This window comes from Muntiacus reevesi, chromosome 10 (assembly GCF_963930625.1).
Source record: "Muntiacus reevesi chromosome 10, mMunRee1.1, whole genome shotgun sequence".
Taxonomy (NCBI): domain Eukaryota; kingdom Metazoa; phylum Chordata; class Mammalia; order Artiodactyla; family Cervidae; genus Muntiacus; species Muntiacus reevesi.
The window spans coordinates 4,044,377-4,116,465 of NC_089258.1; the positions used below are offsets into that span (position 1 = coordinate 4,044,377).

A 72,089-nucleotide genomic window follows, 5' to 3' on the forward strand; every position below is an offset into this window, starting at 1 on the left:
CTATTTCAGATAAGGTTCGTGTTTGGTTGTTTTGGGCTGATGTTCTTTTCCCGGATGGGGACAATCCTTTCTTCCTAGTAGATGTGTCCTGGTTTCACCTAAAACTAGTCCCAGCTTGCACTCTCCTTTTGGATGGAAATGTCCAGCATGCCATGTGGTTTTAACAAGAGCTGTATTAAAAAAAAAAAGATTATAATTTTATTTCTAGGCCATGAAAAAAAAAGAACGGACATGTAATTTTACAATAATAGTTAAATTCATGGTCATTCTATATACGACCTTTTTTTCTTTTTGGTATTTGATTATTACTTTCATCCTTTCAGAGTGAAGAATAAGACATAATGTATCAGTTTAGGTTCTTTCAGAGAAGTAGAACATTGAGTGATAATGTGGGTAAGAGATTTATTTCAAGGTTTAGACTTTATTCAATTGTGGGAGCTGGTAGAGGTGTCTGTGCAATGCTGGTGTCTCTAAGCCTGGGCTGATGTTGAAACCATTATGAGTTGACCAGACTGAGAGATAGGAAGAAGAGCTGGGAATGAACAGAAGCAAGGAGAACCGGAACCAGAAAGAATGAATCCATAAGAACAAGCTGAAACTTATGTCTGTCTCTCATCATGGGAGCTGTTCCCATGGATGACCTGGTAAAGAACCTGAAATCTACTGCCGTGGGCTGTGCAGAGACATTACTTTACCTACAAAGGACTGTCTAGTCAAAGCTATGGTTTTTCCAGTCCTCATGTATAGATGTGAGAGTTGGACTGTAAAGAAAGCTGAGCACCTAAGAATTGATGCTTTTGAACTATGGTGTTGGAGAAGACTCTTGAGAGTCCCTTGGACTGCAAGGAGATCAAACCAGTCCATCCTAAAGGAAACCAATCCTGAGTACTCATTGGAAGGTCTGATGCTGAAGCCAAAACTCCAATACTTTGGCCACCTGATGCAAAGAACTGACTCATTCGAAAAGACCCCGATGCTGAGAAGGACTGAAGGCTGGAGGAGAAGGGGATGACAGAGGATGAGATGGTTGGATGGCATCACCAATGCGATGGACATCAGTTTGAGTAGGCTTGGGGAGTTGGTGATGGACAGGGAAGCATGGTGTGCTGCAGTCCATGGTGTCGCAAAGTCAGACACCACTGAGCGACTGAACTGGGCATGTCCTTGATGCAGTATTTGGAGCAACAGAAGGAGAAGATCTGGCAGAATCAAGAGTTACTGTAGATTCAGGTACTGTTCCTTACCAAAAAGATGATTAGTGAAAATGTGTATCACTGACAATGTGTATGAGCTGCACTTGACCTCTCTCCAATCTTCAGAGAGTAACAAAAAATGACTGTGACTCCACTCTTACTTTCCAAATCTTGTGCAAATATTGACCAGTCATTGCTCAAGGCCGTATAAGGAGGTAATTCTGGGAAATGTAGTTTTATTTTAGCTAAACTGATACAGTTCAAAGCCACCACAGTTTACCACTTGGTACCCAGGCACACTTATTTTAACCATATCTAACTTTGAAATAAAGACAATAGTAAAATTACACTTTAATTTAACATGATGCAACTATCTCATGTACATCTAAAAGCACAGTAACTCTGCCCTCACAAGAGGATACAAAATTCTTTTATCCATCTTTTATATTCATTCCTTTTATAGCCTAATTCTTCTCCCCTCTTTTATTTTTTTTAGCCATGCCCCAAGGGATGTGGGATCTTAGTTCCCTGACCAGGGATGGAACTTGTGCTCTTTGCATTGGAAGGGTGGAATCTTAACTACTGAACCACCAGAGAAGCCCCCCTCCACTTGGATATCCTGGAGTTTTCATCCTTGTATCGTCTCACGTTAGATGGGAGGGAAATGGGGAAGAATAAGGAAACAAGAATTGGTTAATATATACAAAATTAGTGAAGTCACTCAGTCGTGTCCGACTCTTTGCGACCCCATGAACTATAGTCCACCATGCTCCTCCTTCCATGGGATTTTCTAGGCAAGAGTACTGGAGGGGGTTGCCATTTCCTCCTCCAGGGGATCTTCCCGAAGCAGGGATCGAACCCTGGTCTCCCGCATTGTAGGCAGATGCTTTACCCTCTGAGCCACCAGGGAAGTCCCATATACAAAATTATATCACATCAAAATAAGAAATATCATAATCATTGCAGTCCTTATTTCTGTAATAGATCATGCAGTTACAGCTGGTATTGATAGGTTTCTTTCCCGCTAGATATTTTCCCTCAACAATAAACTCAGTTATAGTTCCTTACTGATATGGTGACACTAGTCTTTATTGTTGAAATATCTGGACCAACAGTCTTGTCTCTCTTAGATTGCTGTAGTTTCTATTGATTTTATTCCTAGCATATGGGAATAGGGAACCTATTAGGTCCCCTATTAGGTCCCAGGGGACCTCCTACTTTACAGACATACTCCCCAATATTCCTCTTTTGTTATAGTAACTCAATTTCCCCTTGGGTTATAAACAATAACCCCCACCATTATAGTAACCTTCTTTGCCTGTTTAATTTTTGGAATGAAGAGCCCAAAGTGGCCAGGTGGTGGTTTCATCTTTGTGTTTAATAGAACAAATCTGTGTCTCCTGGTGGAAACTTTCCTTCTTTGGTGAAGAAGCCTTCTAGTCCAGCAAAACTCAAAGTCATAAGGATGGGAAGCAAATATCTTGTTCAAGGATAGACCTTTAGTGGTAAGTGTTTGTGAAACCATGCTCATGTTCATCTCTAGATTCCCAGACCCATGAATCTTGGTGATAGGAGAAGTGACATCATGTATTGACCGCTGACTTAAAGCATAGATCACATTGTAGTGACATTATCCTAGCCCTGCAAGGGATTGTCACCCATGACTGAGTAAAAAGGCCATTTTATTGTTCTATCACATTTCAAAGTGATAGAAACATTGTAAGTCCACTGAAATCCATGTGAATGGGCCATTGTCACATTTCACTTGCAATAAAATGATTTCTTTGATCATAAGCTATGCCATCTAGGCTATCATAACTGTGAATAAGTTGAGTTCATGGGTGGTAGTGTTTTTTAAGTTCATTGGCAAAGTGAGGTAGGCAGAAAAGCAAATCCATATCCAGAAAAAGTGTCTACTTTCTAGTGAGAGCTAAATACTGATCTTCTATGATGGATGTTGTCCAATATAATCAGCATGGTAGCTGGCTACCAGGTAGCTGGCTAATCCTTTCTGGGAATGCAATACTGTAGGGTATTACTGGTCTATGGTGTCGGCCAGTTGGGCTCTGCTACCAGATCAACCTTGGTGAATGTATTAGTCAGAATTCTCCTGAGAAACAAAACCAATAAGATATCTATTTGGGAAGACATTTATTATTAATATAAGGAAATGGTCATGCAATTGTGGAGACAGAGAAATTCCACTATCTGCCATCTGCAGGCTGGAGATTCAGGAAGGCTGGTGGTATAATTCATTCTGAGTCTGAAGATCCAAGAGCTGGGAGCAAAGAGGATAGGAGAAGATGGACATCTCAGCTCCTATATTCAGGCAGGAGGGTCAAAGATTTCCTTCCTCCATCTTTTTGTTCTATTCATGCCCTCAACGAACTGAATGATGCCCATCCACACTGGGGATGGTCATCTGCTTTACTCACCAGGTCACCTGCTTTACTCAGACAATTTCATCTAGAAACACCCACACGGACACACCAAGAAATATTTGGGCAAATATCAGGGCACTGCATAATCCAATCAACACATAACATAACTATTACAGTGAGTGGAAGTCTGCATTGTTAAGCACATGCATGATGTATTGATACATGATGCTGCCATAGCCACTCTATCAGTCCACTGGGCAAGGAAAGTGATAGTTGGGAAAAGAGGTTGTTTGATGTTCATAAAAATAGAAAATTTCATCCACCTGATTATCAAGGTCCTCCTCTGTTGAGGGCACCCATTGGTGAGCATTCATAAGGGAGACAAATATTTCTACACTGGGCCCATTTGGAGTGTTTTCTGCACATACTTCTTTTCCGGGTTTCTTTATGGCCAGGTCTCCAATCTTGTTCCTGCAAAGCCCCTGATGGTCCAACTAAACCGTTAATCACTGTCCATAAACCAGCCATAACTGGCAACCTTTTCTGGGCCTTCAGGATCTGCTTAAATTTCTTCTTTTATATTACATTTATTTGATTATGGAATGCTACTACACAGATTTCTGGCTTTGTAGGTCAGTGCTCAGTCTCTTATTTGTATCCAATTCTGTGACCCCATGGACTGTAGCCCACCAGACTTCTCTGTCCATGGGATTTCCCAGGCAAGAATACTGGAGTGGGTTGTCACTGCGTCCTCCAGGGATCTTCCTGCCCCACGGATCAAACCTGTGTCTCCTGCATTGGCAGGTGGATTTTTTATCACTGAGCCACCTGGGAAGCCCTTTGTAGGTCAGACAGCCCCAATGAATGATGAACAGCTCAAGTCACATGATAACTTAGTGGCCCTTGATTAGGCATTCAGTTTATACCAGTGTCCAGCAGTGAGCCAGAAGCTGTTCCTCAAAATAGAGGTTATCGATAGAAGATGGCAAAACTTTGCTTCATCATCCCCAAAATTTGCACTGTAATTCACCTAGAGATCTTGCCCAAGACTCTTTGCAGCATGCCTGTCTGCTTCATACATTTCAAGCACTCTTATATCTGCTGGATCATATTGCCAAACCGAGAGCAGTTTGCTTGTGAGCCTGGACCGGTTGCACATCCTTTTCTTATTCTCTGCCCAACTCAGAGTGCTAATAGAAAGTCTTCTAAGTTTAGACTGAAGGACTAAACTGGATTTAAAGTATTCAACAGGTTATGGATACCTATGAAGCTTGGGAAAAATAGCTGGTCAGCTTTTTATTTATCAATGACACATTCACATTGCTTTTTCTGATCACTCTTTGAAAGTTGTTCTTTTATTAGTTTTTTATTTTTTTTTGAGTTTTTTTATCAACTAAAAGCCTCAAGAGTGTTTTTAAAGTTGAAGATGAATAAAAAAGAGAACAATTGAGTCTATATGGATCCCCCTAAACCCTGAGCATGTGGTCAGCTGATAAACTGGTTGAATTCATTCCTGAACAAAGAATGAATCAATAAATATAAATGGGACAAATGCTCATTTGTATGAATAGGTAGAAGATATAGATTAAATATACATGACAGTTTGTATAAACACTGACACCCTTAGGTATCCAGATAAATTATTGTTTTTCTTTAAACAGTAATTTCTCTAAATTTTTATCTATTATATGGAATGGATGTGATCAAATAAACCTTATTTTTTAATACAGTTTTAGATTTACAGAAAAGATGTGAATGTATAGAGTCTAGAGAGTTCCCATATACCTTTCATACAGTTTCTTTTATAATTAATGTCTTCCATTAATATGGTGCACTTGTCATAATTAGTGAACCACTGCTGATACATTATTATTAGCTAATGTCCATATTTTTAAAATTTCTTTAGTTTTTAACCCAGGGTCACCTTAGTTTTTAACCCAGTGTCATTTTTCTTTTCTAGAATCCCATATAGGATCCAAGCTTACATTTAGTTGTTATGTCTCCTTAGTCTCCTCCTGGCTGTAACAAATTCTTAGTCTGTTTCTGATGACCTTGAACATTTTGAGGCATATTCCTCATGTATTTGGTAGAATGTCCTTCAACTGTAGTTTGATATTTTTCTCATAGGTAGATTGGGATTATATGTTCTTGGTAAGAAGACTATAGAGGTAGAATGTCATTCTCATCATATCTTCTCAAGAAGATACACAAACATCAACATGACATCACTGTCAGCATTAACTTTGATCTTCTGACTGAAGGAATGTCTGTAACAGGTTTCCCCTCTGTAAAGTTAATCCTTTACTGCCTTTCTTTTCTGTGCTCTTGGGAGGGAAGTCGCCATGCAGAGCCCACATTTAAGATGTAGAGAGTTATGCTAACTGTGGGTGGAGTCTTTAGATAGACTATTTGGAATTCTTCTTCATAGAAATATATCTCTTTTCCCTCATTTATTTATTATTGAACTAAGTATGGGGTCATGAGTATTTACTCTGTACTTTGGGTTATAATCCAAAACTGTTAATAGATTTTGTTGTTCAAATTGTTTCCTGTTTGGCCTTTAGGAGTTCTTTGAGTTGATCTGTTTCTTTGACATAGCACAGTCATGGTGGATTTTTTGAATACTTCCTCACTTTCCATCACTACAAGAGGCTCCAGGCTCATCTTATATTCACTAAATCCCCTGCATATGAATGAGTTTCATCCCAGAGCATGTTCATAAGTCCAATTTGTTCATAAGTCCAACAGAGTTAGCCTAGGTACCCCACTAACACAATCAGCTATATAGTACTGTACTGCAATAGGTTTATAATTCTTTCCACACAAACAAGGAATAAAAACCAAACATAAATAATAAAACATTTTTAATCTTACAGTACAGCACCTTGAAAAGTACAATAGTATAATACAACAGGTGGCATACAGGGGCTGGCATCAAGTGAACAGACAAGAAGAGTTATTGACTGGAGGAGGAGAAGGAGGTGGGAGATGGTAGAGATGAAGGATCCTCAGCAATAGGAGATGGAGTGCAGGCTGTAATTTCACTCACACCTGACATTGGTGGCACAGGTTCTGGCTCCTTGCTGGAACCCAATGCATGTTTGAATCTTTGAAAATTTGCACCCTGAAGGTTCCTGTGTAAGGAACTTAACTTTGTTTCCCACCCCAGTCTGAGAATCAGATGTTTCCCCGAGGCCATGGTTTCTTTTATTAGAGAATGGTGTTAGAAACCAAGATGTGGGTACTAGATGTACTCAATCAATGCTTCTATAATGTCATTGTTTCTAGGCCCTCTTAAATGACAGAACAAGAAAGTATATGTGTGTGTCCTCAATTGTATATATACGTAACATTATATGTGTAATGTGTATGTGTTCAGTTGTGGCTAACATTTTGTGACCCCATGGACTGTAGCCCATCAGGGTCATCTCTCCAAGAAATTCTCCAGACAAGAATACTGGAGTGGGTTACCTTTTCCTCCTCCAGCGGATCTTCCCGACCCCGGGACTGAACCCATATCTCCTGTGTCTCCTGTATTGCAGTCTGATTCTTTACCATTTGAGCCATTGGCACATATTCACAAATATAAATATATGTAACCATTTGTTTCTATATTAAGCTACGGATGAGTTCATATTAATGAATTATCATCTATTATCACACGGATCATTTTAGTCTTCTTCCCTTGCTATTTTGTAAACTCCCATTCCAAATATGAGAAATCTTACTTCCATCATTTTTGGTACACTTACCTAATTATTCTATCCCAGCATAGAAGTGTATGAACTGAAAGTTTTTGCCCCCTTCACCATAAAGAAAAAAAAATCATACATGGAAACTCTAATCCCGTGTGTGACTGTATTTGGACACAGAGCCTCTAAGGTGATAATCAAGGTTAAATGAAGTCATAAAGATGGAGTGGCTCAAATGGTAAAGACTCTATCTGCAATGCAGGAGACCCAGGTTCAGTTCCTGGGTTTCGAAGATCCCCTGGAGAAGGGAATGGCTGGCTACCTAGTACTCCAGTATTCTTGCCTGGAGAGTTCTATGGACAGAGGAGCCGAGGCAGGCTATAGTCCATGGGGTCGCAAAGAATTGGATACAACTGAGCAACTAACACTTTCACTAATCTAAAACAATTGATGTCCTAATAAGAAGAGGAAGAGATGCCAGAGATTTCTGCCCATCCCCATCCCCAGACCCCACGCAGATACACAGAGAAGAAATCATGTGAATATACAATGAGCTGGTGGTGGCCAGAGAGGTGGCAACGAAGCCAACACCGATGGCTCTATCTTGGACTTCTAGGTTCTAGAACGAATCAGTTAATAATAATCATAAGCCAATTATATGTAAATAAATAGTAAATTAATATTATTCTAGAAAAAATAACCTTCTATTGTTTAAGGCACTCAGATATTTTGTTATAAAAACCTGAGGAGATTAAAACATATAGTGATTTCAGAATTGCTAACCCATATTTCCAGGGGACACAAATTTATTAGCTAAAGTGAAGTTCTTATGTACATTTTTTTTGCTTTAGTTTTATAATTACTTAGATCAATACTCCCCCCCTCAACTCCTTTCAATAAAGGAAGGAATTATTTCATACATTTGTAATACAATGAGATCCTTTTGTCACAGTTTGCATAAAATTCCCCAACATTCTAAATGATTTTTAAATGATTACACAAGATTTATTCTTTGTGTTATAAAATTCAATGGATTTTGATAAATTCATAGCATTGTGTATCTGCAATTACGGTATCAGACTGGATAGTTTCACTGCCAGGACAAAAATCCCCTGTGCCTCACCTATTCACAAATTTCTGGCTGGTGCCTATTGATTTGTTAACTGTCTCTATAGTTTGCCTTTTTCAAAATGTCATATAAATTGTATTGTACAGCTTTTTCAGACTGATTTCTTTCACTTAGTAACATGCCTTTGAGTCATTCATGATTTTGCAGGACTTTATAATGTGAAGGACAGGGAAACCTGGGTTGCTGTAGTTCATGGGCTCACAGAGTTGGACACGACTTTGTATTGACCAGTGTATTGACCAGGTTTCCTTCTTTAAAAAAAAAATTATTGCAGTGTAGTTGTTTTACAATGTTGTATTAGTTTCTACTGTATAGCAAAGTTAATCAGCTATATACACACATATACCACCACCACCCCTTTTTTTGGCTTTCTTTCCCATTTAGGTCACCAAGGAGAATTGAGTTGAGTTCCCTGTTTTCATTAGTTATGTGTTTTGCATATAGAAGTGTTTATTTGTCAATTCCAATCTCCCAATTCATTCCCCTCACCCATTGTCACCCTGCTTATTTAAGTTATATGCAGAGTACATCATGAGAAACTCTAGGCTGGATGAAGCACAAGCTGAAATCAAGATTGCCAGGAGAAATATCAATAACCTCAGATATGCAGATGACACCACCCTTATGGCAGAAAGTGAAGAAGAACTAAAGAGCCTCATGATGAAAGTGAAATAGGAGAGGAAAGTGAAGAGGAGAGCTTAAAGCTCAACATTCAGAAAACTAAGATCATGGCATCCGGTCCCATCACTTCATGGCAAATAGATGGGGAAAGAGTGGAAACAGTGGCTGACTTTATTTTGGGGGGCTCCTAAATCACTGCAGATGGTGACTGCAGCCATGAAATAAAAAGATGCTTACTCCTTGGAAGGAAAGTTATGACCAACCTAGACAGCATATTAAAAAGCAGAGACATTACTTGGCCAACAAAAGTCCGTCTAGTCAAGGCTATGGTTTTTCCAGTAGTCATGTATGAATGTGAGAGTTGGACCATAATGAAAGCTGAGCACAGAAGAATTGATGCTTTTGAACTGTGGTGTTGGAGAAGACTCTTGAGAGTCCCTTGGACTGCAAGGAGATTCAACCAGTCCTTCCTAAAGGAAATCAGTCCTGAATGTTTATTGGAAGGACTGTTGAAGCTGAAACTTCAATACTTTGGCCACCTGATGGGAAGAGCTGACTCACTGATGCTGGGAAAGATTGAAGGTGGGAGAAGGGGACAACAGAAGATGCGATGGTTGGATGGCATCACCAACTCAATGGACATGAGTTTGTGTAAACTCCGGGAGTTGGTGATGGACAGGGAGTCCTGGCGTGCTGCGGTCCATGGAGTCACAAAGAGTCGGACACGACTGGGCAATTGAACAACAACAAGAGAGAGAAAACACATCACCTTTGAAAATACATTTCATATACAGACTAACCAATCCAAAGCCCACACCTCCAACTGCCTCTGTTGGGCTTTCACATTTTTGGCTATTGTCTCCTTGCCCTAATGACACAGGGCCAGGTACCAGACAACTAGGGACTGTCTTCCATGCCAGTCTACTGAAATTATTCAAACTAGCTAATCCTAAACCTGCTTAGCCTGCTTACCTTACCTTACTGATTCCTTCTTGTAAAAATCAGAGTAAAACCTCTTGCCCACATTTGCTTCTTGCTCCTTCTGCCTCCCTGACTCCTAACTGGCGATTCTGCCCCCCATCCCCCAACATAATGTGCCATGATCCTTCCTCCTGAGATCTGTATACCAGGTTGTCTTTTTTGTTTGTTTTGACATTGACCTTCGATCGTGCATGCCTGCTCAGTCATATCTAAGTCTTTGCAACCCTGTGGGCTATTCCCACCAGGCTTCTCTGTTCATGGAATTTTCCAGGAAAGAATACTGGAGTCGGTTGCCATTTCTTACTCCAAAGGATCGACCCAGGGATTGAACATGTGTCTCCTCATCTACTGCATTGGCAGGTGGATTCTTTACCTTTGCGTCACCTGGGAGTTTCCTGTTTGTTTGTTTTATTGGAGTATGATTGCTTTACAATGCTGTGTTAGCTTCTGTTGTAAAGCAAAGCAAATCAGCTATGAAAGTGAAAGTGAAAGTCTTTCAGTCATGTCTGACTCTTTGCGACTTCATGAATTATAGCCCACCAGGCTCCTCAGTATGGACTATAAATCACAGCAAGACCTTCTATGATCCAGCTCCCAGAGTAATGTAAATAAAAACAAAAATAAACAAATGGGACCTAATTAAACTTGAAGGCTTTTTCACAATGAAAGAAATAATAAACAAGGTGAAAAGGCAACCTTCAGTATGGGAGAAAATAGCAAATGAAACAACTGACAAAGATATAATCTCCGAAATATGTAAGCAGCTCATGCAGCTCAATACCAGAAAAATAAACTACCCAATCAAAAAGCAGTCCAGAGAACTAAACAGACATTTCTCCAATGAAGACATGCAGATGGCTAAATTAAAACACTTGAAAAGATGCTCAACATCACTCATTATTAGAGAAATGCAAATCAAAACCACAATGAGGTATCATCTCATGCTGGTCAGAATGGCCACCATCAAAAAGTCTACAAACATTAAGTGCTGAAGAGGATGTGGGGAAAAGGGAACCCTCTTACATTGTTGGTGGGAATGCAAACTGGTACAGCCACTATGGAGAACACTGTGGAAATTCCTTAAAAAAGAAATAGAACTGCCATATGATCCAGCAATCTCACTGCTGGGCATCCACACTGAGAAAACCAGAATTGAAAGAGACACATGTACCCCAGTGTTCATCACAGCACTGTCTACAATAGCCAGGACATGGAAGTAACCTAGATGTCCATTGGCAGACCAATGGATAAGGAAGTTGTGGTACATATACACAATGGAACATTACTCAGCTATAAAAAGGAATGCATATGGATCAGTTCTAATGAGGTGGATGAAACTGGAGCCTTTTATACAGAGTGAAGTAAGTCAGAAAGAGAAACATCCATCCTGTATAGTAACGCATATATATGGAGTTTAGAAAGATAGTGACGACGATCCTACATGCAGGGCAGCAGAAGAGACACAGGTGTAAAGAGCAGACTTTTGGACTCTGAGAAAAGGCAGCATGGGGTGATTTTAGAGAATAGCTTTGAAACATGTATATTACCACATGTAAAATAGATGACCAGTGCAAGTTTGATACCTGAAGCAGGGCATTCAAAGCTGGTGCTCTGGGACAACCCAGAGGGATGGGGTGGGAAGGGAGGTGGGAGGGGGGATTCAGGGTGGGGGGCACATGTGCACCCATGGCTGATTCATGTCAGTGTATGGCAAAAACGATCACAAGAGTGTAAAGTAGTTATCCTTGAATTAAAATAAATTAATTAGTTTTTTAAGAAAAATTTTACTTTAAAAATAAAAAAATAGAATACTGAAGTGGGTTGCCATTCCCTTCTCCAGGGGATCTTCCAGACCCAGGGATTGAACCCAGGTCTCCTGCATTGTGGGCAGTTTTTTACCATCGGAGCCTCCAGAGAAGCCCACATATACATATATTCCCTCCCTCTTAGACCTCCCTCCCACCCCTCTAGGTCATCACAGAGCACTGAGCTGAGCTCTCTGTGTTATATGGCAGCTTCCCACTAGCTATCTATTTTGCATGTGGTACTGTGTATGTGTCAATTCTAATCTCCCTATTTGTCCCACCATCCTTCCACCTTGTGTCTGCATGTTTACATCTGAGTCTCTATTCTTGCCCTGGAAACAGGTTCATCTATACCATTTTTCTAGATTCCACATATATGTGTTAGTATAGGATATTTGTTTTTCTCTGACTTCACTCTCTATGACAGACTCTAGGTTCATCCATGTCTCTACACAGGCTATGTTTTAAACGGCAATCATCACCAACTCTGTTGGCTTTGCCATATGTGAATAATAATAAAACCTATATTTTAAAACACTTAGATCATTCCTTTTTTTACCAAATATAATTCCACTGAAGAGATTCACTACAGTTTGTTTATTCATCCATCCACTGAAGAACATATTTGTTGCTTCTAGTTTGGGGCAATTCAAGTAAAACTGCTCTAAACATTCATGTGGAGGTTTTTGCCTGGGCATGGGTTTTAAGATCAGTTGGATAAATAAATACAATTGATTTCAAGTGCTGGATTATGTGTAAGACTATGTTTTGCTTTATAGGAAATTACCAGGATGTCTTTAGTGGTCTGGTGGCTAAGAATCTGCACACCCAATGCAGGGGCCAGGTTCGATCCCTGGTCAGGGAACTAGATCCCACATGCCCCCACTAAGGCCTAGTGCAGCCAAATAAAGAAATATTTTAAAAAAGAAAGAAACTACCTATCTGAATCCCAAATTAGCTGTATCACTTTGTATTCCTGAGTCTTTATTGTTCCACATTTTTGTTGAAAGCTAGAAATTTGTCTAGTAATAGAAACTGAGGTAGACAGGCCTCTAGTGTGATCCTGTATGTTAATAGAGGTAGGCACTGGATTGTGTTTCATATTTTCTCTGTTGGTGCCAGAAGCTTTAAAGTCCTTGTTAGTGTCTCCTTTGTTTTCTCTGGGTTTTCTTAAGTACTCTATCTTAGACAAAGTCTAGACCTTAGTGCTCTTTGAGCTGTATTATACTACTATGTCATTGTCATTATACTAGAGACTTGTTGGTATCATGTAAGATATGGGGGAAGGAAAGCATTCTATAGTCTTACAAATAAATCTCAACCTTTTCTTTTTCTGTGATATCTTTGTCTGGTTTTGTTATCAGAGTGATCCTGGGCATATACCCAGAGAAAACCATAATTCAAAAAGACACATGCACCCCAATGTTAACTGCAGTGCTATTGACATGGAAGCAACCTACATGTCCATCAACAAAGGAATGGATAAAGAAGATGTGGTACATATATACAAAGGAATGTTACTCAGCCATAAGAATGAACAAAATTTGGTCATTTGTAGAGACATGGTTAGATGTGGATGGACCTTACAGAGTGAAGTAAGTCAGAAAGAGAAAAATAAATACTGTATATTAGTAGCATATATGTGGAATCTATAAAAATGGTATAGATAATCTTATTTGCAAAACAGAAGTAGAGACACAGATCTAGAGAACAAATGAATGGACACTAAGGGGAGAAGGGGGCTGGTGGGTTGAATTGGTAGATTGGGATTGACATATATTCACTATTGAGACTATGCATAAAATAGATAACTAATAAGAACCTAGTGTAGCACAGAGAACTCCACTCAGTGCTCTGTGGTTACCTAAATGGGAAAGAAATCAAAAAAAGGGGGCATATATATGTACGGATGTAGCTGGTCCACTGCTGTACAGGTGAAACTGACACAATATTGCAAAGTAACTATATTCCAATTAAAAAAAAATCTGTCTTTTCATGGGCCAGTCTCCCAGGGCTGTGAGCTTCACAAGTGTTTCTTAGCTTCTGTCTCTTTTAGACAGTAGGTCTAAAGGAGGTTTGAGTCAGAGAAATGACCTTATTCCAAAGGGAATAAGGCTGTGGTAAAGTTTTCCCTTCTGGAGAATAGACCTTGTTATGGAGAAGGCCTGGATGTATTTCACAATGTTTATTCTTTCTTGGCCTCTGATATAGCCATCCTTCTTGGATTTTCACATTGAGAACCTATGTGTGTCCTGAAAATAAAGCCAAGGAAGTGTGGCATCCTTTTCAGACTGGCTTGCAGGAGTTTCTCTCTCAAACCCAGGTCTCCCGCATTGCAGGAGTATTCTTTACCAACTGAGCTATTAGGGAAGCCTGGTCTACACTTAGCTTTCAGTAATCCATCAAAGGACTTTTCAAGTGGCACTAGTGGTAAGGAACCCTCCTGCCAATGCAGGAGACGTAAGAGACCCAGGTTCGATCCTTAGGTTGGGAAGATCCCCTGGAGGAGGGCATGGCAATCCACTCTAGTATTCTTGTCTGGAAAGTCTCACAGACAGAGGAGCCTGGTGGGCTACAGTCCATAGTTCACAGAGTCAGATATGATTTAGCGACTCAGCAGGCATGCATGCTCTTATATCCAAGATGTTTTTCAGGTTATTAAAAATCTTTATCCCTCAATTGATACCATTCTCTGGGTTGGATTATAACTCTGTGAAGTGGTTACAAATGTGGGTAACTAAGTAAAGTGGCTTTTCCATGAAGTTTACTTTTTTTTATTCCTTTAAAAGTTTACTTTGTTGTAGGAATAAAGGAAAAAATAGGCCAGAGGAATTAAAATCTAAAAATTGATCAATGTTATAATGAGAACACTTGAAATTTTTTTTCTATGTGGCAAAGCATGCATCTGTATCTTTATTAAACGGAGTGACTGCCCAGCAGATCATAAAATTACATGATATAATTTCCCTAAACCACAGTACTTCCTATGACTCACAGATATGAACTACCTTGTGTTTGACTAGTATTTTTTTTTTCTAATACAAACCAGGAGCCAAACTAGTTATTAAGCTTTCATGAAAGTGGACAAGATTGTCTTCACTCTTATGCTCTCTCATTAAAATTACAAATTTACTTGATGCTCTGTCATTTTTTTCTTTTCAAATAAGAATTCCTTGCCAATTTTGATAAAAATCTAAAGCAATTGGCAGGCAATGGTATTTCCTTCCTCCTCTGCATGTCTTATGAAAATGACCCTCCAATATGGCTTTGTGCAATTTACTTCCCCATTTCTGAAAACATCATTATTAATATTAGCACTCTTTTGTGAAATAGGAGTTTCATGTGTTTATCAGCTAGCTTAACAACAGTCTATCTGAACATATCCAGTACTCTTTCTGGTTATAAGAATTTTACTTCTAATAATGCTTGAAAAGTGAAAGAAAAGGGTTAGTCACTCATTTGTGTCCAACTCTTTGTGACCCTATGAACTGTAGCCCACCAGGTTCTTCTGTCCATGGAATTCTCCAGGCAAGAATACTGGAGTGGGTTGCCATTCCCTTCTCCAGGAAATCTTCCTGACCCAGGGATGGAATCCCAGTCTCCTCCATTGCAGGTGGATTCTTTACCATCTTAGCCACAAGGGAAACACTTAATATATGCTTGCTTATAGAATGCATGATGGTACTAGTTTATTGGACAGCTCTACTCATCTAAAAATTTTAGTATATAATTCTTTCATTTAATTATCACTGTAATTTTTCTTAAGTTAGAAGATTAATAGGACTGAAGTTCAGCAGGCCTACCCTAGTATGGCTACATGGATTGTTTTGAGTATTACTATCCCATTTTTAAAATGAGAAAACTGTCTTGAGATTAATATCCTTCCTTACTTATCTTCTGTGCAGCAGAGCTAACGTCTGAACCAACTTGTCATGCCATGCCAAGTTATTTCAATATGCAGGAAAGATAAAGAAAGACACCACTAAATCATGTCTGGCTCTTGTGATCCCATGAACTGTAGCCTGCCAGGCACCTCTGTCCATGGGGTTCTCCAGGCAAGAATACTGGAGTGGGTTGACATTTTCTTCTCCAAGGGAACTTTCTGACCCAGGAGTTGAACCAGCTCTCTCCTGCATTGCAGGCAGACACTTTACTGACTGAGCTACATGGGACCTCTTCACTCTGCAAGAGAACATGGTTTTCTGTGGGAAGTGAGTATTTCAACTGAAATGGCAAACATAAGTACAATTTTTTGATACAAAGACTGGAAAAGAGCTGTAAATATATAGATACATATGTATATATGTCTCTCTTTTGTCATAACATCTTACAGAAAAACCCAAAGTTGTGTGTGTGTGTGTGTGTGTGTGTGTGTGTGTGTGTATACATATGCTGAAGAATAGATGCTTTTGAACTGTGGTGTTGGAGAAGACTCTTGAGAGTCCCTTGGACTGCAAGGAGATTCAACCAATCAATCCTAAAGGAAATCAGTCTTTAATATTCATTGGAAGGACTGATGCTGAGGCTAAAACTCCAATACTTTGGCCGCCTGATGAGAACTGACTCATTTGAAAAGACCCTGATGCTGGGAAACATTAAAGGCAGGAGGAGGAGGGGACAATAGAGGATGAGATGGTTGGATGTCATCACAGGGTCAATGGACATGAGTATAAGCAGACTCCGGGAGTTGGTGATGGACAGGGAAGCCTGGCGTGCTGCAGTCCATGGAGTCGCAAAGTGTCGGACATGACTGAGCAACTGAACTGAACTGATATATATATTATAATATATTGTACATACATACACACATCTTTCTCCTTCTTCTTCTTTTTATCTACTTTTACTTAAAAAATAGAAGGAGGGATTGCATTTGGCTAAGTGAGCTGACCTTTAATGTGATGAATTTTGAGTTCCAGAGCATGGGTCACCATATTATGGTCCCTGGGCTGAATCCTGCTTGCCACCTGTTTTTATATGACCACATGAGCTAAGAAGGATTTTTACATTTTATAATGGTTAAACAAGAAGAAGAATCTTTTGTGACACACAAGTATGATACGAAATTTAAATTCAGTGTCCATAAATAAAGTTTATTGGAACACAGCTATGCTCACTCATTTACACATTGTCTCTGGCTTCTGTCCCATTTCAATGCAGAGCAGAATATTGCAATAGAGACCACATGGCCCATAAGACCTAAATTTTTACTATCTGGCTTTTTATAGAAACGTGTGCTGATCTCTTTTTAGAGGACTAAGCTTCATCCTCACAATCGTCACCAATGCTTGAAATTCAGTCTTTCAGCTTCCCTATTTTGAGTGGAGAAATTGCTATTTATTAAAATGAAGATTTTTCTGCAAGGTGAATACACTTGACTCTTGAATAATGCGATGGTTAGGGTGCTGACTCTCTGTGTTGTAGTGTAAAATCTACCTATAATTTATTTATAGTTGTCTGTCCATATATATGTGATTCTTTGGTGTCTATGGTTCGCACCTGCTAGTTCAACCAACTGCAGATAACCTAGTATTGTAGTACTTAATACGGAACAAGCTCTGCATATACATGGACCTGTGCAGTTCAAACCCACATTGTTCAAGGGTCAGCTGCATTCATATGATTTCATTTAGAATTAGAAAGGCTAAAGACTATTAGGAATATAGTCCTAAAATATATCTAAGGACTAGTTAGGACTAATAGTTGAAAGATTGGGAAGAGCATGCACTTTTCTCTAAATCACTCTAAAAAGATGGGGTTAATAGACTCTGAATGAGGTGCTGAGCTTACACTGAAAAATACGAAGCATAGACATTTATGGCAGACTTAGGACCTAGGGTTCAACCAAGGTCTATCAACTCCCAGATAGCCCTAATCACAGTTTTCTTTTCCTGTTACACAATTTTGCTTAGGATTGGCTCCAATTATATTATTGTAATATTAGCCTAATTCTTATATTATCATGTTGCTGCTTGTAATAATGAACTTGCTATCAGTTAGTTGAATTTCTTTTTTTTTTTCAGGAGATGGTGGGCTTTTGACCCAGACCCAGACAGTTTTGATGTACCTTATGGTTCTCCTATGGAGAAGGAAATGGCAACTCACTCCAGTATTCTTGCCTAGAGAATTCTGTGTACAAAAGAGCCTGGTGGGCTGCTGTCCATGGGGTCACACAGAGATGGACACAACTGAAGCAACTTAGCATGCATGCATGCATTGGAGAAGGAAATGGCAGTCCACTCCAGTGTTCTTGCCTGGAGAATCCCAGGGATGGAGGAGCCTGGTGGGCTGCTGTCTACGGGGTCACACAGAGTCAGACACGACTGAAGTGACTTAGCAGCAGCAGCAACATGGTTCCCCTGGGGGTGGCCATAGGAGGGAATGACCCCTACCCAAATCACACCATGTTTCACCTTTTATCTCCTCCATTCTGGTTTACTAGGTTGAATCTTGTGTGTGCGTGTGTGTGCTCAGTCACTCAATCGTGTCTGACTCTTTGCGACCTCATGGACTATAGCCCACCAGGCTACTCTATCTACGGGATTTCCCAGGCAAGAATATTCGAGTGGGTTGCCATTTCCCACTCCAGGGCATTTTCCAGACTCAGGGATCAAACTGCATCTCTTGCATCTCCTACATTGGCAGGGGGGTTCTTTACCACTGCCCCACCTGGGAAACCCGAACCTTATGGAACTGTCATTCAAAAAAAAAAAAAAAATGCAGTTCAAAAACAGTTCCATGAGATGCAACCTAATGTGTTCATTCTGAGAAGCTCTTGTATGGGAAAGGGCTATATAATTCTCTCTCAGCATGGTGTTAGAGGAGTGGGTTGCAAATTAGACACTTTTCTTTCTTAGTGCCAGTAGGAGAAAACACATTTTTTACTACTCTCTATTTCTCTCTTAAGCCACAGGTCCCTGCAATATCTACATGTACACACCTATTCTCCAAAAACTCAGTGAACCAGAATAAATGTTTTTATTAATTTAGGTATGATCTTATATTATGATGGAAGTCATATGATCAAATGTGTGTGTGGGGGTGTCCATATCTTTAATTATTTCCTGTGTTAAGAAGGAAAGGCATCCAGATTCATTGGACTTAATTCCCACACAAATTTCAGACCAAAATGCCATGAGTTTCATATTGACTTCTTATCTAAAATTAGAGGCAATTGAAATGAATTATAAGGTGTTTCATAAGCTTCTTTTAAAAATAGTTCTTACCTATGTTTGTAATTCTTCATAATATCCTTTCCCCTTCACCTCCTCTCTGTGTGGGGCTATTTGTCCCTGCAGATTTTCTCATATCCTATTTTTTTTTCTCCTTTAGCTTTCATTAATTCTGGGCTGTTGATACTGGTTTAAATTGTGGTTTTACTTTTTCCTGGTTGAAAAAATAAAACAACATGTAAGGAAAATTATCCATACAAATGACTCAGTGTTTATAGATCTTTTGGTGGAGAAAGAAAATACCTGGCCTGTTGGCACAAAGAAGAGTTAGGGTTCGTGTGGACTTTGAGAGAGAAAAAGAGAATTTCTAAATATTGCATGCACTGGGTTCAGTACCTGAGTTGTGACGATCCCCTGGAGAAGGGAATGGCTACCCATTCTAGTATTCTTACCTGGAGAATTCCATGGTGGGCTACCATCCACGGGGTCACAAAGAGTCAAACATGACTGAATGACTAATACATTTACTTTATTTCATGAGCTTCCAGGGAGAATCACTATGGTGAAATTTACATAAAACCTGTCTGAACCTTAGCTGCTCACAACACAGATGAAAGGCTTATGAGAACCAGATCTCTCTTAAGTTAGAGAAACAAGCAAGGCTGATTTTACAGGTGATTTTAGCTTTCCCTCTTAAACTCAAGTGACAGTTAATTACCTTTCCTATGTTCATGGTTAGATAACAACCACAACTATTTATGTTATGATTAAAATTCACAGACTAGATCATTGAACATTTTGCCTAAAATGCACTATATAACTGAAAACCAAATTTACTGACCTTGTCATTCTTTGTTTTTGTAACACTATTGTTTAAAACTAGTAGGCACAAAACTATGCTCTGGGATGACATAGATGAGTGGGATGGAGGTGGTTGGGTGGGAGGAAGGTTCAGGTTGGAGGGGACGTATGTATACACATAACTGATTCACACCTCATTGTACAGCAGAGACTAACACAATATTATAGAGCAATTATGCTCCAATAAAAAATAAAATTAAGTTTAAAAATACCCCCAAACAAAAAAGACACTTAATAGGCTTTTGGGATATGCATTTTACCACTGTGGGCTTCCCAGGTGGCGCTAGTGGTAAAGAACCAGGCTGCCAATGCAGGTTAGAAGGAAGAGATGTGGCTTTGACCCCAGGGTTGGGAAGATCCCCTGGAGGAGGGCATGGCAATCCACTCCAGTATTCTTGTCTGGAGAATCCCATGAACAGAGGAGCCTGGTGGGGACAGTCCGTGGGGTCACAAGGAATCAGACATGACTGAAGCAACTCAGCATACATATACATTAACTAAACTACAGATTCTATTTGGATTTCACCAGTTGATCAACTGATGTTCTTATTCTATTCCAGGATCTAAGCCAGGATACCACATTGCGTATAGTGTATTACTTTGCTAAAAAGATAAAGCCTCCAAACCTCACTGAAAAGTAAAAGCAATATAAAACCTCCTAATTAAGGAAAACATCAATGTTTGAGCATAAATGGACTGTTTTCTAGGTTCAACTGCTCAAGAAAAAGGGGGTAAGGTGATAAGAAATATAACAATTCATTGTCTGGTACAGTTTCCTGTACATTTTTTATGGCAATGAGGAAACGGGGGAGATTTCCACACATTTTCAAGGAATTTGATTGAAAAAATGTATATTTCTCTGCATGACAACTATCCAAAACAACAGAAGGTTAGTCTGGTTAAAACTATATTGACCAAGTATACTTCTTTAATCCTGCTTAGAAACTCTCACTAGCTGTACCTTATTTATAAGATACTGGAAGGTGGTTTTTTAAATGCAGTTTTGTACATTTTTGTGTTCTGTGTTGGGGGTGGGAAACAAGAAAGCGATATTTTATGTTTAGGAATGTCTATGGCTTAAAGAGGGATTTATTGCAAACTCTACTGAAAAGAAATCAAATTGTGCTGTTTTATTCCATGTATCTTGTTTGGCCCCCCCTTCTAGACAAGAGGTATTTCTTTGCAAGGTTGCACATGCAAAGCTCTGAGACAGAGTAAAGATATAAGGGTCGTTCAGGTTTTGTGCATCTGAGAACTATCTTATTGATGCATGTGACACCCAAGGAACTCACTTATTTCTTGTCCAGAAACCTGAATTTACTCAATGAAAGAATAAGTATTAATTGACCTCTTTTTTTTTTTTTTTTTTCCCTAACTGCAGCGCTCCCTTTCCTAAGATAGGACTGTATCTGAGGATTTGTCTGGCCTTATGAAACAGAGAGGATTCTATTGGGAAAATCCAGAGACCCAATCTCATTGATTTAGAAAGCCTTCTTTTTACCAGGGTTTTTTCATTTAGTGGGAAGATAAGGATTTGCTGTTGTGGGAAGAAGCTAAATAGCTGGATTTCAGATAGCTTTATTGGGCTCTTTGATGCCTAAAACGGATGATTGGCTGATATCTTGTACAAATTCGCTATGTTGATTTCCCTTGTACCGTATCCTTTGCAGTGGTATCTAAGCTAGGTGGTCTAATTCTGGATAGAGCATAGGGAGGGAACAGTAGACTCCCAAACTTATGTAAGAATAAGGATCGCTGAGGCAAAGACATACTTGTAAAGCCAATCTTACTTAGGAAGTCTTGCTGTGTAATGGACCCACACAGACTTTGGAGTAAGGTAGAGCTGGTGCTTCCCTGGTAGCTCAGCTGGTAAAGAATTTGCCTGCAATGCAGGAGACCCCAGTTTGATTCCTGAGTCAGGAAGTTCGCCTGGAGAAGGGATAGTATTCTTGGGTTTCCTTGGTGGCTCAGATGGTAAAGAATCCGCCTGCAATGCCGGAGACCTGGGTTCGATTCCTGGGTTGGGAAGATCCCCTGGAGGAGTGCATGGCAACCCACTCCAGTATTCTTGCCTGGAGAATCCCCATGGACAGAGGAGCTGGCAGGCTGCAGTCCAGTGGGGTCGCAAAGAGTCGGACATGACTGAAGTGCCTTAGCACACATGCGGAGCTGGGTGCAATTCTGGCTCCATCACCTACATGCTGTGGGATTTGTTCCTTAGCCCCACTGATCTTTCACTTCCTTATTAACTGGGGATCCTATTTCTTCACTGCAGAATTATGAGGATTAACTGAAACAATGTCTATAAGATATTTGATACATAATAGTCATTCAATTATTTGATTATTTATTCTCTCTTTGGTTCTGCTTCTTCCTTGAAAATCATGCCATCTTGATCCCAAAGACATAATTCTAGTGTAATCATATTTTTAAAATGTGTGATGTTCTGGTTTATTTACTATTTTTTAAAAAATTTTTTTATTGTGGTAAAATTCACATAACATAAAACACTATTTAAACCATATTTAACTGTACATTTAGTGGCATTAAGTGCATTCACCTTGTTGTGCAACTCTCACCATCATCCATCTCCCGAGTTTTTTACCTTCCTAAACTGAAACTTTGTCTCCATTAAAGTCTACCTCCCCATTCCCCCTTACCACTTCCCCACACCCTGGCACCTGACATCTACCAGTGTGCTTTCTGACTCCATGAATTTGACCATTCTAGATACCTTGTGTAAGTGGATTGTTCTGAAGCAAGGAACGAGTGAAATGAAAACAAGAACACCTCAGTATTTCCCAATAAAGTTCTGTCCATGCTTGTGCTCAATCGTGTCTGACTCTGCAACCCCATGGACTGTAGCCCACCAGGCTCCACTATCCATGGGATTTTTCAGGCAAGAATGCTGGAGTGGATTGCCATTTCCTTCTCTAGGAGATCTTCTTGACTCAGAGATCAAACCCTAATCTCCTCTGTCTCCTGCTCTGCAAGTGGATTCTTTACCCACTGAGCCATCAGAGAAGTACCAATAAAGTTAAGTTAACTTGAGAATTTGGGATGTGTGTGTAAAGACATACCCTTTTCAATCATGGGATCTCAGAAAGGGAGAGGGAAATTATACTGTGACTTAAAGCTCCCATCAATCAAATTTCCAGAACTAGTTACTCTGGATGCCATGTGCTAATCACTCAGTTTCTAGATTTATTTGATCTGTTCCCTCACTAAGTCAGAAATATATGAATCCCAAATGATTTCCAGCTATTCCAGCACAAGTATCATTTTCTTTAAAGTCAGTCATTACACCTCTTCTCCTGATGTGTATGTATCTAACTTTTTTCCTGCCAAGCAATTTCTGAAATAAAGACTACAAAAAATGAAAAAAAAAAGTTTATTTTCAAAATATTTCTAGCTACTTTAATTGAAAGAAGATGAAATATAAAACCATCTGATCTAACACTCATATGATATATTTATGAAGATCTAAAAAAATTGTGAGAATGAAATAAAGTGAATTTAATTGTATTTTATTAGGGAACAATTTTGTGCTGTAAATGTGCTTTTAAAAATGATTACACCATTTCTTAACACTTTGTGCATCTAAAAATTAGATCATTGTTGTTCAGTTGCTCAGTCATGTCTGACTCTTTGTGACCCCATGGCGTGCAGCACGCCAGGCTTCCCTGTCCTTAACCATCTCCTGGAGCTTACTCAAACTCATGTCCATTGAGTCGGTGATGCCATCCAACCATCTTGTCCTCTGTCATCCCCTTCTCCTTCTGCCTTCAGTCTTTTCCAGCATCAGAGTCTTTTCTAATGATCAGGCTGTTCGCATCAGGTGGCCAAATTATTAGAGCTTCAGTTTCAGCATCAGTCCTTCCAGTGAATATTCAGGATTGATTTCCTTTAGGATTGATTGGTTTGATCTCCTTGCAGTCAAGGAGATTCTCAAGAGTCTCCTCCAACACCACAATTGAAAAGCATCAATCCTTTGGTGTTCAGCCTTCTTTATGGTCCAACTCTCACATCCATATATAACTACTGGAAAACCATAGCTTTGACTATACGGGCCTTTGTTGGCAAAGTAATGTCTCTGCTTCTTAATATGCTGTCTAGGTTGGACATAGCTTTTCTTCCAAAAACTTAGATTGTTTAATTTAAAATGTGAATTCTTAGGTTTCACTAACAAAAATGCTGAATCAGTGGGATGTGGTGTTACCCCTGTAATATTATTTTTTAAAGGTTTTTTTGTTTAATGGGGATCACTTAAAAAGACTTTTTTGAATTTGTTACAATATTTATTCCATTTTATGTATTGGTTTTTTTTTGGCCTCAAAGCTTGTTGGATCTTAGCTCCCTTCCTGTAAATTGAACCCACAGCCTCTGTACTTAGAGATGAAGTCTTAAACACTGGACTACTAGAGAAGTCTCTGTAATATTTCTTTTAAAAAATCATAAGGTGAATATCTGGTAGATTTTCTTTATTCTGTATTTTGTGAAACAATTGGAGAATAGAATTTTTTGGTGTGCAGGTCTTTGAGAAATTCAGTTCTATTTGTTTTTCACAGAATCATTCAATTGGCCTATAATTCTGAATTGTTTTGATCATTGTTAGTTCAACCTTTCACACTTCCAATATCCCAAGGAGTTCAAGATGCTCTGAACTTAAGAATGAAGCCAAGGTAATTTAAAAATTGTAGATATAGCAAACATCCTTATTTAATGGGTATAGAAATGTTTCAGTTATTCAAAGAAAACTGTGGGGAATGCTCAAAGCTAGCACAATGAGTTAATGAAAGACACACTTGGCTAAAGTTACCTAGAATTGGAACTGATGTTAGAGAATTGCATCTTGCATACTGAACCTAGCAGTAAATTTACTTAAAATTTTAACCTAGAGACTGCTGGTACAGACCAGAGCTTTTCAGTCTGTCTTGTGGACTGATGTCCATTCTTGAACTGTTTGTTACCAGTTGGTGACAGAATAAGCACAGAAATTAAAATTTATTTTTCAGAGACTGGAATAGCCTTTTGAAAGAGTAATTTTATGACTGTTGTATCTAATCAGTAAGAGAAATTAGTCCTACATTTCATGTCTTTCTTACAATTTCACTTTTCTAGTAATTTATTTTGATTGAATTTATAAAGTTATTGAACCTTGATGGATTGGAGATTTTGAATAAAATTGTTATCTCACCACTGATAGTTTGAGAAGCACTCGTTCTAGATCACCTTATTTGCAGTTTCTTTGAGATGCTTATTTAAGATTACTCAGAAATTGACCATTTCTTCTACTTCTGACTCACACCATGGTTGTTGCCAACCTGGTTTATAGCTAGATAGTGAAGTTAAAGGGAACTATCTATTATATTTATTACAGTATATCCACTTTGTTTCAGAAAGGACTTAAGGAGCCTGGCTCAGGGGCTAAGATTGCAGAGATAGAGTAAGGCTCTCTAAATTTGGAAGACATTTTCTGTTTTCAAAGTTAAATTTTAATGGCCTTTAGATGAGGGACCTCCGTCTTTTTCTCCTACCCTCTGACAGATAATTAGTGAATGGGAGCTGGTCTTGTCTGCCTCATATTTGGGTTTATGTGGGTGTCAACTCTGGGTCATGTTTTGACTACGTGTAAGACCACTTATCAAGTGGAACACAGAGAAAGCTTCTCGGAAAATTAAGTATGAATCTTATTCAATATTATTTACTGGTCTCCCTGGCCTATGTGCAACTTATAACTCCCAGAAATTAAATTTTTGGAGATGAGAAGTTTTACCTATTAATACTGATGACAAAATTGTTGTTTAGTTGCTAAGTCATTTCTGACTCTTTGGATATTCAGATCCAACAGATTGTAGCCCACCAGACTCCTCTGTCCATGGGATTTTCCAGGCAAGAATATTGGAGTGGGCTGCCATTTCTTTCTCAAGATGAAAAAGTACATATTTATTATTGACTTGGCCAAAAACTTCATTCGAGTTTTTCCATAATGTCTTAACCGAAATGAACTTTTTGGCCAACCCAATGTATTTTTGAGTTTCATTTCTCACCAGTTAACTGTCCCATGTATTGAAATAGATGATGATAGGGAGTCTCCAAGTCTAAGGACAGAATTGTCAGAGTCCATTAGATTCTACCTATTAACCTATAATCACTAGCAGATCTAACTCTTATTTCTGCAATAGATGCTTCCACATAATACTGCAAATACCATACTTTTCTATGTCTCTGTGTTAGTTTCTGGTTTCCATTGACGCAATTAGCACACATTTACTGGCTTAAAAGAGATGTATTTATTCTCATATTTTTGGAACAGTCACCTCCGTTGTGTCTGACTCTTTTTGGACCCTATGGACTGTAGCCTGCCAGGTTCCCTTGTCCATGGAATTCTCCAGGCATGAATACTAGAGTGGGTTGCCATCCCCTTCTCCAGGGGATCTTCCCGACCCAGGGATTGAATCTGGATCTCCTATGTCTCTTGCATTGCAGGCAGAGAAGCCCATATTCACTTACAGTCTTGCTAAAGATATATTATAATAGCTATTTTTTCCATGCAGCATTGGTAAACCTATATACTGTCAATTTTTTTGTTACCTTGATACAGTCTAAAAAAAATAGTAAAAATCTCTTAGTCTCTTTTTCTTCTTACAGCACATTTTTAAAATGTCAAAGCAGAAACTACAGAAAGGTGGTTAAGACTACAGACTCTGTAGGCTAAAATTTATGTAGGTTAAAATTAGACAATTGTGTTCAAATACTAACTCTGCCACTTACAATCTATTTAACATTGAAATAAACCTATATGTGCCTTATTTACTTCATTTGTAAAATGGATAATAGTATGTACTTCTCAAGCTTATGATGAGAATGAAAGAAGTTGCAAATAACTTGGAATCATAGCTAAAAATATAGTCGGTGCTCAATAAATGTGCTGTGTGCTATGCTTAGTCACTCAGTTGTGTCTGACTCTTTGCGACCCCATGGACTGTAGCCCCCCGGGCTCCTCTGTCCATGGGCATTCTCCAGGCAAGAATACTGGAGTGGGTTGCTATGTCCTCCTCCAGGCAATAAATGTTAGCTATATCTATTATTACTAAGAAAACATAGATTGGCTCACCCTGGACCAGACACTATGTGAGATCTTTGGGATTTTTTTTCATATGTATTATACCATTTCATAGTCTTAATAAAAATTACCGTGAATGTCGAGTGCTGGCTTGCTCAGCTTTTATTCCATCTACTTCTAACATGTTTGTCTTGCATCAGTTCCACAGGAAATAGATTCTAAGGTGAATATTCATATTCAGAAAGTTGGTATTAAAGTAACCATGAGATCAATAGCTGTGGACAGTAAAGCACAGAGAATTGGACAGAGAAAGGAATTAAACCGTGAGGACATCACCATGAAGGATTCAGCTGATAATTACATGAGGACTTCTGGAGCTGGGATGACCTGTAGAGATATACTGCCTTGAGGCAAAGAATCTGGTTCTTTATACCCTCATATGTTTATGTGTGTGTGTGTGCACGCTCAGTGGCTCAACCATGTCTGACTCTTTGTGACCCCATACCCTCATTTTGTTGTTGTTTAGTGGCTAAGTCATGTCCAACTCCTTTGAGACCCCATGGACAATAGCCTGCCAGGCTCCTCTGTCTATGGGATTTTCCAGGCAAGAATACTGGACTTGGGTGGCCACTTCCTTCTCCAGGGGATCGTCCCTGCCCAGGGACTGAACCTGTGTCTCCTGCTTGGCTGGCAGGTTCTTTATAACTGAGCCGCCTGGGAAAGCCCCATTCCCTCATGGGGATCAGTAACTAGAAGTAGTGTGCCCCTGGGAGTGGGCCTGCTCTTGAGTGAGGTGGCTCTTTACCATTGATGGTAATTCCCAGAGGAAGACTTAGCTGGAAAATGTCAGCTACAAATGATCTTGGCAGCTGGAGTAATATGATCCTATTCCTGAAGGGGCATCTGCTCAGTGCCCCAAATTACCTTACCAATAGCGCTCTCCTGAACTAGATGTGCTGTAAGCCAACATCTCAGGGTCTCCCACTCCCTTGAAGTTAGAGGTCTGATTATGATTCAGATTCTAGTGATGAGAGGAACTCCTGGGAGATTTTGGTTCAGAAACAAATTAAGGAGGGAAAAGAGCAGACGGTAGACATTCATCTTGCTGAGTAGGGCTGTGGTTCAGGCATGATGGTTTTGGTCGGTGGTTTCTTTGTAGCGCACCTTCTTTAGCTGCTCCTGACAGCTCTCTTGCCTTCATGGCACAAGCAGTGTGATGCTGGGGATTAGGAAGTGTTTCAAGAAGTCAGCCTAGAGTTGACTTTTCCAGCTTTCTTATGATTTTGGAAGCCACTTAAGTGCTCAGTCACTTCAGTCATGTCTGACTCTTTGTGATTCCATGAACTGTAGCCCATTAGGTTACTCTTTCCATGGGATTCTCTAGGCAAGAATACTGGAGTGGGTTGCCATGCCCTCCTCCAGGGGACCATCCCGTCCCAGGGACCAAATCCGAGTCTCTTATGTCTCCTGCATTCACAGGTGGGTACTTTACCACTACACCACCTGGGATGCCCAAGCCACATAATATCTGATAATGAATTTACTTCGTCAGAGGCTAAATATTTTGCAACTGTACCCTAACCAATTATAATAATATTCCTGTATTTTGTTTCATGGATAAAAAGATCAAAATCAGAGAGATATAGTGATGTGCACAGAATTAAAACTTGTAAGTGGTAGAAAAGTGTGTTAGTCGTTCGGTCGTGTCTAACTCTTTGCGACTCCATGGACTGTAGCCTGCCAGGTTCCTCTGTCCTTGGAATTTTCCAGGCAAGAATACTGGAGTGGGTTGCCATTTCCTTCTCCAAGGGGATCTTTCCAACCCAGGGATAGAACGTAGGTCTCGTGCATTTCAGGCAGATTTTTTACCGTCTGAGCCACCAGGGAAGTGGTCGCGAAAGTGGCAGAGCCCAAATTCAAACCTAGACTCTCTGGCTCCTAACACTGGGGATACACATTGTAGGTGCCACTATCTAACTCTCTTCTCTTATCCAGAAATGGTCTCACAATTCTTAGCACAGAGCTGTCTGCATTAGTTGAAGTTAGTATACAGATAAAATTTATCTTTAATTTGGCTCAATATCACACAATATATAACTTCACTAAAGTAGGATGTATTGTTTCTAGGTTCTCTGTCTTTCTTTTCTCTTCTCTTTTAATATGTTTTATGACTTCTTTCAGTCTATACACTTGAATATCAGCAATTCTCTTCTGGAAAGACGGTGTCAATTGAATTGTCTTATTCTTACACCAGTAATTTGACACCTAAAGGGGGATCTTTAAAAGAAAGAAAGGCAATGCTTAACCCTAAAGGAGAGACTAATAATAGAGGGAGTTTAGAACAGTTTAAGAGAGATGCATCAATAATTTCTTGGGACCGGCACTTCCTCTAGTATAGCACTTTGTATAATTTTGCTCAATAAATATTTTTTGATTGAATGCTTTTCTAATTTGTCTGCTAATGGCTGTGTGGGCAGAGGCAGAAGATTTGGATTCAAAACAAAGAGCAGTATGAGGGTTTAAATGGTTTCTTCCAGGGACAGCTCCGAGGGTAATATTCTACAGCATAAATTTAGCTTGGCTGGTCTTTTGTGAAGGATGTAGAGGAGCCTTTATTTATTTTGAAATGCAATAGCCAAAGATTCAGCCTTTGATTTCTCTCCAGATATGGCTGGAAGTCCTGAATAGGTCTTCTCGGTGCTTGATCTTGCTTGTCCCAATGTGAATCTTCTTGGTGTGTCTCCTGGATAGCTATGCTCTGCCTTTGATCTCTCTATTTCTGGGTGTGTGTGTGTGTGTGGATATTTATCGTTGTGCATTTGTTTGGTTCTTTCTATTTGCCCAGTTGATCCATTTTTCAGCTGGGGGTCAATAACCAAAAGCTATGACATTTGGTGTCACTGTCACCCACCCAATTCTTAAAGTGAACACGTGTGTATTACATAAACAAGATGGCATTACTTTCACTGGGGAATTTATACCAAAGCTCTGTGTTTTCTCAGATGTATTAAATTAAATAAACTTTCTTTAATTGCATTGGTGGCTTAACAATGGATTTAACCTAAAAGCGACCATATTTTGATGTCACTCAGTAGGATACAGATAAAGGAGCTAACCCTTGAAACTTAATTATGTTAGTCACTTTGATAGGCATTCAAAACACACAAAATACAGAAGTTTTATTTAATCCTAACAAGCTTTGGTGAGGCAAGCATTATTATTCTGAGACTTAAAGTAACCAAAAGATTTGAATCTACTTGTAATTGACATCACAGAACATTATTTTGCCTGCTGGTGGTCTGTGTAGGATCTCATGAATTCAATCAGTCAATAATACAGACTTTCAAAAACCTTTATCTTTTAGTCTGAAGTAGAACATTATTTTTTTATCACTCTTGGACTCAGGCACATTCTGAAAAAATATTTATTTATTTATAAAAATAAAATGGCAAACCTAATCCTACCAATTATTTGGTAGTCTTAACATTCTATACTTATTTGAACAATTTCTGCATAATATGAATAGTTGATTGATTTTTCCATCTCCAACCTGCGTATCGTATTTCCATGTCCTACCTCCATATCCCATGAAGCAATGCTAAAAATATTTAAATTACTTTTTGCAAAATCAAACCCAAAAATGCCTGCTGGAGGTTAACTCTGGAGATTTGCTGACCAGGTGTGGTCTTAGGTTTTACCTTCACTCTATTTTTTCATTTATGTCCAGGTAAGATAGAGTATTAAAAAGCAGAGATATCACTTTGCCAACAAAGGTCTATATAGTCAGAGCTTTGGTTTTTCATGTAGTCATGTATGGATGTGAGAATTGAACCATTAAAGAAGGCTGAGTGCTAAGATTAATGCTTTTGAACTGTGGTGCTGGAGAAGACTCTTGGGATTCCCTTGGACTGCAAGAAGATCAAACCAGTCAACCCTAAAGAAAATCAACCCTGAATATACATTGGAAGGACTGATGCTAAAGCTGAAGCTCCAGTACTTTGGCCACCTGATTCAAAGAGCCAGCTCATTGGAAAAGACTCTGATGCTGTTAAGAACTAGAACAAATAATTTCACAATTTGTATGGAAATACAAAAAACCTCGAATAGCCAAAGTAATCTTGAGAAAGAAGAATGGAACTGGAGGAATCAACCTGCCTGACTTCAGACTCTACTACAAAGCCACAGTCATCAAGACAGTATGGTACTGGCACAAAGACAGAAATATAGATCAATGGAATAGAATAGAAAGCCCAGAGATAAATCCACGAACCTATGGACACCTCATCTTTGACAAAGGAGGCAAGGATATACAATGGAAAAAAGACAATCTCTTTAACAAGTGGTGCTGGGAAAACTGGTCAACCACTTGTAAAAGAATGAAACTAGAACACTTTCTAACACCATACACAAAAATAAACTCAAAATGGATTAAAGATCTAAATGTAAGACCAGAAACTATAAAACTCCTAGAGGAGAACATAGGCAAAACACTCTCCGACATAAATCACAGCAAGATCTTCTATGACCCACCTCCCAGAATATTGGAAATAAAAGCAAAAATAAACAAATGGGACCTAATGAAAATTAAAAGCTTTTGCACAACAAAGGAAACTATAAGTAAGGTGAAAAGACAGCCCTCAGATTGGGAGAAAATAATAACAAATGAGGAAACAGACAAAGGATTAATCTCAAAAATATACAAGCAACTCCTGAAGCTCAATTCCAGAAAAATAAACGACCCAATCAAAAAATGGGCCAAAGAACTAAACAGACATTTCTCCAAAGAAGACATACAGATGGCTAACAAACACATGAAAAGATGCTCAACATCACTCATCATCAGAGAAATGCAAATCAAAACCACAATGAGGTACCATTACACGCCAGTCAGGATGGCTGCTATCCAAAAGTCTACAAGCAATAAATGCTGGAGAGGGTGTGGAGAAAAGGGAACCCTCTTACACTGTTGGTGGGAATGCAAACTAGTACAGCCACTATGGAAAACATTGTGGAGATTTCTTAAAAAACTGGAAATAGAACTGCCATATGACCCAGCAATACCACTTCTAGGCATACACACTGAGGAATCCAGATCTGAAAGAGACACGTGCACCCCAATGTTCATCGCAGCACTGTTTATAATAGCCAGGACATGGAAGCAACCCAGATGCCCATCAGCAGATGAATGGATAAGGAAGCTGTGGTACATATACACCATGGAATATTACTCAGCTGTTAAAAAGAATTCAGTTGAATCAGTTCTAATGAGATGGATGAAACTGGAGCCCATTATACAGAGTGAAGTAAGCCAGAAAGATAAAGAACATTACAGTATACTAACACATATATACGGAATTTAGATAGATGGTGGCGATGGCCCTATATGCAAAACAGAAAAAGAGACACAGAAGTACAGAACAGACTTTTGAACTCTGGGGGAGAACGTGAGGGTGGGATGTTTTGAAAGAACAGCATGTATATTATCTATGGTGAAACGGACCACCAGCCCAGGTGGGATACATGAGTCAGGTGCTCGGGCCTGGTGCACTGGGAGGACCCTGAGGAGTCGGGTGGGGAGGGAGGTGGGAGGGGGGATCGGGATGGGGAATACGTGTAACTATATGGCTGATTCATGTCAATGTATGACAAAACCCACTGAAATGTTGTGAAGTGATTGGCCTCCAACTAATAAAATAATATTTAAAAAAAAAAAAAAAAAAGACTCTGATGCTGTTAAAAACTGAGGACAGGAGGAGAAGGGGACAGCAGAGGATGAGATGTTTGAATGACATCATTGACTCAATGGAGATGAGTTTGAGCAAACTCCAGGACATAGTGGAGGACAGGGAGGCCTGGCATTCTGCAGTCCATGGGGTCCCAAAGACTGAGTGACTGAACCACAACAAAAGGTAGGAAATCAGCGAGAAATTTTAGTCTGTGCAAGATATTTTCAGAGCTATGTTTTAGGAAGATTAGTCTGACAACAATACTGAGAATGAATTGAAGCGAGGAGAACTGAGATGAAAAAATGCTAAGTTTGACATATTAATTGTCCGGGGGAAAAAAGATGAATGCTTAAATTAAGATTTTAGCAAAAGGAACATAAAACAGATACAAATTTCTAAAGATAACTGAGGTATAAAAATGTTCCCATCATATCAATTTAAATTTCTTATATATTTCATAGATTCTAAATGCAGAGTTTTAAAAAACATTTTTGAAACTGGGATTCATCTTATCATTGGTTTACCCTGAGTTAATTGAAACAGCATTCTTTTTCTTTCTAAATGCAGAAAAATAATGGTATGTGAAACAATCTATGGTGTCTTGCATGCTTGCGAAGTCTCTTCTGTTGTGTCCGACTTTTCAACTCTATGGACTGGAACCTGCAAGATTCCTTTGTCCATGGGATTCTCTAGGCAAGAATACTGGAGTGAATTGCCATCCTTCTTCAGGGGGTCTTCCAGACCCAGATATCGAACCTGCATCTCTTATGTCTTCTGCATTGGCAGGCGGATTCTTTACTTGTGTTGTTTGTTTAACATACACATCCATTCTTTATTGAAACTCTTTGTGTCTAGATGAAGTCAATTCTCTTCTCTAAATGAAGCAGCCAAATAATGATTCCTGCTGAAGAAAAGCACCAAAGGATGATTAAAAAAAATTGTCAGATGCTCTAATTTTGAAGTCTATGTTTGGGGCACTAGTTTTGGGATTGTACACAAGTTTTTAAAGCCTCTCCAAGCTGTTTAATCTCATTAGTAAAATAGTTATAAGATCAGTCTCATAAAATCATTAAGAGGCTCAAATCAGATAACATATTCACACAGATGATACAAGAGAAATTTCTCTTATTAATCCATTATCTTATGTGAATACTTTGTAAACTTGAAATTATAATGCAAAACCTAGGCATTAATTGCTGGCCATATCTGAATGCCCTCATGGTATGTTCATAGCCTATCTAACGACCCAGTATCTTAGACCTCCACAGAGTCATCCTGTCTAACCTGTTTTGTGATTTGGCTCAGAAAGCACATTTTGGTGGCGGATGTGGTATAACGAATGTTCTAGAGGGGAGAGTGGTGTGCCAGAAAGCTTTGCCAATTGAAAGCAAAGGGAAAATTCAGAATTACGGAGGTTTAATTTCCTGCTGAATAATTCTCCACAAGCTGTGTAAACTTCACTGAACAAATACTCCTAATAAAATACCTTAGATGCTCTTTTCCTTTTTAATAAGAAATGTTCATATTACTTGAGAATGAAGCCAAAGGGAAGAAGAAGGTCTGGCACTCCTGAGGTGAGTTTGTATAAGTCATCAAGAATCCTGCTGTGCCTTCGACCTGTGGAGTTTGGAAGACTGGGTGAGAAAAGCTGTTTTCCAAGGGCTTTATTCCAGCAAGAACCCCATAGACTGTCCATGGGCAAGTTCTCTGCAGTCTGTTTAACGTTATGGTTCTTTGATGAATTAACCTTTTATAGAAGATGCTTTAAAATAGTGCTTGAGCATCTACAAGGTGATAGCCTTGAATATCAAAATAAGAGTGGTCCTTGACTTCCTAGGACACAATTTAGGAGTGAGTATATATGAAAGTGAATACTGTGATAGATGTTAGCTTTTATTGGTACATCAGAGAAAGACACTTTCAAGGAAGGATATTTGCAATGGAACCTGAAGAGTAAATGGAAGTTGGCTAGTTGTCAGACACTTAGTGGCTATGAACTTGAGCATACTCCAGGAGATAGTGGAGGGCAGGGAAGCCTGACTTGCTGCAGTCCATGGGGTTGCAAAGAGTCAGACATGACTGAATGACTGAACTGCAACAATAAACACTTGGAAGAATGTTTTAGTCAATGGTGTTCTTGTGTGAAAGGTCTCTGAAGTGGGACAAAGTTTAGTGCCTTTGAGAAGCTAAAGTGAGGTTGGTATGGTAGGACTTAGTGAACATGAGGGAGAACAGTACAAGATGAAGAGAAGGCATCAGTTCCCAGAAACCCTGAAGGACCAATAAGGACAATGGGAACCCATTGATGGGTTTCATCAAGGGAGTAACTTGATCAGATCATGTTTATGAAACTATTTTGCCTGCCGTGGAAGTCCTGTGACGAGCAAACCGCACAAGCGAGGGGCTAGTTAGAAAGCTCTTGTAATCGAGATGATGTCTCAGATGGTAGAGAATCTACCTGCAGTGCAGAAGACTCGTGTTCAATACCTGGATCAGGAAGGTCCCATGGAGGAGGGCGTGGCAACTCACTCCAGTATTCTTACCTCGAGAATTCCATGGACAGAGGAGCCTGGCAGGCTGCAGTCCATGGGGTCACAAAGAGCTGGACACGACTGAGCGACTACACACACACAGCTTGGTGACAGAGATGATGAAGAGCAATGCACCACTCTCTGGTGTGTTTGAATCAGGATCCACATGACTTGGTTCTGAACTGGACATGAAGAGGGACTGCTCAGAGTGGATTCTCTAATTTCCAGCTTGAGCACTGTCTGGATTTATGGTGACACCTTTTACTGACTCAGTTGCACTGAAGGATGCAGGGAAGAGCTACAGTTCAGCTTCAGTCATACTGAGTCTGAGCTGCTGAGACTCCCAGGTGAAGCCATCGGGTGCATACTACCTGCACCTGGAGTTTTCAGTGGAGTTCAAGGTTACAGTTATAAATTAGGCAACTCATCAGCATGTGAACAGTCTTGAAAGACATGGTATGACGGAATTCTAGAGCATCGTCACTAAAAGAGGTTGGTATCTTCCTTCTGAGCAAATGTGTTAGGATTAGTTGATGAAGTCCGGTTATTGGAACACAGGCCATGATTGAGAAAGTCAAACTGATCATCATGCAATGAGAACACTTAGGAATCAGACTTCTGTTTTGTTTCATTTTATTTTTTAAGCAGCAGTAACTGTCATTTGAAACAGATGATACATTTTTGATTAAACATAAGCCAGGTAACTGTGCAAGACATTTTATAAACATTTTTTCTGATTTAAAAGTTTTTAAAAGTTTGTATTTTTATAAAATTTGGAGAACAAATATACGGATACCAAGGTGGAAAGGGGGAGTGGGAGGAATTGGGAGATTGGGATCAATATGTACACACTTTTGATGCTATGTATAAAATAAGAAACTAATGAGAACATAGTGCATAGGACAGGGAACTCTACTTAATGCTCTGTGGTGACCTGAATAGTAAGGAAGTCCAAAAGAGAGGGAATATATATATATATATATATATATATATATATATATATATATATGGCCAATTCACTTTGCTGTACAGTGGAAGCTCACATTGTAAAGCAACCATACCCTGATAAAATTAAATTTAAAAAAATTAATAAATCTTATATATGCATATATGTTAAGGAGTCAAATCATTCTAAAAAATTAATGTAAGGAAAGTTTCTCTAACTTACTTTGTCTCATTGCCCACCATTCATAGGCAACAGCTTTTAATTCTTTTAGCTTTTACACTTGGTATTAGCATGTCTTGAATAATATGTTAATAAAGTTAATTCTTGATTTTTATTGTTGTTTTGTAGTTTTAGACATTGTACTGAATATTTTGGCTTTTCACTATCGAAGATGAGAATTTAACCCTTTTTCATCAAGTTTCTTCCTCAGCAACAAAGGCACTGAGAATGTATCTTTTGAAGTTACAGAGCGTGGAGTGGAATTCATTTTAAAAGCATGTCTGGTAAAGTTTGAATTGTCAGCTGGGTGTTGAGGTAAGAGATATGTCTTTTTAAAATTATTTGATAGGAGGATAGTTGCTTTACGATGTTGTATTATTTCTGCTGCTGCTACTGCTGCTAAGTCGCTTCAGTCGTGTCCGACTCTGTGCGACCCCATAGATGGAAACCCATCAAGTTCCCCTGCCCCTGGGGTCTCCAGGAAAGAACACTGGAGTGGGTTGCCATTTCCTTCTCCAATGCATGAAGAAAGTGAAAAGTGAAAGCGAAGTTGCTCAGTCATGTCCGACTCTCAGCGACCCCATGGACTGCAGCCTACCAGGCTCCTCCGTCCATGGGATTTTCCAGGCAAGAGGACTGGAGTGGGGGTGCCATTGCTACCATACGGCAAAATGGATGGGCCGTGCGTACATGTATCTCCCTCCCTTCTGGACTTCCTTCCCGTTCAGGTCCCCGCAGTGCGTCAAGCAGAGCTGCTTGTGTCCTGCAGTAGGTTCTCATCAGGATCCATCTCATACGTAGCATCAATAGTGTGTATGTGTCCATCCGAGTCTCCCAATTCCTCCCACCCCCTCCCCTCTTGGCATCCATCCATTTGCTCTATATGTCTATGTCTCTATTCTGCTTTGCACATAGGACCATCTGTACCATTTTTCTTGATTCCACATATATGCGTTAATATCTTGATGGGATGTGAGGGCATGGCAGAAACAGCTCACCTGGAGAAGAAACTTCTCCCTGTAGAGGCGTGTAAGATCCTGACAGACTGACAATGACCATGGCATCTTGCACTCCAAAGGCTTTATCGCTTCACGGTGCTTTTCATGCTGAAGGGTTCCTGATATTTTATTGAAGCAGGTTAGGCGGATATTATTATTCAAACTTTTTTTTTTTCTTTAGGGAAGTAATTGAGGTTTAGAAAGTATGGCTGACAGCTCACCTCTATTAGCTAAATCTCTTATGGAACTGAGAAGGGTTGTTGATGTCTAACTCCTTCCATTAAATTAATAAGTACTGATCTCCTAAAGTTTATGTTTACTATCTATTCCTATAAAGTTCTATATATTTTGTAAAGTTTTTTCCCTAAACGGTAGATATCTAAAATCATTGTACATCTGATTCTTTTATATTCCATTGTTCAGCACAAAGTGTGGCTTTTATTTAGAATTTAAAAAGGAAATTTGAACAAAAAAGAAGAAAGTTTGACCGATTAAGCCAAAATGAATGGTAACGGTGGTCGCAGTAATGAGAGAAATAATTGATAACTAAATAGCTATCTATCAAATTCTAAATGAACACATGAGTAACGTTCATGTTTCCAATAATCAAGAAATATGGTGTCACTCGTGGTAAAGAACTCGCCTTTCAATGCAGGAGACATGAGAGATGCGGGTTCAATTCCTAGATCAGGGAGATGCCCTGGAGGAGGAAATGGCAAACCACTACAGTATTGTTACATGGAGAATCCCACGGACAGAGTAGCCTGGTTGGGTACAGTCCATGGGGTCACAAAGAGTCGGACATGACTGAAGTGACTTAGCATGCATGCTTGCATCTTTGTAATATACGTATTATATGTGCATATACATTATATAGGTATATAACAATGTATGTACCATTTCATTTACTTTTAAAATATCTATGTGTGTGGCATACATTGGTACAAATATGGTAAAAAAAAATATAAAAAGTTAAAATGATAGTTGGAAAGATTAGATTGTGAGTGATGGTTAAAAAATTGATTTTCCCCTGCTACTATACAATTATATTTTAAAAACAAAAGGTGTTGGAACTTAGTAGATATTGAGACCAAGAGTTTGAATTTTATACTGGAAATGCTTGCTCCAGGTTCCTGTTTAGAGAGCCACACAAATAAAAAAATTTTTTAAAGAAATTACTATGAGCATAATTATAGAATATTAGAGAGAGAGAGTAAGTGTTCAGTCTTTCCCCAGTTTCTAATACTCCCTTCTCAATTCCTACTTCCCTACATATTTCAAAATTTCAATTTGGGAGAGGATGTTGTCCATTGAATCAGGATTATTTGTGAAACAGCCATGTAAACTCATGAAGATATTTACCTCTGCCCCTCTTCAACACACAGACACAACCCATGCTTTTGTCATGGTGACCCTCTTCAGGGCGGTCATGATTACACTTCGTGGGAAAGAGAAAGACTAATTGGAGAGGAATTTATTGTTGTGAATTAGTCATGAGAGTGATGACTACCCAGATGAAGTTAAGGGTAAGGTAAGAAGACATTTGTTTTCCCCAAAGTTTAATTAGGAAAAAAAATTTTTAAACAATGCTTAGTTTATGATAATTTCTAAAGCTTCAGGGCAGTAAAAGCAGGCATGTGACTGAAAAATAATTAACTTAGCAATTGGAAGTAATGTTGAGAATGACAACCCCCTTAAGTGTGTATAAAAAATGCAAAATGCTTTTTATAGATTTAAACACGAACTGCTTAGTGTAACATCCCTTGTGAGAACATAATGCCTATAAATATAATAAAAAATCATGGAAGGCTACATTGCAACTTATTAGCATAACTACTAGAAGAGTGAATTAGAGAAGAAATGAAACCTCCCTGCCTGACTCCATAATGAATATGACACATATTCAGAGGGCAGTCGACTCTCTGGGTCACATGGGCATAACCGATGCTCTGAATAAACCCAAGTGGATGATGAGTTCTGCTTTGTTCCCTGTGATGTGCTTATCTCTTGCTGATGAATGCATTACTTATCTTTGTAAGGCTCTGTGATTGCTCAAAATGAATTCTTCTCCCTAAATAGGAATATTTCCCTACATGCTTTATTCTCTCCCCAAGTGAAAATTTGATTTGATGAGAAAGCTGCTTTAAGAATGAATGGAAAAAGAACAGGCTTACAGCTTAGAGTGAGCCAGGAATTTTGCATTTTTAAATCTCTCATTCTCTGTTGTTCTAGAGATGAGTTTTCATCCATGGTGAAATATACCCTATATGTCCTGATAAGCACTTTACACCCACAATTTACTGATAAATTGTGCATCTCCTATCTCCTTACATTAGCGATTATTGATAATGCTTGTCAGGAACCATCTGATCCAGAGTATCTTCTTTGGGACTTGAGCCTAACTTGTCATACAAGTTTTCTAGCTAGACTCTTTTCTAGAGTTTCAGCTAGACTCTTTTCTAGCTGAGTCCATGACTTCTCAAGGCTTCTGTGTCTCAAATAATGAGTCCACAGAACAGTAGGTGGAGAGAAGAATCCCAACACCGTGCTGAATAAAATGGGCACAGAGAACTGTCACAAGGAGGACCAGTCATCAGGCCTCTTGGACCAGACCTCGTGACCTCCTACACCAGAAGGGAGGTGTGATTAAGCTTCTATGTCATGAGTTAGTGAGCAGGAGTTTATTGCCCCAGGAGAGGATGCAGGGACATCTGTTCAGTAGTGCATCTTTCGTGGGGGTGACCTTCTTCACACAGGCTCCCTCCCACAGTGAGTAAGCCTTTCTCCCTTTGTTATGGTTTTTACAGAAGTGGCAGATGTCAGCTGCTTGAAGAGAATGAAAATGTTCTCAGTGATCTCTTTCTCAACAGGCTCCTCCAGTCCATCATTTGTCCAGCCAGTGCTATTTTCAGGGTGACACGTGTTTGTGCTTGCTTTGGGTTGAATATGCAGAGTCTGGCCTCTTTCCCTGGCTACTAGCCCCTTCCTTCTTTGCTCTTCCAGCAGAAACAGAGCAGCTTTTCACCTCTTTGTGACTTCCTAGGGACCGGTGCCCAACCACACTCTCAGAGCCTATGTTGCTCCACCATAGGAAAATTCAGCCTTTAATGCACACACGCATACATGCACACACACACCCTGGGCCTTTGTTGCCTATGGCTGCAGATCAGGATTCAACCCAATGTTTTTTTTAAGTCACTCTCTTTCAAGGGATAATCACCTATTACTCATTTTCTCGATCATTCACATACAACAGGGTCCCTGTGTGTGTGTGTTTAAATCCAGGGAGCATGAATCTATTCTTCCTACCAAGAACACTGCATGCCCTCCTTTCTCTAATGCTAAATTCTTCCCACTTATCCCCAAGGATACACCTTCCTGCCACGAACCCCACACAGACTTGTGTATAAGATACCCAATTTGGATTTGACAATGTTCTAAATGTTTTATTGAGGTATAGTTGATTTACAAAGTTGTGCTTAATCTCTGTTGCACATTAAATTGACTGTTATATATTCTTTTCATATTCTTTCCCTTATGATTTATAACAAGATATTGAATATGCTTCCCTGTGCTATACAGTAAGAACTTGTTATTTATCCATCCTGTATATAATAGTTTTGGAGAAAGAAATGGAAACCCACTCTAGTATTCTTGCCTGGGAAGTTCCATGGACAGAAGACCCTGGCGGGCTGTAGTCTATGGGGTCGCAAAGAGTCGGACATGACTTAGCAACTAAACAACATATAATAGTTTGCATCTGCTAATCCCCAACTCCCAGTTCTTCCCTCTCCCAACCTCTCACTTGGCAGCACCAGCCTGTTCTCTATAAGTCTGTTTTTATTTCATAGATAAGTTTGTTTGTGTCTTATTTTAGATTCCAGATGTAAGTGATATCACATGGTATTTGTCTTTCTCTTTCTGACTTACTTTGCTTAATATGATAATCTCTAGTTCCATCAGTATTTCTGTAAATGGCATTATTTCATTATTTTTCATGGCTGAGTATTATCCATTATATATATAATAATAATATATTATTATTAAATATTAAATAATATTAAATAATATATATTATTAAATAATTATATATATATATATATATATACACATCTCATCTTCTTTATCTATTCAGTTTTTGATGGACATTTAGATTATTTCCACGTCTTGGGTGTTGTAAATAGCACTGCCATGAACATTGGGGTCCATGTATCTTTTCAAATTAGAATTTCGGATTTGACAATGTTTGTGGATGCCAAGGCCATGGATCATTCCAAGTCAATTTTATTATGACAATGATCCATTTATTTGGAGTCTTAAATCAGTTAAAATGGAAGGAAACTTAAACAGGTATGAACATATGAGTAGCTCTGGTAGCATCATTATCTGTGGAACACAGGCAAACCTGAATACTTTGAGAATGGGATAATATTTGAACTTTGTCTTGGAAGAGCAGTGCTTGGTGTTATTTTTCAGAGAACATAGGGAAGTTGAAGGAAGAAATAAAAACAAAACTGATAATCTTATGTAGAAGGCTTAACTTTGAAGAGCTTTGTATCAGCCCAAATTTTTCTTTAAAAATTAAAACTATTTTCATTATGACTGATCCTGTTTTTAAACACATCTCCTCTTGATTTAAAAGTAATTGATATTTACTTTAGAACATTTGGAAAACAAAGTAAAATATTAGTAAAAATATATATAATTACTCAAATTTTAGAAGTAACTACTGTTAGTATTTTGATATATGTATTTTTTATATATATCCACTATGTGAAACATTGATTATATGCATATATGACCATATACATGTGTATAATTTCAGTACATTTGCATTTAAGATATATTTATAATTTGAATGCTGTACAATCTCATTTTCATGATTGTGTAACCGTCTATCTTATGGTTCTATTTCTAATTCTATTTCATATTCTAATTCAGCATTGGGTATTTACAGAATTTCCAATTTTTCATTTTAAATAGTGGTTTGATGAGTGTCTTTATAGATTGCGCTCATTCATGGTAGGGATTTATAAGAAATACTGTTAGCTCAAAGAGTTTTTGTTTTTGATTCATATTTTCAAACTGCCCACAAAACTATTGTCCTTATCGACAACCCAACCAAAAAGTTATTGGAATGCCTACTTCTCCATACCTTTGCTAACACTTGATATTGACATGAAAAAGATAATTTTGTGAGTGATTTCATTCCCTTGTTATTTTTGAATTTTAATCGCTTTATGGTTATAGGCTACCAACTTTTCTTCATGTGAACATTCTGTTAATGTACTTTACCCATTATTATTTGGGGAGTATTTTTCCATAGTGCTTTATTTAGGCTAATCTCTTTTTATTTCCATTTTGAATACTCCTTCTGTGACTGTAGCTCTGATATTTTGCCAGAATGTATTACATAGTCGGCCTCTTCTTTCACTGGGATGTGATGAGTTTTCTTAATTTCATACAGTAGGATTTTGCTTGAAAAAGTTTCACTCTATCATATCTTTGATTGTTATTTAAGTTTCATACATTCTCAAATGGTCAATCCTCATGATTCATGGATGCTGAATTTGTGAATTTGCCCAATTGCTAAAATTTATTTGTAACCCCCAAATCCATGCTGTGGCACCTTTGCAGTCATTTGCAGACATGCACACACACAAAGCTGCAAACAATTTCAGTTCCTCGTGATATGTAAGTTCTCAGCTAAGATAACTCTCTGCTTTCTTGCTTCACTTCTCATACCAGAAAAGAGTGTTCTTTCATGGTGTGTCTAGTCCCACTTCTTTTTTTTTTTTTACATTTTGCTTCTTTGTTGGTGATTTCTCTGCTTACAAAGACCCCCCAAACATAAGGCTGCTTAGGGCTGCAAAGTGCAAGAAGATTGTGATGCGCCTTTTGGGGAAAACCAGAGTTAGATAAACTTCTCTCGGCGGTAATTGCAGTGCTGTTGGTAAATTTGTAGATGTAGATGGACCTAGCATCTGTCATACAGAGTGAAGTAAGTCAGAAAGAGGGAACAAATATCATATATCAACATATATAGGTGGGATCTAGAAAAATGGTACAGAAGAACCTATTTGCCAAGCAGGAATAGAGACACAGACATAGAAAATGGACATGTGGACACAGCCGTGAAGGGGAGGGTGGGATGAACTGGGAGATTAGGATTGACATCTATACACTCTATGTGTTAAATAGATAGCTAGTGGGAGGCTGCTGTGTAGCAGAGGGAGCTCAGATTGGTGCTCTGTGATGACCTAGATGGATGAGATGGGGGTGGTGGGAGTGAGGTCCAACATGGAAGGGGATATATGTGCACATATAGCAGATTCACTTTGTTGTAGAGCAGAAACCAACACAGAACTGTAAAACAATTATACTCCAATACAACATATATCCGGCTCCCCAGGTTGTGCTAGTGGTAAAAAATCCACCTGCCAATGCAGGAGACATAAGAGACGTGGGTTCCATCCTTGGGCTCGGAAGATCTTCTGGAGGAGGAAATGACAACCCACTCCAGTATTCTTGCCTGGAGAATCCCATGACAGAGGAACCTGGTGGGCTACAGTCCATGGTGGGGGGCAGAGTCAGATACAACTTAGCGGCTGAAGAACAAGAATAAGAGCTAAAAAGACTACAGTCTCTAAAGTAATTAAAACCCTGATGTGGCCACTAAACAACCATGTGGTCTCAAGCAAATTCATTAATCTCTATGACTCACAAATTTATCATTTAAAAAATTCCAGAACTGATGTTTGTAATAGAGAATACTTGCAAATATTTAATAGGAAGTACATATAAAACACCTGCCTGTGTGGCTGTTTATTAAATGTACTCATATTTATCCTCCCATTATGACTCTCATTGTGTGTGAAGAGCATGTCCTCAAAATATTTCACTTCTTAGAACTTTAAGATGAAATTGAAGCTTTCAAAAGGATTTAATAAAGAAAATAGGATCAAGGAAAAAATTAACAGGAGATGTCATTTCAGGATAAAATGCTCTAGGGTAAGTGATGAGATTGAGAAATTTTCCCTGACTGTGACCATCGATTTTTGACCCTGGTTTCCTAATTTTGGGGAGCTTTTCTCTGTTGTTCTGGGAGCATTGCTCTCATGGGGAAAGTATGTAGATGTGCTATTTCTACCACCATGTGTTTTAGACTGACAAGTTGTTGTTTAGTTGCTCAGTTGTGTCTGACTCTTTGAGACCCCATGGAGCATGCCAGGCTTCCCTGTCCTTCACCATCTCCTGAAGCTTGTTCAAACTTGGGTCCAATTAATCAGTGATGCCATCCAACTATCTTGTCCTCTGTCATTCCCTTCTCCTCCTGCCTTCTGTCTTTTCTGGCTTCAGGGTCTTTTCCAATGAGTTGGCTCTTCCCATCAGGTGGCAAAGTATTGGAGCTTCAGCTTCAGCATCAGTCCTTCCAATGAGTAGTCAAGGTTGATTTCCTTTGTTTAGGATTGACTGGCTTGATTTCCTTGCTGTCCGAGACTCTCAAGAGTTTTCTCCAGCAATTTGAAAGAATCAATTCTTTGGCACTCAGCTTTCTTTGTGGTCACATCTGTACATGACTACTGGAAAAACCATAGCTTTGACTACATGAACCTTTGTTGGCAAAGTAATATCACTGTTTTTTAATACAGGTATGCCGCTGCTTTTCTTCCAAGGAGCAAGTGTCTTAATTTCATGGCTGCACTCACTACATACAGTGATTTTGGAGCCCAAGAACATAAAGTCTCTCATTGTTTCCATTGTTTCCCCATCTATTTGCTGTGAAGTGATGGGACTGGATGCCATGATCTTAGTTTTTTGAATGCTGAGTTTTAAGCTAGCTTTTTCACTCTCCTCTTTACCTTCATCAAGAGGCTCTTTAATTTCTCTTCGCTTTCTGCCATAAGGGTGGTGTCATCTGCATATTTGAGGTTATTGATATTTCTCCTGGCTATCTTGATTCCAGCTTGTGCTTCATCCAGCCTAGCATTTCACATGATTTCCTCTGCATATAAGTTAAATAAACAGGGTGACAATATACAGCCTTAATGCACTCCTTTCCCAATTTTGAACCTATCTGTTGTTTCATGTTCAATTCTTAATATTGCTTCTTGATCTGCATAGAGGTTTCTCAGGAGGCAGGTATGGTGGTCTGGTATTTCCATCTCTTTAAGAATTTTCCACAGTTTGTTGTGATCCACATAAAGGCTTAAGCCTAGTCTATGAAGCAGAAGTAGATGTTTTTCTGGAATTCTCTTGCTTTTTCTATAATCCAACAGATTTTGGCAATTTGATTCCTGGTTTCCCTGACTTTTCTAAATCCAGCTTATACATCTGGAAGGTGTCAGTTCACATAGTGTTGAAACCTAGCTTGGATGATTTTGAGCATTACCTTGCTAGCATGTGAAATGAGTAAAATTGGGTGGTAGTCTGAACATTCTTTGGGATTGGAATGAAAACTGACGTTTTCTAGTCCTGTGGCCACTGCCGAGTTTTCCAAATTTGCTGGTATATTGAGTGCAGCACTTTAACAGCATCATCTTTTAGGATTTGAAATAGCTCAGCTGGAATTCCATCACCTCCACTAGCTTTGTTCATAGTGGTGCTTCCTAAGGCCCACTTGACTTCACACTCCAGGAAGTCTGGCTCTAGGTGAGTGATCACATCATCATGGTTATCCGGGTCATTAAGATCTATTCTACAGCTAGATCCATGTATATTTACCATATTACACTTCAATACTCAATGTAGCCACCTGAGATTTTAGCATCATAGAAACACTTTATCTTTGAAAAAATAATTCTTCTAGCTTATTTTGAAAATAAGGCTATAATTTCAAAATAAATAGATGAAAGATGTATAAGCATTGTTCAAAATAGTGTTCTACTTTGGGGATGTGGAAAAGAATCACCTGTCGAAACTTAAAAATATACCCATGGGACTTCCCTGGCAGTTCAGTGGTCAAAAATTCTCATGCCAATCCAGGGGATGTGGGTTTGAGCCCTGGTCTGGGAGGATTCCACATGCCACAGGGCAAGTAAACCCCTGAACCACAACTACTGACCTGCACTCTAGGCCCACCAGTCACAACTACTGAGGTCCAAGCACCTAGAGCCCATGATCCGCAACAAAAGAAGCCACCACAGTGAGAAGCCCACTTAATGCAACTAGAGAAAGACTTCCTCAGCAACAAAGACCCAGCATGGCTGAATAAATAAATTCAAAAATTAAAAATATATACAGACACATTTAATATACTCATGCCTAACATCAAGTCTCAGAGGTTCTTGTTTGACTGGTGTGAGTGAGGCCTCAGAATCTATATTTTGTTTTGTAGCAGCTGCTTTGTTATAACTCACAGACCAAGCAAGGTATCAAGTGGATTCATGCATGCATTCATGGCTATAGCTTTTATAACTTTCATTGTTTCCCTGAGTTCAAAGGTAATGCTATACTAGACATTTTTCTTTTGCTTATCCATGTTCAGTGTCTTCTCTTTTCTATCCTGATCTATAATGGGATTAGCTAATCTTTAGGGTATTCATTTCATTGCTACTTCCCTGCCAAAGGCACCAATCCTTGGGCAACCTTGGCTCTCTCTGGGATGTGCTAAGGATGTTCTTCTCCAGGCCTAGGTGTTGTAATGCTTCTTGGCTCTTGTTAACCCAGAATATGGATTCTATTCCTAGCCCAAAGCACTTGGCTTTCTTAAACTCAGGCAATGTCTTTTATAATGATTAATTTTATGCCAGCTTCATTCTGGAAAAGAAAACTATAGTGATAGAAAATTGATCAGTAGTTTACCCAGATTAGAAGTGAGTAGAGGGTTTAACTTGAAAGCAGTAGTACAAGGGAGTTTTCAGGGGAAAGGGACCTATTCTGTATCTTCATTGTGGTGGTAGTTTTGTGAATCTGTATGTGTGTTGTTGCTGTTGTTCAGTTTCTAAATTGTGTCCAACTCTTTGTGATCCCCTGCACTGTAGCATACCATGCTTCCCTGTCCTTCACTGTCTCCCGGAGTTTGCTCCAACTCATGTCCATTGAGTCAGTGATGCCATCCAACCATCTCATCCTCTGTTGTTCCTTTCTCCTCTTGCTCTCAATCTTTCCTAGCATTAGGGTCTTTCCAGTGAGTTGGCTGTTCGTATCAGGTGGCCAAAGTACTGGAGCTTCAGAATCAGTCCTTTCAATGGATATTCAGGGTTGATTTCTTTTAAGATTGACTAGTTTCATCTCCCTGCAGCCCAAGGAACTCTCAAGAAACTTCTCCAGCACCACGATTCAGAAGTATCAATTTTTTCAGCACTCAGTCTTTTTTTATGGTTCAATTCTCACCTCTGTAGATGACTATGTACTTATGTTGGCAAAGTGATGTGTCTACTTTTTAATATGCTGTCTAGATTTGTCATAGCTTTTCTTCCAAGGAGCAAGCATCTTTTAATTTCATGGCTGCAGCCACTGCCTGCAGTGATTTTGGAGCCCAAGAAAATAAAATCTGTTGCTGATATGTGTGTAAGAACTCATATAAATGCATACAAAAAATCAGCTTTGCTGAATGATAATTTTTAAAGTAAAATAAAAAGCCCTGATTCAAAGTGGTTAAATGATAAATTTTATGTTACATATTTTATCACAATAAGAAATAAATGAGTCAATCAATCCTCAAAAAAATTTTTTTATGTCAACTTGACTGGACTATGGCATGCCCAGACATTTGGCCAAACTCTATTCTGAGTGTGCCTGTGAAGGATTTTCTGGGTATGACTAATGTTTGTATCTATAGACTGAGTTAATCAGATTTCCCTCCTCCTTGTGGGTGGGCCTCATCCAATCAGTTGAAGACCTGAATAGACCAAAGTGGCTGAGTAAGTGAGAACTCCTCCTGCATGACTACTGAACTGGAACGTCAGTCCTCTGTGACCCTCAGATTGGTATTAGACCATTAGCTTTTCTTGGGTTCCATCTGGGTTTCAATCTGGAACTTATAACTGTTGGTCCTCTGGGTTGTCGAGACTTTGGACTAGGACTGGAACCACCCATTAGCTTTTCTGGTTCTCTAGCTTGCTGATTCCATGTCTTGAGACTTCTCAGCCTCCATAATTACATAAGCCAATTACTTATAGTAAATCTCTTTATAGATATAGTTATATATGCACTATTAGTTCTGTCTCCCAGAAGAACTTTAACTAGATCTATACTGTAAATGGTCCCTTTATCAAACTATCTTCAATTACCATTTATAATGAACTGTAACGCTGCCTGATGTGCATGCTAAGTTGCTTCAGTCGTGTCAGACTCTGCGGCCCTATGGACCATAGCCTGCCAGGCTTCTCTGTTCATGGGATTCTCCAGGCAAGAATACTGGAGTGGGTAGCTATTTCCTTCTCCAGGGATCTTTGCAACCCAGGAATCAAACCTGTATCTCTTACATCTCCTACATTGGCAGGCAGCTATTTGTTTCTTTTCTTTTTTTTTTTTTTTTACCATTAGCACCACCTGGGAAGACCAACGCCACCTGACACATACACCTAATTCAATGAGCTACAGTGACTAATCTGTTATTTCATAACTGTCATTTTGATGTTTTACTGTATCTTATGAAATATTTCCAGTAAACTTATACAAATTGGCATTATTAAAAAAAATCTATTGAGGAGTTGTCTAGACACTTTAGAGTGATAGATTTCCTTTAAGAGAGAAGTAAGCCTTTTAAAAATGAAAATTAGCTTCTCTCTGCAAGTATTTTGCCTTTTTTATAAGTTCCAAATGTACGAGTGGATTTGCTTTGTCATCATTCATTTCAATTTGTTTGTTGTCAGCTCTATCAGGGCACTGGTATGTGTGGGTCTTAGTGAAAATAGTTTAATTCCCGACGGAAAGCATGTCAAATTGTTTTAATTTCCTTTATCACAGCTGTTAAGCAGCTCTTTCATCTCTGCAGTGGATTAACTTTTGTTGCATTAGAAATCCTTCAGAATGAAGCTGAGCAAATTCATGAGGAGACTATTGACCTTGGGTCACATGGGCGTTCACTGAATGCGCAGGGTCATGTGGGGAGAAAAGCTGTGCGCTCTGGTGAGGGCTCCGGTGGCTGGGGTTGTGTATCTGCTTGGAAAAAACCTTGACTGTCATCTGGGACTTCTACTGAATAATGAATTCCTTAATCTCTTTGGTTGAATTCTCACTAGCTAGGTAAAATTTGTTCAGTATGGATCCCCGTTGAATTTCTTCATTCTCATCCAAAAGTGGCTGAGTCATTCCAAACGGTGAAGGTTAACACAGTTCTTTAATAATAAGCCTAAGAGAGATCCACCACTAGGAATGGTTCCTCATGGATCATCTGTGTGATTAAGAAGAGTTATGCTGCTCTGTGTGTTTCTTTTCTCTAACATAAAACATAGCTTCTCTGTTTCATAAAGATATATGCACAGATAGGTATAGGTGCCAAGTTTTAGAAGAGGAAGGAAGTGAGTTATTATCTTTAGTAAAGGTTCTCATCCTGGGAGCCATGGTATAGACATTAGGGGTTTTGAATTCATGTAATCACATGTAAAATTTTATAAGTAGGGGAGGAGGTGAAAAGCCATACAAAACAACTGGTTGGTTGGTTTGACTCATGAGAAGCTCTTTTTGTGTGTATGTTTAAATATTTGTTTGCATCAGGTCTTAGCAGCAGAATGCAGGATCTTTAGTTGCACCATACGAACTCTTAGTTGCAGCATGGAGGATCTAGTTCTCTGAGTAGGGGTCAAATGCAAGCACTCTGCATTGGGAGCATGGAGTCTTAACCACTGGACCACCAGGGAAGCCCCATAAGAAGCTCTCTTTGGGTCTTCATCATCCATACAAAAATCTAGGAATATCCTGTAGAGCAGAAAAGTGAGTGCAGGTCTCTGTCACACACACACACACACACACACACACACACACACACACACACACACACACACACTTACTCTTTCTATGTCTCACACACACTCAAACACATTCTCTCTCACACACACACTCACACACTCATTCTCATACACACACACAGAGTCCCTTAAAGATTAAGTCTTTCATTGATGTTCAAGTGATACAGTCCAATCCATACAGAGTCCAAAGAATGGGGAGAAATTAGTGAGTTTGTTCCCTATCTAGAAAGGAAGGGAGTCTCTCAGAAGCATGTGGGGAGTCCACTGTGGACACTTATCTACCAGTAGTGATGTCCTTACTTATGTTCTAATTCCCCTTTTGCCCAATCATTTGGTCCTTTAACCTCTTCTCTTTCTCTGGAGTCCTCACCTTCTTATATATTTGGTATTTCGCTTGCTGGAGAGGGTAGGAGAGATTCCAGTTCCCGTGTATAGAGGAGTATGAAAAGAAAAGCATCAGAAGCCTGGCTAGTGGATGAAATCTCTAAAAACAGTCAGACATCAGGTTTCCATATCAGCCAGAGGGTTAGATGATTAAAACTCTCTCTCATAGTTAGCTTGATTGTGAAAAGTGCTATTGTGGAAAATAGAGAATGTGAGAGGGAAAATGGTTGTCCGGCTTCATGCAGTTGAGAAGAGTTATCTATCAATTTGGTGAAATTATCAAATGAATATATGAAGGATTTAAGAGTCACTGCCTAAATGGAAATTTCTCATTTTACAGATAAGAAAACTGATATTTAGGAAAATGGGGGGTGGGGGGAAGTGCCCCAAACACAGATAGAGACAGAAGGGTGGAACACAGAGGAAGAAGAGAATTTCACTTTTCTTTTCTGGCCTTAATCACCATGGATACAAATTAAAAATAATAGAGTGTTCATTTGTTTCCCTCCTTGAACCATATCTTCATGCTTTTAGTTCATATATATTAATTAAAATTCAGGCATTTAATCATAGTCATGGACTTATATGTGAGCTTCCCTGGTAACTCAGCTGGTAAAGAATCTGCCTGCAATGCAGGCATAGAACCTGTAATTGTTAAGGCATCTTAATAGTATCTCAACTCATTGATCTCTGATAGATCATATATCTTTAATGCTTTCTATGGTTAGCTTAAGGCACCTGTATCTATTTTTATTGCCATTCTATTGTGCAACAAAGAATATTTTTTTCCTAGACCATAACTTCCATTACACTCTCTGTTTGGATACATAAGAATCCTGTAGATTTAAATTTCCATCTGATACCATTTTACCTTTATCTGAAAAACTCCCTTTAGCATTTTTTACAGTGTAGATTTATAGAAGACAAATTCTTAAGCTTCAGTTTATCTGAAAATGACTTTTCTTTTGCTATATTTTTAAGATATTTTCATCTGAATATAAAATTCTAGGTTGATGGTTCCTTTCTTTCAACATTAAAAAAACTATTATTCCTCTGTTTATGGCCTCCATAGTTTCTGAGAAGTCAGCTTATTGCTATCCTCATTTCTTTATAGGCAATGTGCCTCCTTCTTTGGACTTCTTTTAAGGTTTTCCCTTTATTTTTGCCATTTAGCAGTTTGATTGTGATGTACCTATGTACGGCTTTGTGTATTCCTCTTGCTTGAATTTCCTGTGTTTTCTGATACCACTTTTGATCAATTTTGGGAAAATTTCATCTAGCATTTTTTCAAGTATTTTTTTATTCTCCATTGCCTTTGCTCTCTCCTTCTGAGATTACAATGACACATGTATTAGAGTAGTTAACTCTGTCCCCTTATCATTGACATGCTCTTTATCCTTTAAAAAAAATTATTGTGCTTTAATTTTTAAATTTTCTCTTGACTTGTTTTCATGTCTACTGGTCTTCTGTTGTGTCCAGTTTGCTGTTATTAATGTTACCATCCAACAATGATTTCAGTAATTATATTTTTTTAGTTTTAAGATTTCCTTTGGCTCTTATTTATAACTTCAATATATGAAATAAGGCTTCAGTACTTTGAAAATATATCTTTCTTGAAATTCCCCATCCTTTTGCCCTTAGATCTGTTTTTTCCTGTAGAATTTTTCCCCTCTGTTTTTCTGTATATTCTTTAATATAGTATGTATTATGGTTATTTAAGTCTTTCTTTGTAAATTAAATTTGAGGTGCTGGGGATATTTGTAGTTTTGTTTCTATAAATTATTTTTTCTTTATTATAGACCACATTTTAAAACTTTTTGTGAATCTAAAAATACTTTATTTTATCTAAGAGTTATAAATTATTTTAGATTTGACATTGCAGAACATTTTAGAGAATTTGGATGCTGGTATCATTCTCCCATGGACCGAGGAGCCTGGCGAGCTACAGTCCATAGGGACACAAAGGGTTGGACACAACTGAAGTGACTTAGCACACACCCATCACCCTCTGAGGGGTGCTGAGCTTTTTCTAGGCTCCCTAGAGTCTCATGCGTGCATTACTCAGGGATCAGCAAAGAATTTGAGAGAAGTTTATACATAAATTTTGTAGCTCCCCTTTGGTGACTTCCTCCATTAATTTCCAGCCACTCTGGCAGCTCCAAATTCTGTCTCATGACTTCCTGTTGAGTACGATGTTTTGAGTGCACTGTGGACAAGGGGATGCCTTAAACAGAGTTAGGACTAAGGTAAGACAAGGGAGTCATCCAGGATACGGTATTAGAGAAGGCTTGCTGTCGGGCACAAGTGAAATTGCAGCTTGCCTTCTGTCTCCTTTTGCTGATAATCCTTCAGCTCTACCATTTCCCACCTCCATTCCCTCCTCCAGTCAGTATCTCTTTTGGCCCGTTCACTTGATGCCCTTGTACTGGACTACTGTGTTTTTCAAGGTACTATACTGTAAGATTTAAAATGTTGTCTATACTTCTTGTGTTGCTTTTATGTACTATCTGTGTAAAAGTATTATAAAACTATTATACTACAGTACTATGTAGCTGACTGTGTTAGCTGGGTGCCTTGGCTAACTCTATTGAACTTAACAAATTGGACTTACGAATGTGCTCTTGGAACTCATTCATATATAGGGGGCTTAGAGTGTACGTATGAAATGAAAGTGTTAGTCGCTCAGTTGTGTCCAACTCTTTGTGACACCATGGACTGTAGCCTGCCAGGCTCCTCTGTCCATGGGACTGTCCAGGTGAGAATACTGGAATGGGTTGCCATTTCCTCCTCCAGGGGATCTTCCCAACCCAGGGATCAAACCTGGGCCTCCTACATTGCAGGCAGATTCTTTACTGTCTGGGCTTCCCTGGTGGCTCAGCTGGTAAAGAATCTGCCTGCAATATAGGGGACATGAGTTTGATCCCTGGGTTGGGAAGGTCCCCTAGAAAAGGAATGGCTATTAATTCCAGTATTCTGGCCTAGAGAATTCCATGGACTATATAGTCCATGGGGTTGTAAAGAGTCGGACACGGCTGAGCGACTTTCCCGTTCCCGTTCTTTACTGTCTGAGGCACCAGGGAAGCCCCTAGTGTATACATATATATATATATGCACTGCACATATACATATAGTGTGTATGTATATAATCTCCACTAAGAAAAATAGAACTGAGGGGGAATATGGGCCAGAAATGTCAGGAGATTTGGAACAAAGGAAATAACTGGATGAATAGAGTATATTTTCAGCATAGAGGAGAAAGCTGACACCTAAGGCTTGGAGAAGAAAAGCAAATGAGAGGCAAGGGCATTTGAATCACAGAATCCTGGGAAGGCAGTAGGTCACCTTGGCTACTAGAGTTGGAAGTATGTGTAAGGTTTAGGTAAATTGAATGGCAACCCACTCCAGTATTCTGGCCTGGAGAATCCCATGGACAGAGGCACCTGGCGGGCTACAGTTCATGGGGTCGGAAAGAGTCAGACGCAATGAGCAGCTAAGCACACACACCTCTCCTCCTGTCCCAGACACCTGCTTGCTCACTTTTACCAGCTCTTCAGATGACAGGAGGTTCTTTCTAAGGGGAACAGAAATAACCGTGGAATGCCTTGTCTTAGCCCAGAGGTTAAGCATTGTATAAAAAGCAGTTGAGAAGCATGTATTTCAAGAGAAAATGCATATCTGGTTAAGATATTCTTGGCTGTCCTTTGATACTATTCAGCTTGCCTGTTGGCAGCTAGCCTTTGATCTCTCTTGGCCAAGGGTTGGAAGATTCTTCTCTGAAAAAACTGGCCCGAGAGAAACACCTACAGATACGAACATTTGGGAGTCCACCAATGAAACGCCCGTGACCTGGCCAGAATTATAACAACAACGTGAGACTTAAATCAACTTATCTCAGAAAGTAATGAGCCAAAGAGAAAAAAGAGGTCTTGAATTATGTTAGAAACAACTTTGACACATAAAATGTATCTGTTAAACTGGGAATGAGCAAAACTGACTATTAATAAAATCTGACTGTGTATTAGGCCCCAAAGAAAAAGTCCATAAATTTCCATAAAGCAGAATCTTGAACAACATTTTCTAGATCTAAAGTAAGAGATTATAAATTACCAGTAAATGTACTTCTAGTTGCAAGCAACAGAACTTATTATGAGTCTTTTAAGCATCAAAGAAACTTATTGGAAGGATAGTAGAGAGCCTATAGAACTGCCTATAGGTGGGGAAACAAGGTGAGATGCAAGGAAGTTCAAACTAGGCAGAACCAACGGCCAAGGTGTCAACATGTGCATGATCTTTTGATACTTGCTGCCACTGGAATCTTGCTGCTGCCTTCATCTCTGGATTCTCCACTAAGACTCATCCTACAGAAGCTGACCTGAAAATTAGAGGAGTGGCTGAATGCTAGGTAGCACAAAACGATAGACATGGAGTGCTGGAAATAACAACTAAAGAAAAAAGAAATTCTCTCTGCTATTTGTTTGAATATTTTCTTGAAGATTCTGTTAAATTGCTCAAGTAAAAGAAGAAATTAATGTTGAAATGACAGTCTATTTGGAAAGGAAGGAAAATGTTAGCAAAATCAAAGTTCCAGGCAATACTTAAGAGTCAAGTTTTTAACAAAATTATGTATTAGGGGAAAAAAACTGAAGGTAAAACCATCACTCAATAAACTAGAAAAATAACCACTGTTTCAGTGAGAATAGAATATCTGAAAACATGAATAATCAAGGGAAAACAGAAAACAATCACACAACTGTCACTTTAATAAAACAACAGGGTTACATTATTGAAAAGAATCCTACCTAATCTGGAAGGATAGAACTATTCAAGTAGAAAAAGACAAGAAGTCCACTAATATATTCTATGTGATTATAGCATCCTCATGAAAATAACTGGACAGAAATAGCATAGAGAAAACTATAGATCAATTTCACTTGTGAACGTTAATGCAAATACAATATGAGAATAACGTTTTCAAATTAAATATAGTAATAGCTGACAGAATAAGCCACATTCCAGGCATTGTTTATTACAGGGTTGCAAGAATGATTCAACAATTGGAACCAATTACTCTGAATTAGCATATTAATTGAAAATACAAATACATACTCTCTTAATAAATGCCACAAGAGTTTTGATAACATTTAATATTCTTTCTTCATTTTAAAAGACCTCAGCAAGCTAAGAATAGAACCCAGCTTCCTTAGGCTGATAAAATGCTCTATCAGGAAATTACAGCACACATTCTAATAACTTCTTCTCTTTTAAATTGAAGTATAGTTATTCACAATGTTGCGGCAATTTCTGCTGAGCAGCAAAGTAATTCAGTTACACATATATATATATATATATATATTCTCTTAAAACTTTCTTTTCCATTATGGTTTATCATAGGTCGTTGATATAGTTCTCTGTGCTATACGGTAGAACCCTGTTGTGTATCCATTCTATATATGACCCAAATGAGCCTAATGATTTCTGGAACATTATACACAGTCCCTAATATGTCAGTGAGACAGATCCTCTTGGTTGTCTTTCCTGTTATCTGTTCCTCCCTTCTTCCTTGCTAGCAAAATGTCAATGTCCTCCCAGGGATGTTAACTAGATGCCTGGTTATATACTCATTTTCTCAGCTTATTTTGCTGTTAGAGGTGGTCATAGGATTAAGGTCCTCCCACTATAGTTGTACATGGAAGTCCCCTGTGCATTCTGGAAGGCTTCTTTTGCTTTCTTGATAGAAGGAGGTACCAGAGTGTCCCTAATTTCCCCTCATCTTTTTGCCTTGATTGTGAGAAGGAGCCATCTTGAAACCCTCAAATAGTGAATCTAAAGGAAATCCACCATACTAAGGAGGATACAGAGAAAGATCTAAAGAGCCCAATTCACTGTTGGCACTTTAATCGAGGACTTGTACCATACCAACAACCTGTGAACTCCTAACCAATAAGGGGAGAAGGAACCTTCAGCCAAATCATTTATGACTGAACACATCTAACTGAAACAGGCAGAAGTAAGACAAGTATGCTTGCTATAACCAACATTATTTAGTGGTGTATTGGAGGTTAAAGGCAAAGAAATAAAATGAAAGCAATTAAATAAAAATTATAGGTAATGACAATAGGACAAATTTTTATAATTAATAGACAATATGTCTGCCTAGAAAATTCAAGAAAGTCAAATTGAAAGCTATTATTAATAGAATATAAGAGTGGCTGGTTACAATATCTATGTTCAGTGATCAACAGTTTTCCTAATCAGTACTTACAACCAATTAGAGAATATGATGGAGTAGATAGCCAATCTTGCAATAGTAACAAAATCATAAAGCATTTAACAGGAAATGTACATCATCTATAAAAAGACAATAGGAGAACAGCTGAAAGACAAAATAAAGACAAGAAGACATACCATGTTCTTGGACAGAAGGGTTGAAAGTTGTAAAGACTGCCAATTATTGCAAAATTATTTGTAAAATTCAATGGACCATGAAATTAAAGTCCTTGATAGGATATTTTATGAAGCTAAGCAAGCAGATTTTAAAATTCCACGAAAGATAAAATGGATAGAAAAGCAAGCATGTTTGAAAGTAACACCAAAATATAAATGAATGTACCTTATATGTCAGCATATTATGAAGCATAATAATGAAAGCAATGTGGAATTGTCACAGTAGTAAATCAATCAACAGAACCGAATGACCAATGTGTGTGTGTGTGTGTGTGTGTGTGTGTGTGTGTTGTTGTTGTTGTTTAGTTCTGTCTGACTCCTTGTGACCCCATGGACTGTAGCCCACCAGGTTCCTCTGTTCATGGGATTCTCCAGGCAAGAATACTGGAGTGGGTAGCCATTTCCTTCTCCAGGGGATCTTCCCGACCCAGGGATCAAACTCATGTCTCTTAGGTCTCCTGCATTGAAAGGTGGATTCTTTTTTTTCTTTTTATTATTTTATTAGTTTTAATTGTAGGATAATTGCTTTACAGTATTGTGACAGAAGGCAGATGCTTGATTGATAGCGCCACCTAAGAAGCCCTTCAATGCTCTTAAACTGCCTCATACATGGAAGCAGGCTTGAAGGAAACCTCCCTCCCCCGACCATCAGATTTTTTTACGGAATTTAAAGTTAGGAAGATGAGAAGCCTTCCAGGAAGATACTGGATTTTCTACTGATAGAACATTTGAGGTTTGATAATCAGAAAAATAAATTGGATATGACTCTGTATGCTTCTCTAATTGATGAAGATATTCACAATGGTGCAATGAATGAAATCTGTCTTTTCCCCTTAAAATTGCAGATGGAATTACAACATAAATGTAATGTTGTAAAATTTAACTGTTTTTATTTCATATATATTTTAGACTTTTTCTATATAATCTGTTCTTTTAAAGTGTTTTCTAAGATCTTATTGTAGCAATGTAAAAAATGTATCTATTTTGCCCCCTATTGATGAATATATGAATTCTTTCTAGGTTTTGCTGTCATTAAAAATGCAACAAAGAAAATTCTTGCAAATATATCTTTGTAATATTGTGTAATCCATCTATAAGATGAATTCCTAGAGTAAACAGCTGGATCAGGGTGTATGTACACAAAATTTTGAAGCTATTGCCAAGTTGCAAATTTTGTTTCAGTTTATAGCCACCAAAACATTTGAGTGGGCCTATTTTCTTATTGGTAAACACTGAATATTCTCAAGCACATCTTCGCCAACTTGATATATGGAAAATTGAATCTCTTTTTTCTGTTTAGTTGTTAAGTTCTGTCCAACTTTTTGCAACCCCATTGACTGTAGCCCACCAGGCTCCTCCGTCCCTGGGATTCTCCAGGCAAGAACACTGGAGTGGGTTGCTATTTCCTTTACGAGATACATCTTTAATCACTTTCTTTTGAATTTTGTAAAACCTGAGAGGCTGAAAATGTTTTCAAATTTGTTGGAATTTATATGTGGGTTTGTAGTTCTTTGTATATGGATTACCTGAAGTATTATTTGAACTGAATAATTAGTGTGTATTTATATGACCATTTTAATTTTTTCATTTTACTAATATATTTTTCCAGGTTTCATTTTTAATCTTTCTGTGTCATTCTGTTTTATATATTTCCTTGAGAAATAATGATGAGCTATTTTGAAACTAATATGACATTATTGATTTTAAATAGATAATTTTAACTTATTTATTATAAATTCATATCTGCTTGGTTTATTTTAGAGTATATTGCCCTATTTTATTTTACTTGTATATACTCTGTTTTTTAAGTTTAATGTCCTCTCCCACTTTCTATTACCTTATCAGTAAGTTAAATACATTTTCTGTTTCTTCTTTATTCCTTAAGTGGCTTGGGCATGGTACCTCTCAAGTATGTCCTAACAATAGGTATGCTTAACTTTTTAACAGATTTATTTGAATTATTTAGCAAAATGAAAAATCTATACACTAACAGCACACTATCAGAAGGAGAAATTGAGAAAACAGTCTCATGTGTAATTGAATCAAAAGATACAACATGTATGAAGAAATCTAATTGAGGACATATAAAACCTGTACTTGGAAAACTGGAAGATACTGGTGAAAGAAATTGATACTGAAACAAACAAATAGAAAGATATATTACACTCACGGATTAGAATGATTAATATCGTTAAAGTGACTATACTACCCAAGGCAATTTACTGAGTCAATGCAATTTTCTGAAAACACTAATGGCATTTTTCATAGAACTAGAACAAATAATTTAAAAGTTTACCTGAAAGCACAAAAGACCCTGAATAACCAAAACAATCTTGAGAAAGAAGAACAAAGTGGAAGTATTATGCTTCCTGATTTCAAATGATACCACAAATCTACAATAATCAAACAGCATGATTCTGGTACAAAAACAGACACATAGATCAATGGAACACAATGGGGAACCCAGAAATGAACCCACACTTATATGGTCAATTAATCTATGACAAAGGAGGCAAGAATATTCAGTGGGAGAAAGACAGACTCTTCACTAAACTGTGTTGGGAAAACTGGAAAGCTACATGCAAAAGAATCAAATGGACTACTTTCTCACACTATGCACAAAATAAACTCAAAATGGATTAAAAACTTAAATGTAATACCTGAAGCCATAAAACTCCTAGAAGAAAACATGGGCAGAACGTCCTTTGACATCAATGTTAGCAATATTTTTTTTGAAAACATCACCTTTTGCAAGGGAAGCAAAAGCAAAAATAAACATATGAGACTGTATCAAACTAAAAATTTTTACACTGCAAAGAAAATTTCAATGAAATGAAAGGTCTACCTACAGAATGGGAGAACATATTTGCAAATGATATATCTGATAAGGAGTTAATATCCGAAATATACAGAGAACATATATAACTCAATTTCAAAAAGACCAAGTGACTCAAATAAAAAATGGATAAAGGAACTGAATAGACATTTTCTAAGGAAGACATGTAGATGATCAACAGATAAATGAAAAGAAGCTAACCTCACTAATCATCAGGGAAATGCAAATCAAAACCACAATGAGATATCACCTCACACTTTATAGAATGTCTGTGATCAAAAGGACAACAAATAACAAGCATTAGTGAGGATGTGGTGAGAAAGGAAATTTGTGCAGTGTTAGTGGGAATTTAACTTGGTGCAGCTGCTATGGAAAATAATATGGAGATTCTTCAAAACATTAAAAATAGAACCACCATATGATCCAACAATTACATGTCTGGGTACTTTTCCAAAGAAAATAAAAACACTAATTTGAAAAGATATATGTGCCCCAATATTCACTGCTACATTATTTGCTGCAATCAATATATGAAAGGAGCCTAAGTGTCCATCAGTAGGTGGATGAATAAAAAAAGATGTGGTGTATATTATATATACACTGGAATGTTACTCAGTCACAAAAATGATGGAGATCTTGCCATTTGTGACAATATGGTTGGACCTAGAAAGTAGTATGCTAAGTGAGATAAGACAAAGAAAGACAAACACCCTATGATTTCATTTGTGTGTGGAATCTAAAACTCAAAAGAAGTAACATAAAGGAGAAGCAGAGTCATAGTTACAGGCTACGAACATGGTTATCAGAAGGGATAAGGGTGAGTGACTGAATGAAATAGGTGAAGGAAATTAAGAGGCACAAACTTTCAGTTACAAGATAAATGAGTTACAAGAATGAAATGTAAAGCGTGGGGAATATAGTCAATAATAATAGATCTTTGTATGGTGACAAAGGAGGTCAAAAGGTGCAAAGTTCCAGTTATATAATAACTAAGGATATAATGTACAGCATGATTAATGTAATTAACACTGCTGTGTGTTATTTATGAAGGTTGTTAAAGAGTAAATCCTAAGAGTTTTCAACACAAGGAAAAATGTATTTTTTTCTTTTGTTTTATATCTATATGAGACAATGGGTGTTCACTAGACTTCTTGCAATCATTCCATGGTATAAGTAAAATCATGATGCTGCACAGCTTAACCTTATATAGTACTGTATGCCAATTATATCTCAACAATACTGGAGGAAAACAAAAAATTAAAAAATGAAGGATTATCAACAGTCTACCTTTTCTGAACAAGATAAGGTCTCAGCCTGTTTGAATGTTCCTCCTTTTTTTCCTCTCTGTCTTCTTTCAAAAATATAAATTTTGCTACTATAATCTGAAATTTTAGCCTTAGGTGCTATTATTATTATCAATTTTATTTTATATTTCCCACTTGTATATAAATAATATTTTTCCTAATAATGTCAGTCAGTTTCACAGATATCATGAGCAATTGTTTAGATTTACTCTAAGGTTTACCTGTGTTTAGGTTTACTCAAAGTTTTATCTGCTTGGAGTTTATCACTGTTTCTGATATAGCATGTCTTCTCCAGCCCTGAAGTATAGCTCAGATTTGCTTATATAGAATATTTCTTCAGCAATTTTTCTTCAAAATGTATTTAGATGACATTTTTTTGTTTTTATACTGTAAAAATATCTTTATTTTCCCCAAACGTAGAAACCTAATCAAATGTTCCTGTTTATGGCTTGTAAATGTCACAATTTTTGAACCAAGTGCTGAGAAATGAGTTTAACTCTAACCTCTAAGTTAATGGAGAGAGAGGGGACATTCCAGAGATGAGGAAAGATATTTGGAGAAATTTCAGGGCACTGATTTTCATTAGATTTATCTTTGGATATAAGCAGTGAAGAAAAAGGATGTATTGAATATAAGGTAGTTAAAGAAGAAAACAAATGGAGTGGCTTGGGAAGTAGAAGAAAAACCATAAATATAATGCTTTATGACATCATTTTCCAGTTGAGAAAACTGGTAAAAGTGGTAAGATCATACAGTAATAAGTCAAAATTACATAAATAAGAAGCCAAAATGAAAGTGAGGTATAAAGAGAAGTCAAGATACTTAAAAAAGGAAAAGATTCAGACTTATAAAGGTAGATAAGATAAGATAGATAGATATATGATAGAATTGGATTAAAAAAAAAGAATTGTATTTGGCTAGCAAGAATTAATTGGTGCCTCAAAGAAGACAGTGAATGAAAACTATACAATGTTTATTTGAGCAGAATGTTTTAAAAGAAAGGAGAAATCTAGTCTAGTAGTTGAAAATTAGCCTTCACACAGAAATGGTGACATGGCTGAAATTGCCTTGTTTCCCTCCATATGAGTCTGAGTGGAACAGGAGTCTGGAAATAGGAGGAGGTCTGACATTGGACTCCATCTGCTTTTCCAAACAATTGTTCCCTCTCTTGACCTAAACTTAAAATATGATTTTATTTTTTATCTAGCTGATGATTTCCCACATCTCCCAGGAGGAGGTATAAATTCTACTATTTGGGAAATATTCCTGACTGGGGCACCAGTTATGGTCAGATCATAGCACCGACTACTGACCCGGGCCAAGCCTCTGCTAACAGTCCTCCTTTGCTATCTCTGCTGGCATGCTTTTATTTCTAGAATGAAACGATTACTGAAAATGGAAGACTCTCCTCAGTAAATTTTCTATGACATTCTCCAAGCGACCTCGGTTTACCTCCAAGTGAGAACTGTTGAAGTAAGAATTCCACAGGGACTGGGTTTAGCATAGCTCACATTATCTGTCCTTGGTAGTGGAAAATATTTTCTCTCTCTTGGCATGCTTGGATTCAGCCTCATGGACTTTCTCTTAACTGAAGCAAGGCCATCAGGCTTAGTTACAGCTGGGATTTCCCCAGCTGCTTACTGAGCTTATCTAAAATTGCTTAGAAATGGAGTAAATGTCACTGAGATGGTCGAAGCCAAGTGGTCCATCACTGACACTGTGAGTGTTCTCTTTGGTTTTATGTATCAGGCATTACAAAACAATTAAACTATCCTAAGCAACCTTTTCTCCCCCCTCCATATGGTAAGAAAAGCCAAGTAAAGAGAATGATTAGATATTAATTCTGTGAACAGGTGTTCCAATTTCAAGTTTTACTCCAGGAGCTAGAGTTTGTTGCAACACCTTCTTCCCATTCTCCTGGCATAAACAGCCAGTCACTGGGCCCAACAAGGGGGGTGATTTTGGAAGCATCTGCTCTTCTGTCCCAGGGTAACATTTCTCACTGGGTAACTAACCCTCCCATCTTCCCATCACCACCCCTTTTTTAAAGCAGTATAAATGCAAATAGCTTGAGTGATTTACAACTGCCCTCACTCATAAAGCTGGAGAAAATTGCTTCGCGCTTAGTGCTCTCAGATATTTTCTGATTTTTCCATAAGCAAGCTGTGCTGACCAGGGAGAGGGGGTAGGTGAAATCCTTCATTAACTGGACTGTAGAAAAGCACTTGACAATGTCACAGTGTCCCGACTCTGGGCAGTGTGTGAAAGGTGACCCTGGTTCTTTATAGGAGAACAGGGAATGGAAGAAGTTGTCTTTTTCCCTGAATGAAAGCTGGGAAAAAAGGAAACATTTATTATATAGCTCTTACTCTGCATTGGAGCTGTCTTAAATGCTTTTGTTTGCCATCAGGTATAACTGTGACATGCTCTGAAGTAGACACTAGTACTCCTAATTTTATAGACGCAGAAACTGAGACTCAGGAAGTTAAAGAGACTTGGCTAAGGCCATACAACACTCTTTGGCTAAGAGCAACTGTCTAGTCCTGCTGAAGAGTTAACTTGGTCATCAAATTCTTTGACCACTTTGAAAGGAAGAAATGCTGAACTAATTCAGACCAGGTGATGATGAAGTTCACTTGTTCCCAAAAAAGATTCAGGAAAAGGTTTAAAAGCCTCTTGCACCTTCTCGTGCACACAGTAAACATCTTTGTAGGTCAACAGACTTGATATATTTTGTAGAAGCCCATTTTATGTGGTAGCCCATAAACAAACACATGCAGACAGTTTTATTTTGGAATAGAATTGCTTTACAATGTTGTGTTAGTTTCTGGTGCACAATGAAGTGAATCAGCTATATGTACACATATATCCTGCTTCCCAGGTGGCACTAGTGGTAAGGAAGCCATGTGTCAATGCAGGAGAAGATGTCAGAGATGCGGGTTCAATCCCTGGGTCAAGAAGATTCCCTAGAGGAGGGCATGGCAATCCACTCCAAGATTCTTGCCTGGAGAATCCCATGGACAGAATAGCCTGGCTGGCTACAGTCCATAGTGTTGCCGAGTCAGGCACGACTGAAGCAACTTAGCATGCATGCACACATATATCCCCTCCCTCTTGAATCTTCCATCCCAACCCCCCATCCCACCCTCTAGGTCATCACAGAGCACCAGCTGAGCTCCCTGTGCTAGACTGGTTTTAAAGTTATTTGAAAAGTGCTTGTTGGCGCACCACTAAACTGATTTCATGATCACTTATATAGTGACCTGCCACCTTAAACCACAAAAATGAAAAAAAAAAAAGTTCAATCCCTAGCCTCACCAGATCTTTTAAAATATTTCTCCAACATTCTCTGACCTCCCACTAACAGTCTTCATTTCAAGATCTAACTGCTGAATTCACTTTTTCCTTCTAACTACTGTGCTCACTGAAGACCTATGACTACCATGAGTGTATTTAATAGAAGTTGAGACTTGAATTTGACTTCTCAGAGCCACATATTACATCTTAATAAAAGGTAGAGGTACACAGATGTAAAGAACACCAAGGGGGGAAAGAATGGGGTGGGATGAATTGGGACATTGGGATTGACATGTAACACTACTATGTATAAATTAGATAACTAATGAGAACCTACTGTATAGCACAGGGAACTCTATCCAATGGTCTATGGTGACCCAAATGGGAAGGGAAAAAAAAAAGAGGGGATTTATGTATACAAATGGCTGATTTACTTTGTTATGCAGGAGTAAATAACAAAACATTATAAAGCAAATATTCTCCAATAAAAAATTTAAGGAAGAAGTATTTTATTTGTTTTAAGTTTGTGAATTCCTCTCATCTTAAACCACATAGCTTTCTCTGATTCCTTACTTTAAGACGCCATGCCTGATGCCTGATGAATGTTTTGCATTGATGCATTGGTGGGAAGGTCAAAAAGTGAACAGAAACTTGGATGGTCTTTGAATGATGGCCTCTTGGAGCTATAAATATTTCATCATAGCCACAGGGATATCCGGAGCCCCTGGATATAAACCTTAGAATTTGTCAGTCATACCATGAACCTTATCATGAGTCAAAAGACTCAGTACATCACCTCATCTCCTTTTTAAAAACAGTCTGACACTGACCTCACAGTTCTATTTCTTTAGTTTGCAAAGTTGACCTTGGCAAATAAGTAGAGCGGTGAGGGCTTCCCTGCTAGCTCAAACAGTAAAGAAACTGCCAGCCAATGCAGGAGATAAGGGTTCAATTCCTAGGTTGGGAAGATGCCCTGAAGAAGAGAATGGCAACCCACTTCAGTATTCTTGCCTGGAGAATCTCCTGGACAGAGGAGCCTTTCGGGCTACAGTTTATGGAGTCACAGAGAGTGGGACATGACTGAGCAACTACACCGTAAGACAGAAACCATCCTACAGAGATGTTAGTATAAATGTGTGACATTCTTTGCTTAACTTGTGTCCCAGTCCAAGTTCTAGAACCCAAAGCGATTTAAAGACTTGCTGTTGCTGGTGGCTCTAGGGGTTTTGGGGACTACAGACTTGTAGTATCTCTGTGGGAGGCTGGCAAAAAGAAGCAAAGTAGTCATATGCCTCAGTGGTGAGACAAATGATCAGGCTCCAGCACAAGTCCTTTTCACAGTTCCTCATGGAATTCCACGCATCTGATGAGTTCAACAAATAAATACGAATTTATTGGAAAGACACAGGGAAAAAGAGAATCCAGGAAAGTCTCCCAGAACTACTGGTGTCTTCACAGGGACAGAGCTTCAGCAGAGCTTTCAAGCTATACTAACATTTATCTGCCTGCATATTATATAGGCTCTCAGAGTACAGAAATGGGACAAACCCAGGTTGTCATTTGTCTTTCAATATTGGAACCACTGGAGGAGTGATTAAATGCCATCTCTGGGGTCTTGCCTGGCAGTCCAGTGCTTAAGACTTCACCTTCCACTGCAGGGAGTGCAGCTTCAATCCCTGGTCAGGGAGCTGCGATTCCCACATGCCTCATGGCCCAAACACCAGAACATAAACATCTGAAGCAATATTGTAACAGATTCAATAAAGACTTTAAAAGTGGACCACATTAAAAAACATCTTAAAAATAAATAAATGCCATCTCTGAAGTTAATCAGGGAGATTTCAGTGTAAATAGCTCTGTGCTCTCAAGTGTAAGCCACACCCAAACTAAATACCTAAACGGTTTTTGTTATTAACACCATCATAGCAGGCTATTTCAAAAGTTGCCAGTTGTCTCCTTACAAAAGCCTTCCTCCTATAATCAGAGTGAAGTAGATCAGGAAGAGAAAAACAAATTAATGCATATATATGGAATCTAGAAAGACTGTATTCATGAACCTATCTGCAGGGCAGCAATGGAGACGCAGACACAGAGAACAGACTTGTGGACCCAGTGGAGGAAGGAGAGGACATGATGAATTGAGAGAGTAGCACTGAAACATATGTATTAGCATATGTACAGTAGATCAGCAGTGGAAATTTACCGTATGACACAAGGAGCTCAGATCTGTGCTCTGTGACAACGTAGACGGGTGGGATGGGGTAGGAGGTGAAAGGGAGGCTCAAGAGGGGAGGGGACATATGTATACCTAATGGCTGATTCATGTCGATGTATGGCAGAAACCAACACAATATTGTAAAGCAATTATCCTCCAATTAAAAATAAAGAAATTTTTATTTTTTAAAAAGGCTTCCTCCTAAAGCAGGGCAAATCATAGTAGAAATCTTTCCATCTTCCACTCCATTTTTACCTGAGCCAGAGAAATACACCCAGGCTTGGAGGTCTTCTTCATGTTGGTTTTTTACACACCATAAATTTTAATTTCTTAAACAACAATCTGCAGGATACTGGCTTACTAATGCCATCTATTTTGCTTCATTGCCTTGGAAATAGATTAATTTCTAATGTAGATAAAAGTTCTCCTAAAACTCATTTCTCTTTTTTAGTCAAGAAAGAGAAATAGGTTGGAAAAATATGCCATAAGTAGAGACTTTCCAACTCAAGAATTTTTGGTCTTTTCCTCAAAATTTCATTGAATCTGAGCCCCCAGGTTTTCTTTACTGATGTATCTCAAGCGTCTAGAGCCTTGCCTGGCTTATAATAAGTGTTAGTGTTAGTCGCTCAGTCATGCCCAACTCTTTGCGACCCCATGGACTGCAGCCCACCAGGCTCCTCTGTCCATGAGATTTTCCAGGCAAGGATACTGGAGTGGGTTGCCATTTCTTCTCCAGGGGATCTTCCCGACCCAGGGATCGAACCCGGGTCACCTGTACTGCAGGCAGATTCTTTTCCAACTGAGCTACAAGGGATAGGTGCTAAAAATATTTCGTTAAATCATTTGCTAAACTCTTGAACCTTCTAAACTCTAACTTGATCTTCCTCAGAGGCATGACAAAATGCAATCTGGACTTACAATTGAAGTCAATTATACAGTGGGAATTTATGGAGCTCCTGGTATGTATGCATTACAAACTATTTTAAGAAAAATGTTTGTTGCAAGGAAAGGCAATGAGATTGGCCTTGGATAAAATATGAAATGGGCTTCCCTGGTGGCTCAGTAGCAAAAAATCTGCCTGCCAGTGCAGGAGATGTGGGTTTGATTCCTGTGCTGGGAAGATCCCCTGGAGAAAGAAATGACAACCCACTCCAGTATTCTTGCCTGGGAAATCTCATGGACAGAGGAGTCTGGTGGGCTACAGTCCATAAGGTCTTAAAAGAGTCAGACACAAGTAAGCGACTAAATAATAGCAAAATTTGGAGTAGGGAAAATTTCATATCTCTCATATGCCTTCCTTCTGCTTCTTTACCCTTAACTATCCTGTTGCTCATTACCTTTCCTCCAGCCCACCTCACATCATTTAGCCTTGTTTAAGGAAGGCATATCTCAGTTATTTACACCACAGTTTGAAATTAGATGAAATTAGATGACAATGTATGGAATGGCTAACTAAGTAGGTCTGAATAACTATGTGTTCCTTTATGGCAAGATTTCTCAACTTTGACAGTATGGCATTTTTGAACCAGATGATGCTGTTGTAGGATCTTTAGAGCATCTTTATCTACTAGATAGCCCTTTATCTACTAGATACAAGTAGCACTCCTTTACTCCCCACCCTCGCTTACCCTGTTGTGACCACTGAAAATGTCTTCAGACATTGCAAATAGTCCCTGGGAGAGTGGGAGCAAAACATCCTGCTGGCTGAAGACCAGTGCTTCAGAGAAGTATTTGAATTTCCCAAGGATATTCAAGATAAGTTTATCGATAAGGGACTATCAAGAACCTGTAATCAGTATACGAGGGAGGTATCTGTCAGGAGAGGGATTCTCTGGTGGTTCAGGTGGTAAAGAATCTGCCTGCAATGCAGGAGACCCAGGTTCAGTCCCTGTGTTGGGAAGATCCTCTGGAGAGGGGAATGGCTACCCACCCTATTATTCTTTCCTGGGAAATCCCACGGACAGAGGAACCTGGTCATCTATAGTTCATGGGGTCACAGAGTCAGACATGACTGAGCAACTAACACACGTCTGTCAGGAGGTCTCTTAAAATGTTTTTAAAGTGACTTGTTTATTCCATTTACCTTTCAGAACAGCTATAGTTCAGACTCATGTGACCTTGAGCCTGGCTAGAGGTTGAGTAAATCAAACATCTACAGCTTATCCGAGGACCCTTTTTGATTGTATATTATAAGCCTAGACCTTGCCTGCCTCCTCATTCCCACTGACCTTTCCCCATTATTAGGATGGCTGGAAAATAATTTTCCATACTTAATGATAACATTATAGTAATAACATGATTGTGTTATTATCATGAGGTACTAGTTATGTTATTATTATGGCAATAATTATTTTAAAAATATGTGTTTATTTATTTGGCTGCCTTGGCTGCATTGAGTCTTAGCTGCGGCGTATGGGAACGTCACTGTGTTGTCTGGGCTTTTTCATCGTGGTGCATTGATAGAACTAGTTGTGGCACAACAACTGATAGTCGTGGTGCTTAGACTCAGTATTTGGGGCGCATGGGCGTGGTTGCTCCAGGACACGTGGGATCTTAGTTACCTGACCGGGGATCAAACCTGCATCTCCTGCTCTGCAAGGAGGACTCTCAACCACTGAACCACCAGGGAAGTCCCCTTTTATGATAATTATAATAACAATGCTAGTGAGTGCTTTCTTTGTGGGTGCAGTTGTTGAGTTGCTCAATCATGTCTGACTCTGTGACCCAGTGGACTGCAACACGCCAGGCTTCCCTGTCCTTCACCAACTCCCAGAGCTTACTCAAACTCATGCTCACTGAGTCAGTGATGCCACCCAACCATCCTCTGTTGCCCCCTTCTCCTCCTGCCTTCAATCTTTCCCAGCATCAGGGTCTTCTCTAATGAGTTGGCTCTTCACATCAGGTGGCCAAAGTATTGGAGTTTCAGCTTCAGCATCAGTCCTTCCAATGAATATTCAGGATTTATTTCCTTCAGGATTGTGGATACAGCACCATGCTAACTGCTTTATGTAAAATAACTCAATCCTTTCAGCCATCCTCTGTGATGGATGAGAATAACAGTGGATTATATGCAGATTACTATAAGAAGATTATGTGCTAATAGCTATCATTATTAAGATCTGATTTTGGGGGAAAAAATCTTCCTGAATAGTTGATATGGGCAGAATACTCTGGGAAGTAAAGGGAATTATATCTCACACTGCTACTACTGCTACTGCTAAGTCACTTCAGTTGTGTCCGACTCTGTGTGACCCCATCCCTGGGATTCTCCAGGCAAGAACACTGGAGTGGGTTGCCATTTTCTTCTCCAATGCATAAAAGTGAAAAGTGAAAGTGAAGTCGCTCAGTCATGTACAACTCTTCATGACCTCATGGACTGCAGCCTACCAGGCTCCTCTGTCCCTGGGATTTTCCAGGCAAGAGTACTGGAGTGAGGTGCCACTGCCTTCTCCTACACTAACTGCCTTTAAATAGTAGTTAAACGGTTTATTGTGTCATCCATCCTTCTGCCTCCCAACTACTTGTATACACATCTCTCTCTCTCCACTAGACTCTTAAACCATTTGTAAGGATCTGACTTACTGTTTTTGGGTATCCTTAGCATTCACCACATAGTAAGTACTTCAATGTGTAGTGCATGTATAAAAGAGGGAATGGGCTGGCAGTCTAGTGGTAAGGACTCAGGCATTTTCTGCTGAGGGCTGGGGTTCAGTCCCTGGTGGGAGAACTAAGGTCCCACTAGTTGTGTGGTGCAGCCAAAAACAAAAAAGGGCAAGGTGATTGTGTAACAGAATGGTTGAATGGGTAAGCAAATGTAGGGTGTGTTGTATTAAAGAGAATAATGCAAGTGAAGGAAATTCTGCTGGCTTGCTCTTTCCAGATTATTCAGACATCAAGTCCCCCCCACCTCGGCTTTTTTTTTTTTTTTTTTTTGGTGTTTTCCCAGCTCCTTTTAGTTTCTTTCCTTTCCTATCTACTATGGAATTCCTATATGCATATCTTATAAATGCAGTTGTATAAAAACTATTATTATTTTGACTGAAAATTATGCTCACAACTGGAAAATTTTGGAGTTTGCCTTTGTTTTTTTAACTTTATTGAAGTATAGTTGACTTACAATGATGTGTATAATTTCTGCTGTACAATATTGCCCATTATGTTGTACCACAGGATATTGAATATCATTCCCTGTACAGTACAGTGGGACCTTGTGTTTGGTTTTTTTTTTTTTTTTTCATTTTTATTTTTCTCCAGTTTACGAAGGGCTTGGTGTCTTCTCTTTATTCTTCCTCACCTTGTTCACTGAAATCCTGGTTGGTGGTTCTGTCAGCAGAACTTCCAGCGATTGCCACACTCGTTGCATGAGACAAAGGTCGTCATGGGCTCATCAGCACTGCGTGTCTGCACCTGGTTATAGGTGCAGTTCTTCTTCCTGCATTTGCTGCACTGGAAGAGGTCGGTGGTGGTGCCACCTGTCTTGGCCATCTGGTGCTCACGGATGGCCTCCTGGGTCATGGCATTCCTCAGTTCCCGCAGCTGACCACTGGCCATTTCCTCCGCCGTCATCTTGGCAATGAGCCCCGCGGAGATGGTCCCGCTGAGCACGTTCCGCCTCAGGCCGGGGTTCCTGGGGTCCTTGAGGTTGCTGATGCGGCTGCGCACGCGGTTCCAGTACTTCATGTCCATGCTCTTGAGCTCCTGGTAGATATGATCTTCAATTTCTGATGCCATCTTTTCACAGTTGACTCCATAGTCCTTGTAATCATCATCAGCCTTCAGGGCCGCAGAGAGCATCTCCACGCACTTGTCCGGGACGGAGTCCCCTGTGAGATAGCAGGGTGCCAGGAGGCAGACGGAGGGGGCGAACGAGGGGCTCGAGGGGCTGCTGGGTGTTCTGGGAGTCTCCGGTTTTGATTTGCTGCTATTTGATCTGTTCATCGATGGTCTTTTTGGAGAGGAGGTGGCTGAAGACTTGGAGTCCATAGTCTCTCCTGTCTTTGGGCTCTTCCACCCGTTTTTTCCTTGGTGGAGAAAGACTTGTCTCTGGCTTCCAATGTGAACAGTCAAGCCCTTGTTCCTTCTTCTTGGCTTTTACTCTTTCCTCTCCTTTTTCTCTTTTGGGGGTTGCTGGGGAGTCCAGCAGTTGCTTCCAGTTCCTGATGAGGACTTTGACCAAGGTCACCACCTCCTTGTTGGAGCAGTGCTTGCAGACCCCGTTCACGGCGACTCCAATCCTGGTGGTCTGGAGCAGCTGGATGGACATCCGCCAGCTGTCGAGCTTCTTCAGGAGGTCCAGGGCCCCTTCCGTCTTCTTCCTGGCCACCATCTTTTCCAGCTTCTTGGCGATCCTTAGCAGTTCCTCTTCCTGGCCCATGTT

At 38.9% G+C, this 72,089-nt stretch overlaps 1 long non-coding RNA gene and 1 pseudogene across 1 annotated transcript; one reads left to right on the forward strand and one right to left on the reverse strand.

The window, feature by feature from the left end:
• The first annotated feature begins 36,547 nt into the window (after nucleotides 1-36,547).
• Nucleotides 36,548-57,632, forward strand: LOC136176842 (uncharacterized). Its single transcript, XR_010664637.1, has 3 exons — nucleotides 36,548-36,635; nucleotides 38,704-38,849; nucleotides 57,594-57,632. It is a non-coding gene; the product is annotated as an uncharacterized lncRNA (long non-coding RNA).
• A 13,336-nt stretch (nucleotides 57,633-70,968) lies between these two features.
• LOC136176630 (transcription elongation factor A protein 3 pseudogene) overlaps nucleotides 70,969-72,089 on the reverse strand; it is a 1,180-nt pseudogene continuing 59 nt past the window's right edge.